This window comes from Rhineura floridana, chromosome 3, assembly GCF_030035675.1.
Source record: "Rhineura floridana isolate rRhiFlo1 chromosome 3, rRhiFlo1.hap2, whole genome shotgun sequence".
NCBI classification, from domain to species: domain Eukaryota; kingdom Metazoa; phylum Chordata; class Lepidosauria; order Squamata; family Rhineuridae; genus Rhineura; species Rhineura floridana.
Window position 1 is genome coordinate 206,967,649 of NC_084482.1, and position 52,049 is coordinate 207,019,697.

Here is a 52,049-nt window from a genome sequence, read left to right on the forward strand (position 1 = left end):
GCAGTGTTTTTACCTCGTAAATGTAACAGTTGAGAGTCCCCGACAGCCAATATAATTAACGACTTTGCTCTTTCATCCCAGCGAAGCCATTCCGCAGGTGGTGGAACGGAGGGGGGTTGCAGTTCAATTACTTTCCATAAATCTTCTCTATTTAGGTAGGCTTGCATCCGCAGCCTCCAGCTTGAATAGTTTTGTTCTGAGAGACGCTCAAGTGGTATGCCAGCCAAAGTTATTCCAGCCATTCTTGCAGACTTTCCTTATCACCTTGGTTTCCTGGCAACACTTTTTATCTGCTGCTGCTTTGCCGCTCGTACAGCTCACCGGCTATGCAGACCAATGCACCTCCTTTCCTGGATTCCTCCGGTCTCTGGTGTAGGACAAGCATGCGTTCTGGTTGCAACTGGTTATTACTGGTTATACTGGTTTGGATCTGGGCCCATAACCCTTTGTTGCGCCGCGCCAGCAGACCAGAGCAACCAATTGCCCAGTAGCTTGTTAACTTGTCATGTTTTTGCCAGCTGCTGAATGAAATAACAGACCGACAGCCGAGGCTTCTGGAAGATGAAACTTCACTGTTCCAATAAAGTAGTTTATTACACCGTGCTCCGTCTCTCTCCAACACCACATTCCAATTACCCCCCACACCATTGTGTGCTTACCCAAGCCTGTTATAGCTGAGCCTCTGATCTGCTGCAGCTGCACACTGACCTTGGGCGTTCCTTTCAATTAAACACTTTAAGTCTTGCACACTCAGTCCTTCTCAGAAATAATTCAAGATGTGAGGGTGGGAGGACAGGCTTTTCCACATCCTGTCACCAGCCCTGGTTTCATTTCATGCGCACATGCTTCTCTTTTGTCTCCTTTCAACACCTGTAGTCCTTTTTTTCCCCAACTGTAAACTTAATGAGTAGGGATCTGTTGCGCAAAATGGAATGCTTCCAATGTGAAGTTCCCCCAGGATTTGACCCCAAATTTGCTCATGCTAATGGTAACAAACCAGGGAGCTGAGAAGGCAGAGGAGGCAGCCTCTTGCTCTAAGCTCTCAGATGCTCCTGAGTTCTTGTGGGCTTCCCCCGCCAATGAAGTGGCAAAGCTACTGACAGCTGAGCCAATATATCTATGCTAGAAACACAACAGGCCCTTCTCTGAGGTATTTCAGTACCCCTTGCCCCAAGAGGCTGAGGAGGGCATTGCCCTTGTCACCACCTCCCTTTTGGAGCAAGAAGTACTTATGAAAAACCAGTCTGTTTGCAACACCCTAATTCTAACAGTCGAGGATGTAAGGAAATTTGGAACATCTCCTGTGTGAACTTGGAAAAGTTGAAATTTTGCAGGCTACTAAGAAGCACCCTGCAGGGAGCTGCAGGATCTCACATAGGGTTTTTTTCTGCTGTGGCCATGGTATGCTGCACCACTTTCAACCCTACTGTCTCTTCTTACAGATGGTGAACCACATATTTTAGATCTCTATGACTATGTTGCCCTGGGTTAAATGGCAGTTACGCCCAAGCCAGACCTTTCTGATTTTTTTCCCCTACCCTGGATTTGATTCTCTACACAATGGTTTTTGTAAATGTGATGAATTTGAGAATTTATTTATTTATTTTATTTATTTTTAAAACTTATATACCGCCCGACTAGCAATAGCTCTCTGGGCAGTGAACATCGATACAATAAAATACAATATAGTATAAAAACATCACAATCAAATTTCACAATCTAAAAACAGCAAAGGCTAAAATCAAATTACAAACATTACAATCATTAACAAAAAATTAAAATGCCTTGGAGTAGAGAAAGGTTTTAACCTGGTGCCGAAAGTATGATAGTGTCGGCGCCAGGCGAACCTCCTCGGGAAGACTATTCCATAGTTCGGGGGCCACCACTGAGAAGGCCCTTGATCTTGTCACCGCCCTCCGGGCCTCCCTATGAGTAGGGACCCGGAGGAAGGCCTTCGTAGCAGACCGTAGTGTACGAGCCGGTTCATAGCGGGAGAGGCGTTCCAACAGATATCGAGGTCCCGCGCCGTATAATTGTGACTATGCTGTGGTTTCTGCTCACATTATTCTTGAAGCTCATTGTCTTCTAGGTATCGAAAGTGCCTAAGCAATTTGAACTCACCCGTGCCTATATCCTACCCTCTGGTCAAACTGTATTCATTTATACCGATTCTAAATTTGTTTTGGTGTCTATCATTTTGTAGGACAAACTGGAAAACAGGGGATTCCTGGCTTCTTCTGAGTCTCCTGTGTCACATGGACATTTGATTGATTTGATTTGATTCTCCTTCCATCTGTCATTTCTGTTATTCACTGTAAGGCACATACTAATCTAACAGATTCTATTTCTCTAGGTAATCAGAAAGCTGACCAGCTGCCTGGCTCACGGATCACCGGCTTCTTTCTCATTTCTAAGTTGTGCCTCTATGCCTATAAACACCAAGATGTTAGTGGCAGATTTGCAAGGGGAACCCAGACTCCTGATTCGTCTTTTGCTTGGTGACCCATGAAATGGGTAATGAGCAAAGGGGGGATAGCTGTGCTTAGCAGAGCCAATAAGCTGAGGAAATCCTGAAACACTGGTACGTGCCAGGTATTCATGTGGAGGCAGCACGTTGCATCCTCCAGTGCTACTTGTCAACACAGAGAGACCGCCGTCTAGAGTGCTCACAAGCGATCTTATGGGCCTCTTCAAAAATTGCAATCTGCAAATTGATTTGGTTCGTTACTGGGTCATAGATTGGTATACCATGTAAGATAGACTCTGACAAAGGGGGGCACTTCACAGAAAATTAATGGAGAAATGATGCACAGCACTGCAACAAAACACAGTCTCAGATTGGTCTCAAATAACCTCAGGTTTTGCCTTCGGTGCTCATGCATATTAGCAACATGTCATATTAGAAAACATGGATTAACTCCTCATTAAACAGTGCCTGGTAGATCTTTGTTATTAGGAACTGAGTCACCTCAGAAAGTCAGACTTTGAACCTTCTGAACATTATGATGAGCTTACTAATTATGTTATACATCTGTCCAGAGTTGTTAAGTCTTTCTTCTAAGGTACAGGACGCCCTCTCAGTACTACAGATGTACCCTGCCATTCTATCCAGCCCAGGTGCCAAGGTCCTTTTCAAGTTCTGCTGACCACCAATATAGCTATACCGGTCAAGCAGAGAGCCACGCCCACAGAATAGTTGACCCAGGCAGCAGAGAGATACCACCACCAACCTCCGAACCAGAGGAGACAGATTTTTGCCCAGACGAAACAGATAAGGACATCCCAGAACAATTGAGGAAACCCTTGACTCAGGCTTGATTGCCCAGGTAAGGGTTACAGGAGAGATCCCTGATCTTTAAGAGGACGACTCCAGCCCTGACGAGCAAAGGGGGGTAGTGGATGAACTACCTAGCTGCTGGACTATTTGTAAAGCTGCAGAGACTGTGTTATTCCTATGACTTATTTTCTCTTTTCCAGTTCCTTTCTTCTCTTCCATAAAGACATTTAGAGTGCTCATTCAGTGGCTGCTGAGGATAAAGTGGGAGACGATTGGATGACGAATGCGAAGAGTGCCTTGGGGAGGCGAGCCAAATAGTACTCAAGACTAATAAAACTGAATGTATTAAATCCTCTGAATACAGGTTGACCACCTAAAGCAGAACTGTTTGGTCCTGCACGGTTCTCTGGGAGAGAACAAATTACCTCACATATCAGCCTTTCATTACATTTTGTCAAGACACAAGCCATCCATGCCCAGACACAAGCCACCCATACCAGAGGAGGAGGATGAGAACTGCCGTTCTTCCATTCTGTCTGGCAGTTGCGTAGCCTTCGCCTGAGGGGGGTTGTACAGCAGGCTACAGATACTTGTCTGCGAAGCGTCTTGAGCTAATTTTTAACTGCAATCTGGGAACAGCTGAAAGGCACCGTGTATCAAGTCCAAAAATCTGTGATAAGGAGATGTTTTCAACTCCACCCTCACCAAAGGAATCGGGCCAGATTGTGTGAAGCTAGTTTTCTAGCTGGCTTCCAAGGGGGGAGATGATGTGAAATTTTTATAAACTAATAAATATATATTCTTTAGGAATATTGAAGTTATAACTCAGTATGTGAATCAAAGCTGAAAATCTCTTCCTCCCTGCTGATTTTGTTTCTTTGAGGTCACTTGCAAGGTCTCTTCTTGGAATGTTCAGTATGCTAGGACAGGAAGACTCTGGAAATTACATAAAGGGGGGTAAGACCTTGCTAAAGCATTCTCAGTGTCTCCAAAGGGTCAGGAAGAGTCAGCTTTGGAATGTATTAGGTCAGATAAGCGATGGGCTGGTATTAGGAATTCTGATTATTATGTGGTTGGCTAGTTTAATGTAGGCAGCATCATAACTATGTATTGATGATGTATAACTTTTGGATTGGAAGATGCTAATTTCTTTGACTTGGAAGGTATAAAATTGTGACCATCAGTGCCATGTGCCAGAGCTCCAATGAACATCATGGGAAACTGACAACCTGTAAGTTTCCTTACTAAATAAAGGCCTACCTTTTTGCTACAAGCCTGTGTCCTCAATCTCTTCAGGACCTCCGGTCCAATGGACCCCTAAATTTCCCATCACAATCACCTTCCCTAAAAAGGGGGTATTTGCAACCAGGCAGTAGTTGTCACAAACTAGTGGGTCCAGGGTATGCTTTTTCAGGAGCGGTTGGATCACTACCTCTTTCAGGGTGGCTGGAACCACTCCTTCCCACAACGACGTGTTGACCACACCCTGCATCCACTTGGTCAAATCTCCTCGAGAAGCTTTAAAAAGCCAAGAACTGCAAGGGTCGAGAGGACACATTGCTGGCCGCATCATCGCAAGCACCTTGCCCGCGTCATCAGGCTGCATCAACTGAAACCAATCCCAAGAATTTGCAGAAGACATTGCACTGGATACCTTACTGGGGACTACAGTAGATGTAGACAGGGCATCATGATTGCTACAGAGGCGAGCAACTTTACCCTCAAAGTGCCTTCCACGCAATTCACAATGGCCCTTTGAAGGGTCCTCCAAAGGAAATAAGGGAGCTACTGTCACTATAGGTCTTTCCATACTCCAAGCATTTATCAGGTTTATCCCCTGTATGAGTTCTTTGATGTCTACTAAAGTGGCTATGGTCACTGTAGCTCTTTCCACACTCCAAGCATTTATAAGGTTTCTCCCCTGTATGAGTTCTGTGATGAGAAGTAAGGTGGTGGTGACGGTTGAAACTCTTTCCACACTCCAAGCATTTATAAGGTTTCTCCCCTGTATGAGTTCTGTGATGTCTTGTAAGGGACCTACTGTCAATGAAGCTCTTTCCACACTCCAGGCATTTATAAGGTTTGTCCCCTGTGTGAGTTCTGTGATGCGAAATAAGGGAGTAACTGTATCTGAAGCTCTTTCCACACTCCATGCATTTATAAGGTTTGACTCCTGTATGTGTTCTTTGATGTGTAGTAAGATTGCCACTTTCACTGAAGCTCTTTCCACATTCCAGGCATTGATAAGGTTTCTCCCCTGTATGAATTCTGTGATGTAATCTAAGGGAGCTACTGGTAATGAAGCTCTTTCCACACTCCATGCATTCATAAGGTTTGTCCCCTGTATGAGTTCTTTGGTGTAAAGTAAAGGCATGACTGTGAGGGAAGCTCTTACCACATTCCCTGCATTTATAAGGTCTGTCTCCCGTATGAATTCTTTGATGCAAAGTAAGGGAGTGCTTGAACCTGTACCTCTTTCCACACTCAGTGCATTCATAAGGTTTGTCTTCTGTATGAATTCTTTGATGCTGAGTAAGGGAGCTACTGTTAATGAACTTCTTTCCACACTCCCTGCATTCATAAGGCTTCTCTCCTGTATGACTCCTTTGATGTGAGATAAGGGAGGACTTTTGCTTGAAGCTCTTTCCACACTCCATGCATTCATAAGGTTTGTCATTGTTATGAGTCCTTTGATGTACAGCAAGGGTGGTACTCTGACTGAAGCCCTTTCCACACTCCAAGCATTTATGTGGTTTGTCCCCTGAATGAGTTATTTGATGTGCAGCAAGGGTGCATTTTTGAACGAGGCTCTTTCCACACTCCAAGCATGTATAAGGTTTCTCCCCTGTATGAGTTCTGTGATGCGAAGTATGGGAGTAATTGTGTTTGAAGCTTTTTCCACACTCCAAGCATTGATAAGGTTTGTCTCCTGTATGTGTTCTTTGATGAGAACTAAGGGACCTACTGTCAATGAAGCTCTTTCCACACTCCAAGCATTGATAAGGTTTGTCCCCTGTATGAGTTCTGTGATGTCTTGTAAGGGACCTACTGTCAATGAAGCTCTTTCCACACTTCAAGCATTGATAAGGTTTCTCCCCTGTATGAGTTCTGTGATGTCTTGTAAGGGACCTACTGTCAATGAAGCTCGTTCCACACTCCATGCATTTATAAGGTTTCTCCCCTGTATGAGTTCTGTGATGTCTTATAAGGGACCTACTGTCAATGAAGCTCTTTCCACACTCCAAGCATTGATAAGGTTTCTCCCCTGTATGAGTTCTGTGATGTCTTGTAAGGGACCTACTGTCAATGAAGCTCTTTCCACACTCCATGCATTGATAAGGTTTCTCCCCTGTATGAGTTCTGTGATGTCTTGTAAGGGACCTACTGTCAATGAAGCTCTTTCCACACTCCAAGCATTGATAAGTTTTCTCCCCTGTATGAGTTCTGTGATGTCTTCCAAGGGACCTACTGTCAATGAAGCTCTTTCCACACTCCAAGCATTGATAAGGTTTGTCCCCTGTATGAGTTCTTTGATGTTTAGTAAGATTGCTACGTGCACAGAAGTTCTTTCCACATTCTAGGCATTGATAAGGTTTGTCTCCTGTATGAATTTGTTGATGTGTAGCAAGGTGGTTATTCTGACTGAAGCTCTTTCCACACTCCATGCATTCATAAGGTTTGTCCCCTGTATGAGTTCTTTGATGTCTCTGAAGACTGTAATTCTGAGTAAAGCTCATTCCACACTCCAAGCATTTATAGGGTCTCTCTCTCATATACCTTGTCTGATGTGTAGTCAAGCCTTTTTGGCAACTTAAGAGTTTACTGTACTCAGGAGACATGCTCGTTATCTTTAGGTGAAAAGTGCTCCCCTGAATCTTATTTTCATCCCTGTGAGAAGCTCTGGATTCATCCCACAGGTTCTGTGTTTGTCTTCCCTCTTGTATCTCTGCTCCTTCCTCACTTCCCAAGTTTGGTTTCTCCTTCTGCTCCTTGCCTCTTTGTTGTGACACTTCTGATGGTTCTTCCTCAGCTGTGATCCTCCAGGTATCTCCTGGTGGAATAAAAAGGAAAGCTGGTAAAGTGCTATGGAGAAAGCCTGTGTATATAGCGGTCTGTTTACGGTTTGTACTTTATGGGACCTCTCTTTATCTCAGAGTATAACTGTCATAGTTCAAGGCATTGCACTGTGACTATGTTACAGAACTGTTTTAGCAGTAGCTGCTTGGTGTCAGGTTGTGAAGAAAGAGAGAGATCATAACTTTTAATACTTATAGATCAGGATCAGGTAAATTGATTTTGAGTGGTCTGGGACACAACAGGATCTGACTGGCTGGAGGTTCTAGACAGCAAAGGGTGGGCAGTTAGCTGTTTTTCCCCTACTATTTCTAGACCCTGCCTTCTGAAGCAGAGGTGGCCACTTGGTGCAGCTGCTTCAAAAGCCGTTTTCAGGGCTCCACTACTTTTCCTGCTTTCCCCTGGATCTTTAATAGCTGAAGCCTGCCATCTGCCTTTGTTGTGTTTTCCTGCCTGACCCAGGAGGTTCAACTTGCCCCAGTTCTCCTTCTTTAGGATTGGCCACCAGGGCTGGGAAAGGTATATTTGCTCTTTATCCTGACTTTCAGAGATCCTTTCCCTACAAAGTGGATCCTCCACATCTGCACTCTCTGCGTACCTTTGAGCGTGTGTGACTGTGTTTTTGGCCAAATGGTTAAAGAGAGAAAGAAAGCAAAAGCAAAAGGAGATAGAACCACAGTCAGAACCCTAAATGAAATAATACAGTGACTAGTACATAGGGACAAAGAGAACTATTACAATAGCTATTGCATAGAAATAGGACAATAAAAAGGGAAGAACAAGAGCCCTATTCCAAAAGATTAGAGAAATTAAAGGGAAAAACCAAGAGCTGGGATGCTGAATAATCAACAGGGAAACACACTGACTGATCGAGATGAAATAAAAGGAAGATGGAAGCAATACACTGAAGAACTCTAACAGATTCGTTCATGGAAGAACCATATGATGCAGAACCAGAAATGTGAGGTGAAAGCTGCTCTTAAAATACTTGGAAGACAGAAATCACCAGGAACAGATGGCATACCAATAGAGTTGCTACAACCTACTGAGACTGAATCTGTCCAAATTTTGACAAAAATCTGTCAAGAAATATGAAAACTAAACAGTGGCCCACAGACTGGAAGCGTTCAATATACATCCCAATTCCAAAGAAAGGGGATCCCAGGGAATGCAGTAATTATCGAACTATTGCCTTAATATCCCATGCAAGAAAAGTAATGCTCAAGATTCAACAACAATGGCTCTTACCATATATGGAGCAAGAAATGCCAGACGCCCAAGCTGGATTTAGAAAGGGAAGAGGCACCAGAGATCATATTGCAGAATACGTTGAATAATGGAATGGAGCAAGGAATTTCAGAAGGAGATCACCCTGTGTTTTATAGACTACAGCAAAGCCTTTGACTGTGTAGGTCATGAAAAACGATGGAATGCTTTAAAAGAAACAGGGATGCCACAGCATCTGATTGTCCTGAAGTGCAACCTATACTCTGGACAAGAGGCTACAATAAGAAAAACAGAATATGGAGAAACCGATTGGTTCCCCATCGGAAAGGGTGTGAGACAGGGGTGTATTTTATCACCCTATTTGTTTAATCTGTACGCAGAAGATACCATACAGAAAGCGGGATTGGACCAAGATGAAGGAAGTGTGAAAATTGAAGGGACAAATATCAATAATTTAAGATATGCAGACAATACCATACTACTAGCAGAAACCAGCAACATTTGAAACAAATGCTGATGAAAGTTAAAGAGGAAAGCACAAAAGCAGGACTACAGCTGAACGTCAAAAAGACTAAAGTAAAGACAACAGAAGATTTATGTAACTTTAAAGTTGACAATGAGGGCATTGAACTTGTGAAGGAATATCAATACCTTGGCACAGTCATTAACCAAACTGGAGACCATAGTCAAGAAATCAGAAGAAGGCTAGGACTGGGGAGGGCAGCTATGAGAGAACTAGAAAAGGTCCTCAAATGTAAAGATGTATCACTGAACACTAAAGTCAGGATCATTCAGACCATGGTATTCCCGATCTCTGTATATGGGTGTGAAAGTTGGACAGTAAAAAAAGCAGGTAAGAGAAAAATCACCTCCTTTGAAGTGTTGTTGGAGGACAGCTTTGCGCATACCATGGACTGTGAAAAAGACAAATAATTGGGTATAAGAACAAATTAAATCCGAACGGTCATAATCAACTTGAAGGCACATAACAATAAAACCTCTGTCTGTGCGTGTGGGTGGGTGGGAGGGTGGGGCCACCCTCTGGTCTCCCGTGCCCAGCTGCGTAAGACTGAGGCCTAGTCTGCAGAAATGAGCCCAGAGAAAGGGCATATTACTCTGCCTTCCTCACTTGTGCTGAACTCAACCACCATCTCCCCATATGCCTTGCGTACTTGCTCCTTCATGCGTGTGTGTGTTGAGTATGTTACTTTAGTTAAGATAATTTAGCTAATTCCCTCAAACCAAATAAATGCATATTATTACTGAGCTATCCTTATTGAGGTTAATAGATATGTATTGTTCCTGAAGTGTTAAAATGTGTATTTTGATTCTTTGTACGTGTGCTCAATAAATATCCCCCTTTTTAAGACCTGTGTAAGTTACAGAATAAATCTACCAAATGCGCTATTGCATCTTGTATGTATGTGAAACACATGTCTTCTAAGGTGGTTTGCCAACAGGAGGCCTGAATATTATGCTATTCATCCCCATTGTGTTAAACAATACTTGGCTCATAAAGACCAGAAAATGGGAAGCAGTGGCTGTGTTAGCCTGAGAGTCTGCCCAGAGGAAGGTTACACAATTGGGTTTTAAAATCAGCTAAATTGTCCAAACGGCCAAAAGTTCAACTAGAGGAGATTTGGGGTCGGAAGAAGATTGGCTTGAAGCCCCACCAAGAGTATCTGGATTAAAATAAATGGGACAAGGAACGAAAGGAACATGGTGGTTAGAGACTACTACCGACCACCCAATCAAGGAGAAGGCGAGGATGAAACTTCTGAAAAGCAAACTGCCAGTGTTTCAAGGAGGCATGATGGAGTAGTAATGGGGGACTTCCATTACCCCGACATCTGGTAGGACACAAATTCTGCCAAACACGGCCCCTCCAAGAAATACCTACCTTGTTTTGCTGATAACTTTCTGCCACAGAAAGTGAAGAAAGAAACTAGAGGATCAGCCATCCTTGACGTTTCTAACTAACAGAGCTGACTTAGTGGATGAAGTGGCACTTACAGGAACTTATATTTGAGTTCTTGATATTAAAGGAAGCAACAGCTGAGTGTAGCCATACATGTACCCGGAATTTAGGAAAGCATATTTTTAAACTTAAACTTTTATTTTAATTTTCAAACAATATAAGAATTCCGATTTTAATAAACTCAGAACAATGGTAAGTAAGGTCCCATGGCAAGGAACCCAAATGAGAGGAGGAGTCCAAGATGGGTGGGACTTTCTAAAAAAGGAAATTCTAAATGCACAATTTCAAACAATTCCAACACGGGAAAAAGCTGGAAGACAGCAGCAGAAGTCAATGTGGCTTCACAAAAAGGTTAGAGGTGACGTGAAAACAAAAAAGGACACATAGGAAGTGGAAAGGCGGCCAGGCCACAAAGGAAGAGTATAGACAGGTAGCACAGAATTTCAGGGACGGTGTCAGGAACACTAAAGCTGAGAACAAGCTGATGTTAGCGAGGGATGCTAAAAGCAACAAAAAAGCTTTTTTCAGGTACACTCATAGTAAAAGACAGAACGGAAATTGTGGTATAGCTATGGTATAGTATAGGATGGCAAAGTGATAACAGATGACAAAGAAAAGGCAGAAGTGCTCAAATGCTACTTTGGCTCAGTCTTCTCCCAAAAGAGGGTCTGTGATCCTTTGAATCTTATTACTGCTATTATTCTTACCTTTTTTAGAATGAAACTCAAAGCGACTTACAAAAACAAAAAATCTCAAAAACATATACAAAATAAAGATCACAATATTGAAATAGAAATCAAAACTATGTACCAAGCAAAACTCAAAAAACAATACAAGAAATAAATCACAAAACAATATACAATACAATTCAAATGCAGCACAACATACCATTAGGAGTTATCTTGCAAGCCTAAGTAGACAAAAATAACTAGATAAAGAGACATCCTAATGGATACTCTTATTCTTTTCAACTGAACTCCAAAACCTGTATCAATCTTCCTTTATAGGTTTCAAGAGACTTATTTGATTTCAAACTCTTATGAGGGTTTGCACTCCCCATTTGGTGAAGCTGCGGCACTTTACTTTTGAGATTCTTTGTCTCTGCAGGGGAGAAATAGGTCCTGTAATAGACATTATTATTATAATTATTTAAAATATTTCTATTCCACCTTTCTACCCTACAATAGGGCACTCAGGGCAGCTCACAATAAAACCATACACAATAAAATCACAAAAACATAAAAAAATATAAAATACAGTTAAGAAATTTAGGGGAGTGATATTAAAATGGACAACAGGTAAAAACTAAAAAGAGGGGAAATAAAATCAGTTACAGACTCTACCTTCAGTCCCTCCCGAAGGCTCTCTGGAACAAGATGGTTTTGAGAAATCTCCAGAAAACCATCAGGGAGGGAGCAGAGCGGGCTTCTTGGGGTTGGGTATTCCAAAGCTTGGGGGCCAAGGCTGAAAAGGCCGAGCACTCAGAGAAGAGCAGAGGCAGCCAATTTTAAATCACAGGCAGGTATATATGGGTATAAGCAGTCCCTCAGTTACATTGGTCCAAGGCAGTGTAGGGCTTTAAAGGTCAGAAGCAGCACTTTGAATAGGGCTTGGAAACAAAATGGGAGCCAGTGGAGTCGATAAAGCACAGGGGTGATATCCTCCCTGCGCCGTGCTCCAGTTAACATTCTGGCTGCCGCATTTTGAACCAACTGCAATTTCTGAATCTTTTACAGTGCGTTACAGTAATCAAGCCTCGATGTCACCAATTAATGTGCCACTGTGGCCAAGTCAACTGCTTCCAGGAACAGGCGCAGCTGGTAGACCAGTTTGAGCTGGCCAAAAGTACTCCTGGCTACCACAGCCACCTAATATTCAAGCCGCAAGGCAGGATCCAGGAGTACTCCCAAACTGCAAACCTGCTCCTTCAAGGGGAGCATCATCTCATCCAGAACAAGTTGCAGCCCTGTCCCTGGTGCACTTTTCCCCCTTGACCAGCAACACTTCTGTCTTGTCTGGATTACGTTTCAGTTTGTTAGCCCACATACAGCCCTTCACAGCCCCCCCAAGCACCGGTTTAGGATGAGCACTCCCTGCCTGCAATCAGATGGTACGGAGAGATAGAGCTGAGTGTCATCAGCATATGGATAAAATTTCTGAAAAGCGGTTTCCTATCATTGTTATAGAGCATGAGAGACAGAATGGAACCCAGTGGGACCCCGTAGGCCGATGCCCAGGGGGTTGAGCAGTAGTCTCCCAGCACCACTTTCTGGGACCTGTCCGTCAGGTAGGAACAGAGCCACTGTAAAACAGTGCCTCCCAATCCCATTCCAGCTAGACAGCTCAAATGGATACAATGGTCAATGGTATTGAAAGCCACTGAGAGGTCCAGCAGCACCAACAGGGATGCACTCCCCCTGATGCCAGGCGTAGGTCATCAAGCAGAGCAACCAAGACAGTCTCTGTCCCATGACCAGAAGTGAAGCCTGATTGGAAAGGATCTAAATAATCCAATTCATCCAGGAAAACTTGGAGCTGAGCCGGCACTACCTTCTCAATCACCTTACCCAAAAAGGGGAGATGAGAGACTGGGAGGAACTTGTTAAGATCTGCAAGGTCTAACAAAGGATTCTTTATGAAAGGTATTACCACAGCCTCCTTCAACAATGTTGGCATAGAACCTTCCCTTAGGTAGGCATTAATTAAATATGCCAACCAGCCAGCCACTCCCACTCTGGCAGATTTGATTAACCAGGATGGGCAAGGGTCAAGAGAGCAAGTAGTGGCCCTCATTTCTCCCAGAGTCCTGTTCACATTCTCAGTATTTACAAGCTGAAAAGTATCCATAGAAAAATGACCAGAGGAAGTCTCGGGGACATCTAGCATAACTGTAGTTAATGAGGAGTCCAAGAAAGTCTGAATGTGAGCGATTTTATCGGCAAAGTGTCTCGCAAACATGTCTCAGTGAGTGACTGGGGACTCAGGATCCAGTGTAGGTCCAGAGCCCAAAAGATACTGGACCACCCAGAAAAGCATCACCAGATGACACTGAGCGGATGCTGTTTCATCAGGCCCAAGGTTTGAGTAAACCAAGGTGTATTACTAGCCCTCCATGGTGGGAGAGGGCGCTTTGGAGCAATAGTGTTCACTGCCCGGGTCACCCCCATATTCCAGAGATTAACCAGGGCTTCAGCAGTATCGCCGGCCATGTTGGGAACATCCCCCAGATCATTCAGGAAGCCATCCAGATCCATAAGCCTCTCAGGGCGGACCATCTTAAACAGCCCCCCACCCTTGTAAAGGTTACCAGGGACACAAAGCTTAAACCTCGTCTGGTGGTGATCTGTCCGTGACAACAGTCACTCAAAACCCCTCCACCTTCAGATCACCCTCTTCCTGTCTCGAACACAACACCAGATCAAGTGTGTGTCCTGCCACATGCGTTGGTCCAGATAATATTAGAGACAGCCCCATGGTGGCCATGAAGTCCTGAGCAGGACCAGTGAGCCCAGCATCGGCATGTATGTCACCCAGGACAACCAGCCTGAGGAACTCAAACACCAACGCTGAGGCCAGCTCCACCACCTCAGGGAGGGAGACACTTGGGCAGCGAGGTGGACAGTACACCAAGAGATGCCCCACTCTGCCTCTCTGACCCAATGCCAGGTACACACACTCAAAACTGGAGGTATTAGGGACAGGTTACCTGACAGGGGAGATGGATTCCCTGTAGACAATTGTGACCCCACCTCCCTGTCCCATGGATCTAGGCCGCTGAAGTGCAACGAAACCTGGTGGACAGAGACGGGAAAGACCTACTCCACTTGGGTCCTTTAGCCAGGTTTTGGTGATACAGGCAAGGTTGGCACGTTCATTCAGGATTAAATCCTGAATGATAGGAGTTTTATTAGTCACTGACTTTGCATTCATCAGCAAAACAGTTAAGATCCAGGGGGTTCCCAGCATGGCTACCAGTGTCTCAGGGGTTGGAAAGCGGACAGGAAGAGATGTTGTTCCCGACTTATGGCGACCCTATGAATAGGGTTTTCATGGTAAGTGGTATTCAGAGGGGTTTTACCATTGCCTTTCTCTGAGGCTGAGAGGCAGTGACTGGCCCAAGGTCACTCAATGAGATTCATGACTATGTGGGGATTCGAACCCTGGTCTCCCAGGTCGTAGTCCAACGTCTTAACCCCGCCTTTCCCAACTAGTGGGCCACCAGATGTTGTTGGACCACAATTCCCATCTTCCTGACCATTGGCAACGCTGGCTGAGGCTGATGGGCGTTGTGGTCCAACAACACCTGGTGACCCACTAGTTGGGAAAGGCTGTCTTAACCACTACACAGCTTTGGTTTAAATTTGGGTGGGAGGCTACATGTGCCTGCTGTCGAATAAAAAGGTGGGAGAAATGCTGAAAAGCAACAATACTGTTCACAATTTTTTCCTTTTGGAAAGGAAAGAAGCTTCCCCTCTGCCCAGTGCCCGCCCATCCACCCAATCTCCTCCCCTCCCCCTCCCATTCCTGCCCCTCCCATGGTCAGTTTCATCTATCCTAAACATGACTGCACAGAAATAAATCCCATTGAACTCAAAAAGTATGCAAATGATCAAACCTGCCTTCCCTTCTCCTACCTCCTATCCCCTCCTTCTTGCCCATTCCCTCCCCCTTCCTTTGCCCCTCCCTCCCCATCCCCTTCCAATCCCCTCCTTCCTCCTTCCCCCCCCCGGTCAGTTTTACCTATCCTAAGCATGATTGCACAGGAGTAAATCCCATAAAACTCAATAAGCATGCAAATGATCAAACCTGCCCTCCCCTCCTCCTTCCTATCACCTCCCTTTTGCCCCTGCCCTCCCCCTTCCTTTGCCTCTCCCCTTCCAATCCCCTCCTTCCCCCTCCCCCTGCTTCCGCTCCCCTCTCCCCTCCCTTTCGACTTCCCTCTGCTTTCCCCTCCCCCATGGTCAGCTATCTTAACCATGATTACATGGGAGTAAATCCCATTGAACTCATTAAGCATGCAAACAATCAGACCTCCCTCTCCTCTCCCTCCTCCCCTCCCCTCTTCCTTCTTCCTCCTCCCCTGCCCACTCCAGCCCTCCCTCCCTCCCCCCCGGTCAGTTTTACTTATCCTAAGCATGATTGCACAGGAGTAAATCTCACTGAACTCAAAACATGGAAATGATCAAACCTGCCCTTCTCCCCCCCTCCCTCTCCTGCCTGCTCCTATCTCCCTCCTCCCCTCTGCCTTTCCTCTCCTCCCTCCTCCTCCCCATCCCCTATGGTCAGTTTCACCTATCCTAAGCATGATTGCAGGGGAGTAAATCCCACTGAACTCAATAAGCATGCAAATGATCAATCCATTCTTGCACAGGATCCCATTTCTTACCTCCTGGATTAAAAAGCAGAGAAACAACACCTGCCATCAGCCCAAATAACAGAAACAAGACATATGCTGAGCTGATCTTGTTTTAGCAGGGAGGAAGAAACAATATTAAGATACAGTTGATATAGTTCAGACAGTCACTTTAAATATGTTTGATTTACTTTGCAATTTTAGTGAAGTTTTCTATAGTAAATTATTTTCTTTTGCTTCTGTTTCTGTGAATATGTGAAGCACAGCAACACTTTACAAAATATACACTAAAAGCAACTCCAAAAACAACTGCGGAATAATAGCACTGACTATTCTGCAGAATAGTCTCCAGTGGACATCAGGAGTGTCTCAATTTGCACAAGATAAAACAGTGGGAGGTGAAATATATTCTAGCAAATTTCTAGGTGTGCTCTATGTTTTTAATTGACCATGCCCACCTTTCCTTAAATGAAGTGGTTTAAACATAGCAGGCTGAAAACATGCATCTTGGGCAGGCCAAGTTTGTTTTTTCCAACAGCTAGTCATTGCTTAAGTAGCAACATATTGTAATCAGTATGATTTTACATCAAACTGCAGTTTCAGATTGAACTGTTAATGCACCCAAAATAGAAATAGAACATAACCTCCCATTTGAAACAGAAAAGGTTGTCTTCACCATCATATGACACTGACCAATTAAAAAAAAATGGAAATGGACTGCCTTCAAGTCGATCCCAACTTATGGCTATCCTATGAATAGGGATTTCATGGTAAGCGGTATCCAGAGAGGGTTTCCCATTGCCTCCCTCTGAGGCTCGTCCTCCCCAGCTGGCTGGGCCTGCTCAGCTTGCCCCAGCTGCACAAGCCAGCCCCTTCCTTGTCCACCACTGTCAGCTGGGGGGCAACTGGGTTCCTTGGGACTCTGCAACTTGCCCACGGCTGCACAGGTGGCAGGGCAAGTAACCCCTGAGCCACTCCCTGTGGGGGTGATCTTTAGCTGGCCCTTGACATCCAGGAGACACGAGTGGGGATTTGAACTCACAGACTCTGGTCTCCCAGCCAGGCTCTCCTCCTCACTGTGCTATACCAGCGTGACCAATAAAAAGGCTTTGAAATTAATAAAAATAAATTTGATACAGGTTTCTAGGGTGAATAATGAGGGAAATAAAAATTTTCTAGTTTAGATTCTCTGTAGAAACAGTAATAACACAGGAAAGAAGTAAAGTAAGAAGAACACCAACAAATATACAAAAATGTAATTCTCCATCTTTGGAGATGGCAGGTGTTGCCACCACTCACCATATGCTCAGAGGCACATGTTACCAAATTCTTCCAAGCTACACAAGAAGTGGAATGGATTGCGAAAGACCAACCCAAATAGTGTTTGCATTTTGACAAATTTGTAGGGCAGTACAATATCTCAGAGAGGAGGTCAGGTCTCCTGCTCCCCTGGTGCATTCACTATAGCTGCCCAATTTCCCTGCTTTTTAAAGTTTGATAGAAATATCTGTGGGCTATAGGTACGTTCTTAAACTGCAAGGTTTTTTGCCTATTAGTGAATACCTTCCATAGATATTAACGGCAAAATATCCTTACCCAGATAGGTTGTCATCTCATGAATCTCCTGCATGACCTCCTTGTACAGAGCTCTCTGGCCTGGATCCAGCAGGACACTTTCCTCCTCAGTGAAATGCAAGGACACCTCCTGAAAGGTCACTGTTCCCTGGCACAAGAAAACAATTGCCTTCCTCGTAAATACTCCCAGGTAGGATGTGGACATCATCTACTTTCCACTCAGTTTGAAGACGATTCAGTCCCATAACCAGGCCTGAACCAAACTGGAATGGGTCAAGATAATCTGTTTCATCCAAGAGTACTTGCAATTGCTGTGCCACAACCCTCAATCACCTTCCCTAAAAAGGGGGTATTTGCGACTGGACGGTAGTCGTCACAAACCAATGGGTCCAGGGTGGGCTTTTTCAGGAATGGTTGGATCACCGTCTCTTTCTAGGCGGCTGGAACCACTCCCTCCCACAATGATGTGTTGACCACACCCTGGATCCACTCGGTCAGACCCCCTCGGCAAGCTTTAATAAGCCAAGAAGGGCAAGGGTCAAGAGGACACGTTGCTGGCCGCATTGTTGCAAGCACCTTGTCTACATCATCAGGCCTCATCAACTGAAACAGATCCCAAGAAGTTGCATCAGATGTTGCACTGGCCACCTCACTGGGGGCTACAGTAGATGTGGATGAGGCATCAAGATTGCTATGGAGGTGAGCAACTTTACCCTCCAAGTGCCTTGCACACAATTCACAGTGGGCCTCCAAAGGGTCTAAAACTCCATTTCCTGGAGTTGATGTCAACAGACCCCTGACAATACGGAAAAGCTCCACTGGACAGCTACTTGAGGATGCGATGGTGGCAGAGAAGTGGGCCTTCTTTGCCATCCTCACCACCGCACAGTAGGCAGAGTTATGATGTTTTACGTGTGCCTGATCAGCCTCACAGCACGTCTTTCACCAGTTGTGCTCTAGCCATCATCCAGCCTGTTTCATTGCCCTTAGCTCACTGGTGTACCAGGGTGCAAACTGGGCTCCAGAACACTGGAGAGGGCACTCGGGGGCAACTGTGTCAAGAGCCCTTGCTGTTCCATAGCGTGACAAGGGTTTCAACAGAGTCACCTGCACTATCTACTGGGAACTCCCCCAGGGCATTCAGGAATCCTGTTGATTCCATTAGTCTCTGTGGGCATACCATCTGTCCACTACCCTTCAGGGAAGGATTAGAGCCATAAGTTTAAACTTCACCCAGAAATGGTCTGACCATGACAATGGGGTGACATCCCCCTATCTCTAGACCACCCCTTCCTCCATCTGGAGCAAAAACCAAGTTGGGGTGTGCCTTGCCCTATGCGTCAGGCCAGTGACAACTTGAGATAGCCCCATGGTCATCATGGAGGCCATGAAATCCTGAGCTGGAACACTAGAGGCAGCCTCAGCATGGACATTGAAATCACCCAGGACTATCGTTCTGGGCTCCTCCAATACCACAGCTGAGACAGCCTCTGCCAGTTTGGTCAAAGAAGCTGCTGGGCAGCAGGGGGGACGGTACACCAGCAGCAACCCTAATTTACTGTCTCCTTAGCCCAACACCAGGTGCAGGCCCTCACAGCCAGTTCCAAAACAGAGTGGTTTCCTGGTGACAAAGATGGACGTTCTGTAGACCACAGCAACTCCTCCCCCCTGTCCCTGCAGCCTGTGCTGGTGTTGCACCGAGTATCCATGTGGGCAAAGCTGGGTCAGATCAACTCCTCCCAACTCACCCACCCAGGTCTCGGTAATGCACACCAAATCAGCACCTTCATCCATGATCAAATAATGGATGAGTGTGGTCTTATTTTGTACCGATCTGGCATTAAACAACAGCACACACAGGCCAGTGGGCACAGCAGATGAGCAACGAGGAACCCATCCATGAGAGGAGTGGGAGTGAGGAACAAGGCATAGATAGCCTTGCCCTTGTCGTCTATGGTAGTTCACCACCTCCCTGTACCAATGATCACTGAAACTGAGGTGGCATCACCCATGTTCCTCCTTACTAAGACTCTTCCTAAATACCTGATATGGGCCCAACAACAGCCCACCAATAAAACCTACTTGAACCAATTATCCCAGTAGGCCTTTGAGAGAATTGAAAACAGTCAGACCCACTCAATATTTATCACACAGGGCATATCTACTCCCCTGTCTCACACCCAGGGAGGACTAGCCTTCTTCCAGTTACAGACTCTCACTCTGAAGGCACCTGGCAACTTTCTCCCGTCGTTCAGTTCACTGCACAGGCTCTCACCCTGTGCAGGAACTACACATGTGCCATACACCCTCCCCGCTACCAATCTCCTCCAGGTTGGCTTAAAAAAAAATAGAAGGGGGTAGTGCCTCACCCTCAGGACTCCCCAAGGGCAGCGGGCTTTTATGCCCCCTGACCTAGCCAGGAGCTGATGCAAGAGGCTGCAAGATTGACTGCAGCCTCTCTCTGGAGCCAGAGTCAGGCAGGGGGTCCCAGCCCTTGCAGCACTTACCAGGGACTTCACCTGTCTCAAGACACAGCAACCCAGAGGAGCGAGGAAGCAAGCACCCAGATGCCCAGGTACTCACTCCCAGGGCAGGTCTTCTTCAGTCCCCCAGTGCTGCAGCTGTTTTAAAAGATGTTTTGTTTTTTAATATGTTTCCAAGTCTCTTTTTAAGATGTTTTAGGGTGTTTTCAGTATTTTTGTTTGCCGCCCTGGGCTCCTACTGGGAGGAAGGGCGGGATATAAATTTAATAAACAATAAACAAATTCCAAGCAAATGAAGAAAAACGCAGCGCTTTAAAATAACAAGGCTCAGTTGTTGTTTCTATATGTCATTTCATTCATCACCAAATATGCAAATGTTCCTGAGAAATGCTTAAATCTGGCCCGACAAACGCAGCAAGTGGGCAGGAGTCAGAAAGGGCCTAGGCTGCATCCTCAAACCCATGGAGTCACCTGGGGGGCTCCTAAAGGGGGGTCCCCATTTCTTTCACCATCCCCCTCCTCGCTACCCACTGACTCAAACTCTGCACTTTAATCTTGGGGATTCCTCCATGCGGCCCCCCCCAACATCTCTGCAAGCAACAAAGAGGCTCACCCGCTCGCTCACTACATATCTTTCATGTAGGTGGGACAGGAAAAGGAAGTCCCTCTTTCGCAATCTTCCCTTCTGCTCTAGCAAGGGCAGCTCTATTGTTGTTAACCATTAAAGAGCCCAGTGGCAGAAATGGTTTGCCTGCTTCACACAGAGGCGCGCGGCACTTTCCTGCGCTGTGTGCCACGCTTATACATAGGCGTTTCCTAAAAATAGCCTGTGCGTATTGTTGACCTGCTAGTATTCCAAAGAGATTTTTTTTAATGATATGCATGGAGGAATGACACTGAAGTTGGTTACTAGTTCCCAGTACCTTATTTGCTTGAAAGTTTAAAACATTAAAAAGAAAAGAACTGGGGTGCCCATCCTAAAAGATGGTTTGGGGCACCACAAATCGTACTTCCATGCATCTGGGCAAGTGTGTTCTATGAGATGCCATCTGTGCATACTTTAGAGTGTCATCTGTGAAATTACATCTTCTTCGAGGAATCATTGTTTGTTGACCCTGCCACATGTCCTTCTGCACCAACACCAATAGCTTTTTAAAATAATAACTGAGCTGAGGTAAGTAACAGGGAAGATCAATATTAAACATTAAAAAATTCCATCAGAGATCATGAGGACTGGCCATAAGTACTGGAGTATCATAGAAGACACCCTATCATTTTTGGGGTGTTTGATTTGTCTTGGCCCAGAGCAGATTTTGTGGTGGGCACCCCCAGATACTTATTTTTTCCTTCGCTTTTTGTCTCTTTTGGTTGTGCATAAATGCCCTTATATATGCCCTGCACCCAGCAGAAGCTCTGGGCCAAGTGGGAAGCATTGGCATCTTGTAGAAGACACCCTCCCCTTTCCTGGGGTGTATGATTTGTCCTGGCCCAGTGCAGATTTTTTTTGGGGGGGGGGCATCCTCAGTTACTGATTTTTCCTGCATATTTTTGCCTCTTTTGGTTGTGCCTGAATGCCCTTATTCCTGCCCTGTGCACAGCAGAAACTCTGGGCCAGGGGCAAAGCATTGGCATGTACTAGAGGACACCCTGTGCAGAGTTTTGGGGTGCATACCCTCAGTTATTGATTTTTCCTGCACATTTTTGTCTACTTTGGTCGTGCATAGATGCCCTTATCCATGCCCTGTGCCCAGCAGAAGCTCTGGGCCAGGTGGAAAGCACTAGCATCCTGTAGAGGACACCATCCCCTTTCCTGGGCTATATAATTTGTCCTAGCCCAGAGCAGATTTTGGGGTGGGCACTCTCAGTTACTTATTTTTTCCTGCACATATTTGTCTAATAATTGGGGTGGATAATTGGATAATTGGGGTGGGCCAGGCGGGAAGCACTGCCATCTCGTAGAGGGCACCCTCCCCTTTCCTGGGGTGTATGATTTGTCCTGGCCTAGAGCATATTTTGGAGTGGGCACTTTCAGTTACTTATTTTTTCCTGCACATATTTGTCTACTGTGGTCGTGCATAAATGCCCTTATCCATGCCCTGTGCCCAGCAGAAGCTCTGGGCCAGGTGGAAAGCACTAGCATCCTGTAGAGGACACCATCCCCTTTCCTGGGCTATATAATTTGTCCTAGCCCAGAGCAGATTTTGGGGTGGGCACCCCCAGTTATATTTTTCTATATATTGTTTCGGTTGTGCATTGATGCCCTGGTAGCTCTGTGAGAGGTAAACTAAAGTTCCCGTGATACTTGGGAGGGGAGCCATGTGATTTATGTGTGGTGTGGATGTGCCTTGTGTCACAATCCTCTTCCCCCCCCGCAGTCTGCAATGGTATGCACTCAACAAAGAGCTTTCTTTTGTCTATTCTTCCAACATTCAGCTTCATTTAATAACCCCACTGAGCTCTAGCGCTATGAAAGGTCTCCTTATGTACTTTCTCCTCACCATGCCTGATTTTATACTCTTCTATGTTCCTCCTACACAGCTGGTATAGCACAGTGGGGAGGACAACCCACTCATGTCTCCTGGGTGTCAAGGGCCAGCTAAAGATCATCCCCACAGTGAGTGGCTCAGAGCTTACATGTCCTGCCACCTGTGCAGCCATGGGCAAGCTGCCTAGTCCCAAGGAGCCCAGTTGCCCCCCAGCTGGCAGTGGTGGACAAGGAAGGGGCTGGCTCCTGGCCAGCTGGGGAGGACTAGCCTCAGAGGGAGGCAATGGGAAACCCCCTCTGAATACCGCTTACCATGAAATCCCTATTCATAGGGTTGCCATAAGTCGGGATCAACTTGGAGGCAGTCCATTTTCCATTTTATGTTCCTCCTTACTTGCCTTTTATCTAAACTAAAAAGCACCAAATGTTGAAAGCTCCCCTCCCAGGGGAGTTGCTCCAACCCTTTGACCAATTTTGGTTGCCCTTTACTGAACCTTTTCCAGCTTAGACAACAGTGTCGCAGAGTTGTGGGGTTGCAAGGCCTTCTGAAGACACTGAGAGCCAAAATGTTCATTTGAGGCCCCAGCCTGCCCCCCCTTCTCATAGCACCTTGTCTCAGCTGACAAAAACAAGTATGCATATAATCTTTACATGCAGTCACAAACCACATTCAGAATATTTTAAGAGCTGTCCCTCTTCTTTAAGCTATTCATCCCCATTCTGTTAACAATATTTGGCTGATGAAGATCAGAAGGGAGGCAGCGGCTGTGTTATGCTGTGAGTTTGCCCTGCATAAAAATCCTACCAGAAAAAAGTTACACAATTGAGTTTTAAGATCAGCTAAACTGTCCAAATGGCCAAAAGGAGGATGATTGTCTTGCAGCCCCACCAAGAGTATCTGGATTAAAATTAATGGGGTAAGGAATAAAAGGAACATGGTGGTTAGTCTACTACCAACCACCCAATCAAGGAGAAGGCGACAATGAAACTTCTGAAATGCAAATTGCCAATGTTTCAAGGAGGTATGATAAAACAGTCATGTAGAGCTCTGTAAAACAGTGCCTCCCAATCCCATCCCAGCTAGACAGCCCAGAGGGATACAATGGTCAATGGTATTGAAAGCCACCAAGAGGTCCAGCAGCACCAATAGGGATGCACTCCCCCTGTCTGATGCCCGGCAATCAATAGGAACATGGAATGTGAGAAGCATGAACCAGGGAAAGTTAGAAATTGTCAAGCAAGAAATGGAATGCATCAACATTACAATACTTGGCATGAGTGAATTAAAATGGACAGGAATGGGACATTTTCAATCACGCAACTACAAAATATTTTATGCAGGAAATGATAAATTAAGAACCAGGTTGCTTCAGTAGCGAGAAGTAATATAGCAAAAGCAGTAAGGAGCTATAACGCAAGGTCTGAGATAAAATGGGAAACATTAACAGAACCATCATCCAAGCAGAGCTTGGAAAAGTTACTTTTTTGAACTACAACTCCCATCAGCCCAATCCAGTGGCCATGCTGGCTGTTGTAGTTCAAAAAAGTAACTTTTCCAAGCTCTGCATCCAAGTCTATGCTCCCAGGACTGGCTCCAAAGGGCAGCCAGGTGGGGCCCTGGCCAAGGGCCCCTGGGGCTACAGTGACCCCTCCGCTCCCCTTCCGCAATTTTCTCTCTGTGCCATGCGCACTTGAAAAAGAAACCCATGGAGATACACTGTTAATGGGGGAAAGCAGCAGAAAGCCCAGAGACAACAATCACATTCTGTCAATTTATCTCTTCTAGGCACGCTGATATACAGTTATGTAGAAATAATGGGTTTGGTTTTGAGATTCAGGAGTGTTTCAGTCTTGTCTTTGCATCATTAGCCCTCTTTTTGTAAATCAGCTCTTCTCTGAAAGACACAGCTGAAACCACAGAATAACAGCCAAGGTACAAAATTTACTGTGACACCCAACTGTAGTGTGTTAAGAGTCCTCACCTGCTTTGCTTTATGTGCCTTAGAGGTAAAAATTGCATAGGAAAATAGATCTAGATCACAAGTACATTATCCAAGAGGGGGACAGGTGGAGGTGTTTCTTAGCAACCAGGCAACGTGGCACAATCTTCAGTGAGGTAGCACGTGCTCTGAATGGCTGTGTAGTTCTGAGGGAGTTTTCTTCTGTATGTTTGGTTGTATGTCTTCCTGCTATGTACAAGGCCTGAGCTGAAAGACAATTTCTCCTCAAATTATACACTTTTTTTGTTCAGTTTGCTCAGTAAAGCATTATCAGGACTTTTCTCTCTGGACTCCATCTACATTGTTAAAGTGACCTTGCTTGTAAGGAGAACCACATCTTTCACTCCCCACCCAACCCCCACATATAAAGATATGCACAGCAGGGAGGTGGACCAGACATAAAACCAGCATTCTTATTTTGTATTACTTTTATTTACGGATTTGTAAACTGTTTCAACAGCCAAACATTAACAAAGTGGTTGACAAGAAAAACAAAACAATTACAAACCTAGTAAACTAAAGGCAATAAAACCATTTCTAAAATTGTATACAATTGTTATTCCATCAAATGACTGGAACACACCAGGGAATGCCCTTTTAAACAAACATTTCTTGCAATAGCCGCCTAAATATCAAAACTCTGGCTAGGCGCTTGTCTGATTTTAGGGGGTGACCAATTCAAGAAGGCTGGAGCTGCAACACTAAAACACCAATTTTAAGGAAAAGAGTGAGAAGGGGGCCAAGAGCGCACTTACATAACACACCTGTTAATGTTATAGCAGTATACACAACTTTGTGTTTTGCTTTTTGCTTTCTTTTTTCATTTTTCAAAGTTGGTGTTTGCAGCCACATCATGCTGTTGGCTCATATTCACCTTGTGATCAACAAAAATCCCTTCTCCCATGTAGTATTGCTGAGCCAAGTATCCCCCATCTTATAACTGTGCATTGGGTTTCTTTTTCCTAGGTGCAGAACTTTGCACTTATCCCTGTTAAATTTTGTTCTGTTGTTATTTGCCCAGTGCTCCCAACCTATTAAGTTCCCTTTGAATTTTGTTTTTGTCTTGCAAGCTATTAGCTATCCCTCCCAATTGTGTATCATCTGCAAATTTGATAAGCATTCCCTGTACCTTCCAAGTCATTGATAAAAATGTTGAAGAGCGTTGGGCCCACGACCGAGCCCTGCAGTATCCCGCTCTTTACTTCTTCCCAGTTTGAGAACCATTGATAAGCATTCTTTGACTACAATTCTGTAGCCAACTGTGAATCCACCTGTTAGTTGTCCCATCCAGTCCACTTTTAGCTAGCTTGCTAAACAGAATACCATGGAGCACTTTGTCAAAAGCTTTGCTGAAGTCAAGATAGATTATGTCCACAGCATTCCCACAGTCTACAAGGGAGGTTACCCGATCAAAAAATGAGGTACAATTAGTTTGGCAGGATTTGTTCTTGATAAATCCATGTTGGCTTCTAGGAATCACTGTATTGTTTTAAGGTGCTTACAGATTGACCGCTTTGTAATCTGCTCCAGAATTTTCCCAGGAATCAGTATCAGGCTGACGGTCTGTAGTTCCAAAGTTCCTCCCTTTTTGAAGGCAGGGACAACATTAGCCCTTCTCTAGTCACCCGGCACTTCACCCATCCTCCACAATTTTGCAAAGATAGACAGCACTTCTGAGAGTTCTTCAGCCTGTTCCTTCAATACTCTAGGATGCAGTTCATCTGGCCCTGGAGATTTGAACTGGTTCAAAGTGATTAGGTATTCCTTGACCATCTGTCTATCAATCTCAAGCTGCAACCCTGCCCTTTCAACTTCATGTTTTCCTGAGGATCATAGATCCTCTTTTGGGAGAAGACTGAGCCAAAGTAGTGAGGAGGTTTCTGATTGATCCTGAACAATCCTGACTGCCATTCCCTGTAAGCAGGAGGGGGGGGGGTCACGTAGACAATAGTGAATAGCACTGATGTAATAGAGTATAGCACTGATGTAATAGAGTGAATATATGCCAAGGGTACTGATATTGCAGGAATGCATGGAGGACGATGGTTGGTACAGGGGGCAGGGCATCACTGTAGCAATTGGATGACACTGTTGCCATGGTCATGACGAATGTGGGGATAACAAATGTGTGGGTCTGTAACTGACCGCCATTTTAGTGGAGTTCTGTACTTTGCTCCAGCTAAGCGCTTGGCTGAATAAACAACCTTAAACCAGGATCCTCCAAAAAGAACCCAGCTGTCAATTCCACGACATTAGGAATTGAGCACTTCTGCCTTTTGTCATCTGTTATCATTTTGCCATCCCCATTGAGTAGCTGTACCACCGTTTCCTTTCTCTCCCTTTTGCTATGGATGTACCTGAAGAAAGAGTAGACATTGTGAACTTCCGGTAGCTGCTGGTTCCGATGAGAAGCTTTTCCTTTGTGCTCCAACTAAAAGCTTTAAAATCCTTTATCTTTCCCTGACTAACGGAGCCTAAAAAGACATAAGAGGGCCTTTGAAGATTGACCATCTGTGGGTGCTTAAGTCTATGTTTAAAATTCCTTCTCGGCTAAGATAAAGATAACAAACTGACTCTCACTGTAAGCCACCGAAAATCGAGAGGACAACCAGGGAGCCGGACAAAGTGCTTGTTAAAGCAAAATAATTGCTCTTTTCTGCTGATACAGCCCTGAAACTAAAGGCAATTTAATTCTAGGAAATTTTTATTCTAGCCTTGTGTCAACTGATGGTATAAGGGATTGTGTAAGGGTTTGTAAATCCTTTTTTTTCTCTCTCTCTCTCTAAACGTACAACTCGGCAATTTCCTGCTCCTGACCTAATTAGTGAGTGTTTGTATTAAATTTAAGTCCTCTACGATTGATCCTTGATGATTTTTACAAGGAAAAAATGTCAAGAACTAGGTATTTCCCTAGTAGAGAAACTTGTATCTCCGATTAGACAATCCAAGATAACTCACTTTTTCCAGGCTAAGATGGATGGTTCTTATCTGCATTCGGCGCCAGGATCTAAGACCGAATTTAAAGCTAACATCCAGTCTACAAGTCGACATGACTGGTCGTTAGATCGACAACTGCAAATTAATCCACCCAAAGAGGACCTGCAAGCTAGAACCTTAGCTGAGGAATTACAAGATGCGGGATTTAAAGGTCCCCTAAATTCTAGGGATGAGGACTTTCCTTCAGAAATAATAACCATAGATTCCATAGCTGAGTCCCAGGAGCCTAGGAATCCATCGACAGAAATTCAGATTACAAATGATGCCCAAAACCTGCAGATTGTGGACGGATCCACGTTAACAACATGGGGCTGGGAAATGGCAGTATCAACAGAACTGGGACAAATAAAGGCGTATATTAAGGAAACGAACAACTTATTAAATACGTTGATTGGCTCTATAGGGCCTTTTCTTATCGGAAAAACTACACCCCATGATATGTTGGAGAGTGATCATAACATTCAAAAACCCCCCTCCCAGGGGCTCAAATTGAATGACTAAGACTAAAAAGGTGGCTTCCCAGAGAGGAAAAAAACTGAAAAAATCAAAGAACATTAAAAATTTTAAATCAGCTCCAATAAAGAAAATGAATTTTAAGCCTTTATTTAAATTATTGGAGTCTACATCTAAAAGCCGCCACGCCTCTCGACTGGGTGGGAAAGAAGCATCATCGAAAAGTACAATTCCTTTGAGTCAGAGTAAACAAAGCCCCCCACCAGGGGCAGCTAAACCCGACATTGAGAGTGTGGTAGAGATAACAAATAGTGTCTGCTATAATCAAGCCAATGATAAATCACTTGATGCATCACTGACTCCAACTAGTCGCAGGGAGGATACAAATTGGAAGCTACAGCTAGTAAGAGATAAGCTAGCAATTTCATTTTTATCGAAGATAACGAAATTTACAGCAACTTCTTCGATAAGACAGTTTTTCATTACCTGCCTAGAGCGTTATCTGCCGCACATACAGTGCAGAAATTGTATTAAACATGTGACCTATTTGTTCTCTAATGACTTTGAAAGACGCACTATTTTTACAGTACAATCATCATACCTGGCGGACCGGATTTACAAAATCAAAGACACTCTGGTTTCGCAAGGCATCCTAGTGAATCGATATTTCATCAATAAGACCTCCCCTCAACCATTGTTTAACTTCCCTCCCCCACAGTTGGGGAAACCGGACCAGGGAAGGTTGGCTCCTGCTACTAACCAGAGATCTCAAGTACACCCATCTTCTTCCGCCTTGTCAAGCGGCCAGCAACGTTTAGTTATAAAAGTTTCTTCGGAGTGTAGGCCTTCAAGACAGGTGGACTTTGTCCCGGAGGAGCTCCTCCTTTTGGAATCATATGACTCCCTACCGAAACTCGAACAAGAGGAAATCATCAATAGATTAACTCATCTGCTGCAAAGATTAGCAAAAGGAACTCAAGATCCTAAGGGTGTGAAACAATTATTAGCCAGGGACAATAGTCTCGATTCTCAATTAACAAGTCCGGTTAATAACCTTCCCGGTCAAATGAAACAATCGAGCAAAAATAATAGCTTCTCATCATCTGACAATGATATGATACCTCCAAGTCTACTATATCGTGAATGGGTCCAGATCCCCAGGAAGATGGCGAACAATCCAACTTGGCTAGAGATGCGTGAGTTACAACCAGAGGAACAGGGTTCCTTGGATGAAACATCGAGTAAAGATGTTGCCCAAAAGATGACGATCCTACCCGCACAGATTATTTCGAATGTCAGCACACTCTATCCAGAAGTAAATATCATCACTCCATGCCCATGACAAGGGCCAATAACATCAGCTATCTCAATGGATACAATGACTACGCCCAGTCCCCAAAAAGGATTTTACATTTCTAGAGGCAGAGAAAGGGACTCTTCCTTTTCCATCTTATCGTGGAATATAGCTGGATGGAAGAGCAAGATGGCTGATCTGGCATTTATACAGTTCCTTCAACAATTTGACATTATTTTCCTTCAGGAAACGTGGTTAACTGAGGGAGAGTCCCTTGAGATTAGGGGCTATAAAACTTGGTTAAATCCAGCGATCAAATCCGCTTCTAGAGGTCGCGGACGAGGGGGATTGGCTATATTAGTTTCCACCCATCTAAATGGCCAAGTAATAGATCTGAACCCCCAGGCCTCGTCAGTCTCTCTAGCGCTGGGTATGAAGTTCCAGGGCCTACCGCCAGTCATAGGCGTAAATATCTACATCCCCCCGGCAAATTCTAGCTTGCCAGATTCTCCCTGGTTAGTGTTAGACTCTTTTCTAGAAAGTTTACAGGACAGGTTTCCATCCTATGAGCTCCTCCTAGGAGGTGACTTTAATGCCAGAATGGGCATTAATTATCCTATAGGGGATGATGGTTTGACAGGTCCCCTGGAGGGCCTTCCATTTTTAAACAGATCAGCGAAAGATCGAGTAATTAACAAGTACGGCTGTGCCCTGTTTCAATTAATTCAAAAATTCCAACTGGTATGTCTAAACGGCTCTCCATTAGATATTTCTAAAGGCTCTTTTACTTACCATGCAAGGTCCGGGGCCAGCGTAGTGGATTTCTTTCTAGGCTCCTTGCTTTTGGTAAACAACGTTAAAGAACTTAATGTCTTAACCAGGCCTGAAAGTGACCATCTCCCCCTAAGGCTAACCTTCAAGACTGCGGCAAATAATAGATCTGATATTGTAAAGGCCCCTTATTTAGACCCTGAATATGGACGCAAACGATTAAAATGGTCGCAGGAGATAGGGGAAAAAGCTAGCCTTGTTCTGTCAACAAACTCTATTATGCATTTACGCCAACTGGCCTTATCTGACCCACAATATAGCTTAAAACTATATGAGCTCATAATTGCAGAACTCAGTCCACGAATTGAAGATCTTACCATGGCATCAGTCTCCCCCTATCCCAAGACCTGGTATGATAAAGAGTGTAGGATGGCTAAGAAACAATTGACTAAGCAAATTAAATTATTTAGATCTAATAACCACCCGGTCATTTTTCATCAGCTAATAATGAAAAAAAGAGGTTATAAATCTCTTCTCAAGAATAAGAAACAATCTTTTTACCAGGAAAATTGGAGGGCGCTGGCAAAAGCTGCCCAGAAGAGGAATGAGATAGAATTCTGGAAAATGTTACAGGGGAACCCGAAACCAGCAAACTATATAGCCTTCCCCCCCCCATAATGAAGGAGGAGTGGGAAGCTTATTTTAGTTCGATTTTTGGATATCTCCTGTCAAATTCGGCCTGTTCTTCTGAGAAGCCGGTTGATCTTCCGTCTTGGCCTCCGGTTACTATCGAAGATATTGAGGGGTTAGTGTCCTCCCTGAGAGCAGGAAAAGCCCCCGGAGAGGATTTGCTCCCTCCTGACTTTTTTATTCAAAATACATCTTGGTGGGCGCCTCTTCTTGCCACTCTTTTTACTTACATAAACAATACTGGAGTGATTCCACAAGGCTGGTTAACCAGCATAGTGGTCCCGATATTTAAATCAGGAGACCCTACTAAGCCAGCAAACTATCGACCCATAAGCTTGTTAAACGTATCGTTGAAGCTGTATAGTCGTTTGTTGCTGAACAAATTAAAGGAGTGGGATGAGATAGAGTCAATAATACATGATGAACAAGCTGGGTTTAGACCCAAAAAATGCACAATCGACCAGGCATTTATACTCCATCATTTAATAAGGAAAACTAAATCCAAAGTCTTCTCATCCTTATATATGGCCTTTGTAGATTTTTCAGCGGCTTTTGATTCTGTTGACCGAGAGCTGCTGTGGCAAAAATTGGCTTTGACAAACATAGATCGAAGATTGCTCTGGTTGATTAGAGCTTTATATCAAACTAATGCCATCCAAGTCCGCCTAGGAAATAAAGGTACCCTGTCTGCTAAAATCCCAGTGTACAAAGGAGTCAAGCAAGGGTGCTTATTGGCTCCCTTTCTTTTTAATTTTTTTATAAATGATTTAGTCGATACATTATCATCTCCTTTTTTTCCTCCTTCTATTGGCGCAGTAAAAATTTCTATTCTGCTATATGCAGATGATGTAGTTCTATGCTAACGAAAATTGGACTCAAACGCATGCTCCACAAATTGGAGGAGTATTGTCAGTCGCAGAAACTTAAGATCAATCATACTAAAACCAAAATTATGGTATGTGGTAAAGCCAGGAAAGTAAAGAATAATTGGTCACTAAATGGGATCCCTATTGACCAGGTATCTTCTTTTAAATACCTGGGTATTTTTTTGTCTAACAACCTATCCTGGACCCCTCAGCTAAAAGCAGTGACCTTAGCCGGAACACGCGCCCTAGGCTTAGCAAAAAGGTTTTTCTTTACCAAAGGGGGTCAACTTGTTACGCCAATGATAAAAATTTTAACAACTAAATTTCTCCCCAAAATTTTATATGGTGCAGAATTATGGGGATTGGCAGCAGGAACTAAATTGGAGTCAATTCAGAACGCTTTTATGAGGTTGGTGCTAGGTCTTCCCCCGGGGACTCCGTCAGCACATCTTAGAGCTCAGCTGGGATTACCCTCAGTCACGGCACGAATTGATCTTACTTACGATATTGGATTCGAATCTTGAACAGCGAAGATTCAACCTTGGTTAAGAAATGTTGGTATGATCAAATGCTGCGGGAAGGGTGAGCCATGGAATGCCAGTCACTATTCTCCAAATATGATCTTTCCCCAGCTAAATTATTGGAACTAAGCAAAGCAGCACTTACCAACTGGGTTTATGATTATGATGCTGCTCAGGACCGTGCGTCCATAGTGTTGGCCCCGTTCTCAACCTGGTTCTCATATATTAAACTGAATCATATGGCAGCAAAGTACCTAGAAGTACTTGATAGAGCACCAATCAGAAAAGCTTTTACTGCATTACGGTACCAAGTAATGCCCACAGCCTATCTTGATGGCCGTTATCGTGGCATACCAGTGACTCAGTGTCTCTGTATCTACGGCTGTGATGCAATTGAGGAGATCGTGCACTACTTACTCCATTGTCCACTCTACGACGATCCCAGGAGGAAATTTTTATCTCCGTTTTTAGATATTTTAGTACATAGTTCAGATAGTGAGAAGGTAATCTACCTTTTAATGGATAATTTCAATTCAGTGACCCGCGCAGTCGCCAATTTTGCATTGGCTGCACAAAAACTGAGAGATGCCTTTGTGAAACAAATCATATCTTGAAAAGACCTTCCTTATTTTTACATTTGTTTAGCTGTCTAAACCAACTAGAGGTTTTGTGTATATACGTATGTATATGTATGTTTGGTTGCACATGGCCTATGGCTAAGCTTGCAATAAAGTATTCTATTCTACCTGAAGAAAGCTTTTTTGTTGCTTTTGGCATCTCTCACTAACATCAGCTCATTCTCAGCTTTGGCCATCCTGATGCCATTCCTGTTGGAAGTGGGGCAAGAGCAACTCCTGTTTGGGTTCTTTTGTTTGCATTCCAGAAGGGAGACAGAGTGAGGGTCCTCCAGCTGGCTAGGCTTGCCTACCTTTCCCTGTGCTCTTCTCTACCTAACTTCCTGTTGTTGTATACTGATAAGCTCAAGAAAGCTGATCTGCCCCTCCATCCTTTGTCTTATTCGTTGACTGTTCGCAGAGAGAGGAGACATCTTTGTCTTTGCTCTCTCTCCTGAGCCAGGAGGGCAATACCCAAGCCTGGGCACTGCACCTCCAGCTTGGTTAATACTAGGTGTGCCTTTCCTATCTACTATGTATTTCTATAAATAAAGTAGTTTTTCTTATTTTACTAAGTCTTAAGTCTAAGTGATCTAAATGCTGAGTAAAAGCCTGCTTCTTAGGTAAATACACAGACTGGCACACAAGCAGCCCAGACTGCTGATGATCTTTGCATATACAAATTTACATAACAATTCCTGCAATACCGTGCTACCTGTCTCCACTCTTCCTTTGTGGCCTGGCCTTCCTTCCACTTTCTGTATGTGTCATTTTCTTTTCAGGGTATCTCTAAGTTAAGTGGTAACTGGCTGAAATTTGGGGTGCCGGTTTATGACAATAACCTAGAAAGACTACCCTGTAAGTTTACTCATGTGTAATGAACACAATAAAAGGCAGAATTCTGCCCCCAGGGCTTCTTAGGGTATTTTTGGCCCTGAGTGGTTTTTGGTTTCCAGAAAGAAAACAGTAACTGGTAACGGATTGAAATTTGGGACATTGTATAGGTGACATTTTATGTTGTTATGTGCCTTCAAGTCGATTACAACTTATGGCGACCGTATGAATAAGTGACCTCCAACAGAATCTTTCACAAACCACCCTGTTCAGATCTTGTAAGTTCAGGTCTGTGGCTTCCTTGATGGAATCAATCCATCTTTTGTTTGGCCTTCCTCTTTTTCTACTCCCTTCTGTTTTTCCCAGCATCATTATCTTTTCTCATGAATCAGGTCTTCTCATTATGTGTCCAAAGTATGATAACTTCAGTTTCATCATTTGAGCTTCTAGTGATAGCTCTGGTTTAATTTGTTCTAACACCCAATTATTTGTCTTTTTTGCAGTCCATGGTATCCGCAAAGCTCTTCTCCAACACCACATTTCAAATGAGCTGATTTTTCTCTTATCCACTTTTCTGACAGTCTGTGACAGTGTCCTACTTATGTGAAAATTACACAATGAAAAGTGCACTTGCGACCAAGAAATACCCCATGATCTGCATGAAATTAAACAATGACATTGCTCTATATACCAAGGACTGAACAACAAAATACAACAAAAAAGATGGAGACCCAGACATCTTAGGCAGGCTCTCTCCCACAGAATTCTCCCTTCCAGACTGGTACTTGGATATATTCAAAATCAAAAAGTAATTAAAAAACAAACCTCACTAATTACAAAATTGTCTCCACTGTATGGATCCTTTGATTGGAACTCTGCCTACAAGCCTTTTCCACATTCAAAGCATTTATATGGCTTTTCCCCCTTATGAATCGTTTGATGTGCCTGTCAATTGCTGTTTTGACTAAAGCTCTTTCCACACTCCATGCATTTATCAGGTTTATCCCCTGCATGAGTTCTTTGATGTCTACTAAGGTGGCTATGGTCACTGTAGCTCTTTCCACACTCCATGCATTTGTAAGGTTTCTCCCCTGTATGAGTTCCATGATGTCTAGTAAGGGAATTACTGTAACTGAACCCCTTTCCACCATCCAAGCATTTATAAGGTGTGTCTCCTGTATGAATTCTGTGACGTGAACTAAGGGACCTACTGTCACTGAAGCTCTTTCCACACTCCAAGCATTTATAAGGTGTGCCCCCCATATGAGTTCTTTGATGTCTAGTAAGGGGGCTATGGTTACTGTAACTCTTTCCACACTCCAAGCATTTATAAGGTTTCTCCTTTGCATGAGTTCTGTGATGTCCTGTAAGGGACCCACTGTCAGTGAAGCTCTTTCCACACTCCAGGCATTTATAAGGTTTCTTCCCTGTGAGTTCTGTGATGCGAACTAAGGGAGTAACTGTATCTGAAGCTCTTTCCACACTCCATGCATTTATAAGGTTTGTCCCCTGTATGAATTCTTTGATGTGTAGTAAGATTACCACTTTCACTGAAGCTCTTTCCACATTCCAGGCATTTATAAGGTTTCTCCCCTGTATGAATTCGTTGATGTGATGTAAGGGAGCTACTGACAACGAAGTTCTTTCCACACTCCATGCATTCATAAGGTTTGTCCCCTGTATGAGTTCTTTGATGCAAAGTAAGGGAGTATCTGTATCTGAAGCTCTTTCCACACTGGAAGCATTTATAAGGCGTGTCCCCTCTATGAGTTCTTTGATGTCTACTAAGGTGGCTATGGTTACTGTAGCTCTTTCCACACTCCGTGCATTCATGATGTTTATCTCCTGTATGATTGCTTTGATGTAAAGTAAGGGAGAAACTGTGCCTGAAGCTCTTTCCACACTCCTTGCATTTATGAGGTTTCTCCTCTGTATGAGTTCTTTGATGTGAAGTAAGGGAGTAACTGTGACTGAAGCTCTTTCCACACTCCGAACATTTATGTGGATCGTCCCATGAATGAGTTATTTGATGTCTCATAAGGCTGCTTTTCCGAACGAAGCTCTTTCCACACTCCAAGCATTTATGGGGTTTGTCCCCTGAATGAATTATTTGATGTGTAACAAGGTTGCTTTTCTGAACGAAGCTCTTTCCACACTCCAAGCATTTATAAGGTTTCTCCCCTGTATGAGTTCTTTGATGTGAAATAAGGTAGTAACTGTGTCTGAAGCTCTTTCCACACTCCAAACATTTATGTGGTTTGTCCCATGAATGAGTTATTTGATGTCTAACAAGATTGCTTTTCTGATTGAAGCTCTTTCCACACTCCAAGCATTTATGTGGTTTGTCCCCTGAATGAGTTACTTGATGTATAACAAGGTTGCTTTTCTGAACGAAGCTCTTTCCACACTCCAAGCATTTATGTGGTTTGTCTCCTGAATGAGTTATCTGATGTGTAACAAGGCTGCTTTTCTGAATGAACCCCTTTCCACACTCCAAGCATTTATAAGGTTCCTCCCCTGTATGAATTCTTTGATGTAATCTAAGGGAGCTGTTGTTAATGAAGCTCTTTCCGCACTCAAGGCATTTGTAAGGTTTGTCCCCTGTATGAGTTCTGCGATGCAACGTAAGAGAGTAGCTCTGGCTGAAGCTCTTTCCACACTCCATGCATTGATAAGGTTTGTCTCCTGTATGAGTTCTGTGATGTCTAGTAAGATAGCGATTTGCACTGAAGCTTTTTCCACATTCAAGACATTGATACCCTGTATGAGTTTTTTGATGTCTCTGAAGACTGTAACTCTGATTAAAACTCTTTCCACACTCCAAGCATTTATAGGGTCTCTCTCTCATATACCTTGTCTGATGTGTACTCAAGCCTTTTTGGCAACTTAAGATTTTACTGTACTCAGGAGACATGCTCGTTATCTTTAGGTGAAAAGTGCTCTCCTGAATCTTATTTTCATCCCTGTGAGAAGCTCTGGATTCATCCCACAGGTTCTGTGTTTGTCTTCCCTCTTGTATCTCTGCTCCTTCCTCACTTCCCAAGTTTGGTTTCTCCTTCGGCTCCTTGGCTCTTTGTTGTGACACTTCTGATGGTTCTTCCTCAGCTGTGATCCTCCAGGTATCTCCTGGTGGAATAAAAAGGAAAGCTGGTAAAGTGCTATGGAGAAAGCCTGTGTATATAGCGGTCTGTTTACGGTTTGTACTTTATGGGACCTCTCTTTATCTCAGAGTATAACTGTCATAGTTCAAGGCATTGCACTGTGACTATGTTACAGAACTGTTTTAGCAGTAGCTGCTTGGTGTCAGGCTGTGAAGAAAGAGAGAGATCATAACTTTTAATACTTATAGATCAGGATCAGGTAAATTGATTTTGAGTGGTATGGGAAACCACAGGATCTCACTGGCTGGAGGTTCTAGAGATCAAAGTGTGGGCAGTTAGCTGTTTTTCCTCTGCTATTTCTAGACCCTGCCTTCTGAAGCAGAGGTGGCCACTTGGTGCAGCTGCTTCAAAAGCCCTTTTCAGGGCTCCACTACTTTTCCTGCTTTCCCCTGGATCTTTAATAGCTGAAGCCTGCCAGCTGCGTTTGTTGTGTTTTCCTGCCTGACCCAGGAGGTTCAACTTGCCCCAGTTCTCCTTCTTTAGGATTGGCCACCAGGGCTGGGAAAGGTATATTTGCTGAATGACAACAGAAGATTTATGTAACTTTAAAGTTGACAATGAGGACATGGAACTTGTCAAGGATTGTCAATACCTCGGCACAGTCATTAACCAAAATGGAGACAATAGTCAAGAAATCAGAAGAAGGCTAGGACTGGGGAGGGCAGCCGTGAGAGAACTAGAAAAGGTCCTCAAATGCAAAGATGTATCACTGAACACTAAAGTCAAGATCATTCAGTCCATGGTATTTCTGATCTCTATGTATGGATGTGAAAGTTGGACAGTGAAAAAAGCAGATAAGAGAAAAATCAACTCATTTGAAATGTGTTGGAGGAGAGCTTTGTGCGTACCACGGACTGCGAAAAAGACCAATGATTGGGTGTTAGAACAAATTAAACCAGAACTATCACTAGAAGCTAAAATGATGAAACTGAGGTTATCATACTTCGGACACACAATGAGAAGACGTGATTCACTAGAAAAGACAATAATGCTGGGAAAAACAGAAGGACGTAGAAAAAGAGGAAGACCAAACAAGAGATGGATTGATTCCATAAAGGAAGCCACAGACCTGAACTTACAAGATCTGAACAGGGTGGTTCATGACAGATGCTTTCGGAGGTCGCTGATTCATAGGGTCGCCATAAGTCGTAATCGACTTGGAGGCACATAACAACAAACAAATCCTGACTTCTGGAGATCCCTTCCCTGCAAGATCGATCTTTCACATCTGTACCCTGTGCCTACCCTTGAGTGTGTGTGGCTGTGTTTTTTGCCTACTGCCATATACCTTGCGTACTTGCTCCTTCGTGCCTGTGTACGTTGAGTATGTGTTAGCTTAGGTATGGTTAAGATTATTCAGCTAATTCCCTCAACCCAAAGAAATGCATATTATTACTAAGCTATCCCTATTGAAGTTAATAATGTATTCTTCCTGAAGTGTTAAAACGTGTATTTTGATTCTGTGTGTGTATGCTCAATAAATATCCCCATTTAAGGCCTGTGTGTGTGTGTAAGTTACAGAATAAATCTGCCAAGATGCGCTATTGCATCTTGTACGTATGTATGTGAAACACATTGTCTTCTCAGGCAGTTTGCTAACAGAAGGCCTGAATTAATATTCTGTTAATAATACTTGGCTGATGAAGATCAGAAGGGAGGCAGCGGCTGTGAGTCTGCCCTGTGTAAAGACAGAGGAAGGTTACACAATTGGATCAGCTAAACTGTCCGAACGGCCAAAAGTCCAGCTACAGGAGATGTGGGGTCAGAGGAAGATTGTCTTGAAGCCCAACCAAGAGTATCTGAATTAAAATAAATGGGCAAGGAACGAAAGGAACATGGTGGTTAGAGTCTACTACCGACCACCCAATCAAGAAGAAGACGAAGATGAAACTTTTGCAAAGCAAATTGCCAATGTTTTGAGGAGGCATGATATAGTACTAATGGGGGACTTCTGTTATTCCAATATCTGTTGGGAGACAAATTCTGCCAAATACGGCCCCTCCAAGAAATTCCTGACTTGTGTTGCTCATAACTTTCTGCCACAGAAAGTGGAGGATCAACCATCCTTGACTTGATTCTAACCAATAGAGATGACTTAGTGGATGAAGTGGCAGTTATAGGAACTTAGATTTGAGCAACAGCTGAGTGTAGCCATATGCATCCCCTGGACTTTAGCAAAGCCAATTTTAATAAACTCAGAACAATGGTAAGTAAGGTCCCATGGCAAGGAACCCAAATGAGAGGAGGAGTCCAAGATGGGTGGGACTTTCTAAAAAAGGAAATTCGAAATGCACAATTACAAACAATTCCAACACGGGAAAAAGCTGGAAGACAGCAGCAGAAGTCAATGTGGCTTCACAAAAAGGTTAGAGGTGACGTGAAAACAAAAAAGGACACATAGGAAGTGGAAAGGCGGCCAGGCCACAAAGGAAGAGTATAGACAGGTAGCACAGAATTTCAGGGACGGTGTCAGGAACACTAAAGCTGAGAACAAGCTGATGTTAGCGAGGGATGCTAAAAGCAACAAAAAAGCTTTTTTCAGGTACACTCATAGTAAAAGACAGAACGGAAATTGTGGTATAGCTATGGTATAGTATAGGATGGCAAAGTGATAACAGATGACAAAGAAAAGGCAGAAGTGCTCAAATGCTACTTTGGCTCAGTCTTCTCCCAAAAGAGGGTCTGTGATCCTTTGATTCTTATTACTGCTATTATTCTTACCTTTTTTAGAATGAAACTCAAAGCGACTTACAAAAACAAAAAATCTCAAAAACATATACAAAATAAAGATCACAATATTGAAATAGAAATCAAAACTATGTACCAAGCAAAACTCAAAAAACAAGAAATAAATAAATCACAAAACAATATACAATACAATTCAAATGCAGCACAACATACCATTAGGAGTTATCTTGCAAGCCTAAGTAGACAAAAATAACTAGATAAAGAGATATCCTAATGGATACTCTTATTCTTTTCAACTGAACTCCAAAACCTGTATCAATCTTCCTTTATAGGTTTCAAGAGACTTATTTGATTTCAAACTCTTATGAGGGTTTGCACTCCCCATTTGGTGAAGCTGCGGCAGTTTACTTTTGAGATTCTTTGTCTCTGCAGGGGAGAAATAGGTCCTGTAATAGCCATTATTTATTATTATAATTATTAAAAATATTTCTATCCCACCTTTCTACCCTACAATAGGGCACTCAAGGCAGCTCACAATAAAACCATACACAATAAAATCACAAAAACATAAACATAGATTAAAAATACAGTTACAAAATTTAGAGGAATGATATTAAAAGGGACTAAAGAGGTAAAAACTGCAAAGGGTGAAAATAAAATCAGTCACAGGCTCTACTTTCAGTCCCTCCCGAAGGCTCTCTGGAACAAGATGGTTTTCAGAAATCTCCGGAAAACCATCAGGGAGGAAGCAAGCAGGCTTCTTGGGGTTGGGTATTCCAGAGCTTGGGGGCCAAAGCTGAAAAGGCAAGTCTGGCATCTTTCATTCCGAGCACACACAGAAGACCAAAGGCAACCATTCTTAAATCACAGGCAGGTATATATGGGCTTAAGCAGTCCCTCAGTTACATTGGTCCAAGGCAGTTTAGGGCTTTAAAGGTCAGAACCAGCACTTTGAATTGGGCATGGAAACAAACTGGGAGCCAGTGAAGTCGATAAAACACAGGGGTGATATGCTCCCTGTGCCATCATCCAGTTAACATTTTGGCTGCCGCATTTTGAACCAACTATAATTTCTGAACCGTTTTCGAAGGCAGCCCCACGTACAGTGTGTTACAGTAATCAAGCCTCGATGTCACCGATGCCTGTGGCCAAGTCAACTGCTTCCAGGAACGGGCACAGCTGGTAGACCAGTTTGAGGTGGCCAAAAGCCACAGCCACCTAATATTCAAGTAGCAGGGCAGGATCCAGGAGGACTCCCAAACTGCAAACCTGCTCCTTCAAGGGGAGCACCACCCCATCCAGAACAAGTTGCAGCCCTGTCCCTGGTGCACTTTCCCCCCTTGACCAGTCTTGTCTGGATTAAGTTTCAGTTTGTCAGCCCACATCCAGCCCTTCAGTCTCTAGGCACTTGTTTAGGAGGAGCACTCCCTCCCTGCAGTCAGATGGTAGGGAGAGATAGAGATGTGGGTCATCAGCATATTGATGATACTGAACTCCAGCTCTCTGGATGATCTCTCCCAGTGGTTTAATATAGATTTTAAAGAGCATGGGAGACAGAATGGAGCCCTGTGGGGCCACATAGGCCAATGCCCAGGGGGTAGAGCAGTAGTCTCCCAGCACCACTTTCTGGGACCTGTCCGTCAAGTAGGATTGGAACTGTTGTAAAACAGTGTCTCCCAATCCCATCCCAGCTAGACAGCCCAAATGGATACAATGGTCATTGGTACTGAAAGCCACTGAGAGGTCCAGCAGCACCAACAGGGATGCACTCGCACTGTCTGATGCCTGGTCATCAAGCAGAGCAACCAAGTTAAGAGTTAAGCAGCACAGCGAAAAGAGGGTAAGTAGCTCCCATTTATTCCATTATTGAATTGAAGTAAAACAGCTCAGAGCAATAAGTAATAAGGGCAGCCCAAGCTCACCCTGAGCTAGGAGCCAAATCCTGAAAGAACCTATATCTTAGGAGACAGATCCTAGGAGAAGAAAGCCCATAGAAAGCTAGTTTTCAACACCACCCTAGCAGGAAAGCTTCAGGGGACACTGTAAACAAGGCTAAATTCCAGTCGGAGAGAAGGGGGAAAAGGAAACTCCACCGACACATACAGGGAGAGAGTCAGCTCAGTCCTTGCTAAAAAGGGCAGCTTCAGCCTTCCTGAAACACAACCACAAGCTCTGTTTCCCTAGGTTAAAGAAAGGTCAGGCTGTTCTAGGTGGGAAAACAACAAACACAAAAGACTTGCCTGGAAGGCGCAGCCCCTTGCTTACATTAAAAGCAGCCAAAAACTTAAACAGCCCCGCCCCTCGCTCAAGAAGGAAGGAAGCCTGAGAGAATACTAAAGTGTTAAGCCCCAGCTGATAGCCATCAGCCTCAAGTAACACATCATTGGCTGGCAGCAGTAGCTGGGAGGAACCAGCCACACATATAAAGTCAGAGCACCCTAGCGAGGGAGCCTCCTCCATGAGCTAGAGGGAGCCCCAGCTGACGAAGCGTCAAGGCGAGTTAAGCAGCACAGCGAGTTCGGCAGCAGGGCGAGGAGGCCAGGGCCCCCCACTCTGCCCGTCTGTTCCCTGACCTCAACTAAACCGCAGTCTCCAACCCATTGACGTAATAAACCTTAAACAAAACTATGCAGGTAAGAAGCCAGCAGGGGTGTGGGGGCTTTCCAGTGTTTTGCACTGCCTGCAGCATGTACGACTATCTGCCTGTTGGACAGAAGTCGTGGGTGTGCTCTCGGTGCAATGAGCTCCTGGCTCTCCGGGAACGACTTCATTTCCTTGAGGCCAAGGTGGCGGACCTGGAAAAGCTGAGAGAGGCAGAGAGGTGTGTGGAGGAGGCCTTCAGGGACGTTATAGCTGTGTCCCACTCCAACGATGATAACTCTCCTGCTATCATGGAGAACGATGGTCTCGGGGAAGGAGAGCATCCAGCTGAGGAAGAGGGAAACGATCCCTTAGAAGGGACCCATTCCTTGGGGGATGAGCAGCTATCCTCCCGTGCCGAGGATATATCTCCAGGGGGTGGAGGGATCCTTGTAGTGGGTGATTCGATCATTAGGAACATAGACAGTGGGGTGTGTGATGGGCGTGTAGACCGCAAGGTGTTTTGCCTGCCTGGTGCGAAGGTTGCGGATATCGCCCGTCCTTTAGATAGTTTGGTAGACAGTGCTGGGAAGGAGTCAGTGGTCGTGGTGCACGTTGGCACCAACGACATGGGGAAATGCAGCCGTGAGGTCCTGGAAGCAAAATTTAGGTTGCTAGGTAGGATGCTGAAAGCCAGGACCTCCAAGGTGGCTTTCTCCGAAATGCTACCGGTTCCACATGCAGGACCAGCCAGACAGGCCCAGCTTCGCAGTCTCAATGCGTGGATGAGACGATGGTGTCGGGTGGAAGGGTTCGGATTTGTTAGGCACTGGGGAACATTTTGGGACAAGCCGGGCCTGTACAAAAGGGACGGGCTCCACTTGAACCAGAATGGAACCAGACTGCTGGCACTTAAAATTAAAAAGGTAGCAGAGCAGCTTTTAAACTGACTGAGGGGGGAAACCCAACAGGAGCTGAGAAAGGTCCGGTTCGGAATAAACCTCCCCCCTGGGATAAAAACCAAAGAAATGATGAAATTTTAAAAGGGGTAGGCCTAGAAGTAGGCATTGTGAGAGCAGGGGCACAGGATATAAATTCAGAAGAGCAAAATTACCACAGGCCTAACCACAAGTGCCAAAGACACTTGAAGAGAGACACTGCTTACAAGTGCCTGTACGCTAATGCTAGGAGCCTCCGAACCAAGATGGGAGAACTGGAGTGCTTGGTCTTAGAGAAGAGCATTGATATAGTGAGCATAACCGAGACCTGGTGGAATGGAGAAAACCAGTGGGATACGGTTATCCCTGGATATAAACTATATCGGAAGGACAGGGAAGGACGTATTGGTGGCGGAGTCGCTCTATACGTGAAAGAAGGCATTGAATCCAGCAAGCTCGAAAAACCAAAAGAGGCAGACTCCTCCACAGAATCGTTGTGGGTGGTGATACCATGCCCCAGGAGGGACTTAATACTGGGAACGATCTATCGTCCCCCTGATCAAAATGCTCAGGGAGACCTTGAGATGAGATATGAAATTGAGGAAGCATCCAAACTAGGAAATGTGGTAGTAATGGGTGACTTCAACTACCCGGACATAGACTGGCTGCATATGTGTTCCAGTCATGACAAAGAAGCAAAGTTTCTAGATATTCTAAATGACTATTCCCTAGATCAGTTGGTCATGGAACCGACCAGAGGGACGGCAACCCTGGACTTAATCCTCAGTGGGGACCGGGACCTGGTGCGAGATGTAAGTGTTGTTGAACCGATTGGCAGCAGTGACCACAGTGCTATTAAATTAAACATACATGTAACTGGCCAATTGCCAAGAAAATCCAACACGGTCACATTTGACTTCAAAAGAGGAAACTTCACAAAAATGAGGGGATTGGTAAAAAGAAAGCTGAAAAACAAAGTCCAGAGGGTCACATCACTCAAAAATGCTTGGAAGTTGTTTAAAAACACTATATTAGAAGCTCAACTGGAGTGCATACCGCAGATCAGAAAAGGTACCGCCAGGGCCAAGAAGATGCCAGCATGGTTAACAAGCAAAGTCAAGGAAGCTCTTAGAGGCAAAAAGTCTTCCTTCAGAAAATGGAAGTCTTGTCCGAATGAAGAAAATAAAAAAGAACACAAACTCTGGCAAAAGAAATGCAAGAAGACAATAAGGGATGCTAAAAAAGAATTTGAGGACCACATTGCTAAGAACATAAAAACCAACAACAAAAAATTCTATAAATACATTCAAAGCAGGAGACCATCTAGGGAGACAATTGGACCCTTGGATGATAAGGGAGTCAAAGGTGTACTAAAGAACGATAAGGAGATTGCAGAGAAGCTAAATGAATTCTTTGCATCTGTCTTCACAGTGGAAGATATAGGGCAGATCCCTGAACCTGAACTAACATTTGCAGGAAGGGATTCTGAGGAACTAAGACAAATAGTGGTAACGAGAGAGGAAGTTCTAAGCTTAATGGACAATATAAAAACTGACAAATCACCGGGCCCGGATGGCATCCACCCAAGAGTTCTCAAATAACTCAAAGGTGAAATTGCTGATCTGCTAACTAAAATATGTAACTTGTCCCTCGGGTCCTCCTCCATGCCTGAGGACTGGAAAGTGGCAAATGTAACACCAATCTTCAAAAAGGGATCCAGAGGGGATCCCAGAAATTACAGGCCAGTTAGCTTAACTTCTGTCCCTGGAAAACTGGTAGAAAGTATTATTAAAGCTAGATTAACCAAGCACATAGAAGAACAAGCCTTGCTGAAGCAGAGCCAGCATGGCTTCTGCAAGGGAAAGTCCTGTCTCAGTAACGTATTAGAATTCTTTGAGAGTGTCAACAAGCATATAGATAGAGGTGATCCAGTGGACATAGTGTACTTAGACTTTCAAAAAGCGTTTGACAAGGTACTTCACCAAAGGCTTCTGAGGAAGCTTAGCAGTCATGGAATGAGAGGTCCTCTTGTGGATAAGGAATTGGTTAAGAAGCAGAAAGCAGAGAGTAGGAATAAACGGACAGTTCTCCCAATGGAGGGCTGTAGAAAGTGGAGTCCCTCAAGGGTCGGTATTGGGACCTGTACTTTTCAACTTGTTCATTAATGACCTAGAATTAGGAGTGAGCAGTGAAGTGGCCAAGTTTGCTGACGACACTAAATTGTTCAGGGTTGTTAAAACAAAAAGGGATTGCGAAGAGCTCCAAAAAGACCTCTCCAAACTGAGTGAATGGGCAGAAAAATGGCAAATGCAATTCAATATAAACAAGTGTAAAATTATGCATATTGGAGCAAAAAATCTGAATTTCACATATACGCTCATGGGGTCTGAACTGGCGGTGACCGACCAGGAGAGAGACCTCGGGGTTGTAGTGGACAGCACGATGAAAATGTCGACCCAGTGTGCGGCAGCTGTGAAAAAGGCAAATTCCATGCTAGCGATAATTAGAAAAGGTATTGAAAATAAAACAGCCGATATCATAATGCCGTTGTATAAATCTATGGTGCGGCCGCATTTGGAATACTGTGTACAGTTCTGGTCGCCTCATCTCAAAAAGGGTATTATAGAGTTGGAAAAGGTTCAGAAGAGGGCAACCAGAATGATCAAGGGGATGGAGCGACTCCCTTATGAGGAAAGGTTGCAGCATTTGGGGCTTTTTAGTTTAGAGAAAAGGCGGGTCAGAGGAGACATGATAGAAGTGTATAAAATTATGCATGGCATTGAGAAAGTGGATAGAGAAAAGTTCTTCTCCCTCTCTCATAATACTAGAACTCGTGGACATTCAAAGAAGCTGAATGTTGGAAGATTCAGGACAGACAAAAGGAAGTACTTCTTTACTCAGCGTATAATTAAACTATGGAATTTGCTCCCACAAGACACAGTAATGGCCACCAGCTTGGATGGCTTTAAAAGAAGATTAGACAAATTCATGGAGGACAGGGCTATCAATGGCTACTAGCCGTGATGGCTGTGCTCTGCCACCCTAGTCAGAGGCAGCATGCTTCTGAAAACCAGTTGCCGGAAGCCTCAGGAGGGGAGAGTGTTCTTGCACTCGGGTCCTGCTTGCGGGCTTCCCCCAGGCACCTGGTTGGCCACTGTGAGAACAGGATGCTGGACTAGATGGGCCACTGGCCTGATCCAGCAGGCTCTTCTTATGTTCTTATGTTCAAGGCGGTCTCTGTCCCATGACCAGACGTGAAGCCTGATTGGAAAGGATCTAGATAATCCAATTCATCCAGGAAAACTTGGAGCTGAGCAGCCACTACCTTCTCAATCACCTTGCCGAAAAAGGGGAGATGAGAGACTGGGAGGAACTTGTTAAGGTCTGCTCTGTTCATTAGGAAAGGTAAAAAGAAAAAAAGAGAATCAAGGCAAATAATTCATAGCAGATTATTCCCTTTGCTATGATGGCTGTATTAGCATCACCATCAGGGGCATTATGGGGATAATGAATCATGTTCTGCTTGTGATCTTACCATGCGTGTCTGGCTGGCCACTGTGAAAAAATAATCCTGGACTACACAGACCTTTGGTTTAACCCAGCAGAACTCTTTATGTTATTATGCCCCAGTTAAGTCAATCAGCACCCTTGTAACGATCTAACTGGTAACACCACCAACAGGAATTCATACCTTCCATAGATATTAAGGGGAACAATATCCTTACCCAGAGAGGTCATCGTCTCATGAATCTCCCGCATGACCTGCTTGTACAGAGGTCTCTGGCCTGGATCTAGGAGGACACTTTCCTCCTCAGTGAAATGCAAGGACACCTCCTCGAAGGTCACAACTCCCTGGAACAAAAGAACAATTGCCTTCCTCATAAATACTCTCAGGCAAGGTGTAGACATCATCTCCCTTCCTCACAGTTTGAAGAGAGATGTGGCAAGGGCAAGTGGGGATTTTTCCTTCAGTATTCATAAATTATCTCAAGTCCAGACGGCATTTACCTGAGAGGTCTTAAAGAACTCGAATGTGACATTGCTGATCTTCTAACAAAAACACATTCTCCCAAAGACTGACATTCTTATCTGAGGACCAGCCAATGTATTACATTTAAAAAAGGGGGAGAGGGATAATAATAATTAAATAATAATTTAATTTTTGTGTCGCCTATCTGGCCAAGGCCACTCTAGGCGACGTACACAATTAAATTCCAGTAAAATACAATTTAAAATACGATTTAAAATACATAGCAATACAATACAGTCGACAGTAAAGGATTAAGTTACAGCATAAAACAGTATGTAAACAACGGGCATTCAGTAATAGTGATAAAAGCTTAGCCCACCCCGGAGGTCCCGAAGGCCTGTCCAAAGAGCCAGGTTTTTAATGCTCGGCGAAATGCATCCAAGGAAGGGGCATGTCGAAGATCGAACGGGAGGGAGTTCCAGAGAGTGGGGGCCGCCACTGAAAATGCCCTCTCCCTAGTTCCCACCAACCTAGCTGTTTTCGTTGGTGGTACTGAGAGAAGGCCCTGCGTGGCTGATCTAGTCAGGCGGCTAAGTTGGTGGTACTGGAGGTGCTCCTTCAGGTAAACTGGGCCGAGACCGTATAGGGCTTTAAAGGTTAATACCAACACCTTGAATTGGGCCCGGAAAGCAACTGGAAGCCAGTGTAGATGAACTAACACCGGCGTAATGTGATCACGGTGGCGGCTATTTGTAAGTAAATGGGCCGCCGCATTTTGTACCAGCTGTAGTTTCCGGGTCGTTTTCAAGGGTAGCCCCACGTAGAGCGCACTGCAGTAGTCCAGTCGAGAGGTGACCAGTGCATGCACTACCAGTGGGAGGTGATGAGCAGGGAGGTAGGGTTGCAGCCTCCGTATCAGGTGTAACTGATACCAAGCTGCCCGGCTCACTGCCGAAATCTGAGCCTCCATGGACAGCTTGGAGTCAAGAATAACCCCGAGGCTGCGGACCTGATACTTCAGGGGCAATCTTACCCCATTGAGTTCCAGGTCAACAATACCCAACTTTCCCCTGTCACCCACAAGCAGTACCTCGGTTTTATCAGGATTGAGCTTCAGCCTGTTTCTTCCCATCCATCCACTCACGGATTCCAGGCACTTGGATAAGGTCTCTACAGCCAACTCCAGTGAAGATTTAAACGAGAGATAGAGCTGCGTGTCATCAGCATATTGGTGACACTGCAGCCCAAATCTCCTGATGATACCACCCAGCGGTTTTAAATAGATGTTAAATAGCATGGGAGAGAGAATAGAACCCTGTGGCACTCCACAAGTGAGAGGCCAAGGGTCTGAAATCTCATCCCCCAATGCTACCTGTTGATGCCTGTCAGAGAGAAAGGAACGGAACCACTGTAAAACAGTGCCTCCTATTCCCAACCCTCCCAGGCGATCTAACAGGATACCGTGGTCAACGGTATCAAAAGCCGCTGAGAGATCCAGGAGGACAAGGAAGGTGAATTCTCCCCTATCCATAGCCCTCCTCATATCATCAACCAAAGCGACCAAGGCTGTTTCAGTACCATGTCCAGTCCTGAAACCCGATTGGTATGGATCCAAATAATCCGTTTCCTCCAAGTGTGCTGACAGCTGATTTGCCACCACTCGCTCAATGATCTTGCCCAAGAATGGTAAATTCGAAATAGGGCGAAAGTTGTTCAAAACTTGGGGATCCAAGGAGGACTTTTTCAAGATAGGTCTTACAATTGCCTCCTTGAGGGCCGGTGGCATTACACCCTCCTTCAAGGATGCATTTACCACCGCCCTAATCCCTTCGCCCAATCCAGGAGGTATCCTGGAAATCAGATTAGCTTAGTATCTGTTTAGCAGAAAACATAATTAAAGATAGAATTACCAAACCTAGAGTAATTACAGCACTCATAGGATAAGAGGAAAGATGCTCTCATGGTTCAGTAACTGTTTAATGATTGGGAAAAGTGAGAGTAGGAATTGTAAATAACTCCCAGGTCAACCCCCTTGCTCCAGGGCAATTGATCTTGGCCAGCACAACCTGTGCCACTTTTACCAGGGTTGAGTTAAACCAAATATCAACCCTGTAAGGTAGGGAGACTGCCACCACCCCTTAACCTGGTCTCCCATTCTGGGCCAAGGGGAAACCCAAAATGCCAGAACAATAGACCTGCCACGTATTCCAAAGGACAAGAGCCAAACTATAGTCCTTGTCCTGGGGCTTAAGACAATAAGACCCAATTACATGGTAGCTTGTGTCTAAATAGCCAAGGTGCTCCATTGTGTTCCTCCATGATGATGGCAGGAAAGAACTTATGCCAATGTATTGCTCCAAATTTCATCACTTTACTCCCACAATCTTCTGGGTTAAGCCGGCTGCAAACAGATTTTTTTTTCTGGAAACAACACAGAAATGAGCACTAAATTTCCACTAGATTCCCAAAGGTGGCTTTTGTGAAAAATCAAATAAAATGCAGAAATGATCAGGTAAGGAACTGTTGGGAAAATGGAATAAACTGCTGTCTGAATGCAGCCCTAGTCTGCATCTGTGCTGAAATTGTTTTTTCATTTGTTCTTATTGTTTCATCATGTATTGTTTGCCGCCTTGGGCTCCTTTGGGAGGAAGGGCAGGATAAAAATGTGACAAGAACATCATCCAAGTTACTGTACTGTCACTAAATCTTGGGAGACCAAATTCCATCATTAATTATGCTTAATGTGAAGAAGTACTTTCTTTTGTCTGCCCTGAATCTTCCAACCTTCAGATTCGTTCAGTGGCTCCGAGTTCTAGTATTATGAGAGAGGGAGAAAAATATCTCTCTATCCACTTTCTTCACATCATGATTAATTTTATACACCTCTATTATGTCCCTAAGTTGGTATAGCACAGTGGGGAGGAGAGCCTGGCTGGGAGTCCAGAGTCTGTGAGTTCAAATCCCCACTTGTGTCTCCTGGGTTAGGGTTAGGCCAGCTAAAGATCACCCCCACAGGGAGTGGCTCAGGGGTTACTTGCCCTGCCACCTGTGCAGCCGTGGGCAAGTTGCAGAGTCCCAAGGAGCCCAGTTGCCCCCCAGCTGGCAGTTGCAGACAAGGAAGGGGCTGGCTTGTGCAGTTGTGGCAAGCTGAACAGGCCCTAGCCAGCTGGGGAGAACTAGCCTCAGAGGGAGGCAATGGTAACGCCCTTCTGAATATTGCTTACCATGAAATCCCTATTCATAGGGTCGCCATAAGTCGGGATCGACTTGAAGGCAGTCCATTTCCATTTTTCATTATGTCCCTCCTTACTTGCGTTTTTTCTGAATGATGGTTGCTTGTAAGCAACCTATTTATTGAGCATTCAACCTGATTTTTTTGTAGGAAGAGAGTGGGATGTTGTTCTCAGCAATCTGCATCAGTTCCAGGAAAAGCTTCACTGGCTCAACGTTTTGTCTGCCAGACTATGTTCAAAAGGATGAGGGCCACCTGATTGCTTGGTTAAATTCAGTGGCAATATTAATTCTGGGGGAGAAGGAAACTGCGGAGGGCTGGCAGGTGGGTATTTTAATAATAACCCCATTATTAATATATCAAGGCTTAACCAATGAGCAAACAAAGTAACATAAAGAAGCTGCTATAATAATAGTAATAATGATAATAATAATTCCAAGCAAAAGAAGAAAATGCAGTGCTTTAAAATAACAGGGCTCAGTTGCTGTTAACATATCTCATTTCATCCGTCACCAAATATGCAAGCATTCCTGAGAAATGCTTAAAACAGTGATTCTCAAACGGTGCACCCAGGCACACTGGTGCACCCTAAGAGGTGGCTAGGTGTGCCTCAAATATTATGAAAGTATATTTTAAAAATGAGAAGAAACCCATTTATATAGGGTAAGTAATAGTTTTCTATAGTTTAAGATATTTTTATTCATAGTTTAAAATATATTATTTTTAATTTTGTACACTAAATGCACCAGAAAATTTTTATATGTTTTACAGTGTGCCGCAAACCAGAAACGTTTGAGAACCCCTGCCTTAAAACATAGCCCCCCACACACAGCAATCCAGACCGGGGGGGGGGGGTAGGAGTCAGAAGGCGCCCAGACTGCATCCTCAAACCCATGGAGTCAGCTGGGTGGCCCTTAAAGGTGGCCCCTTCGTTTTTTTCACTGTCTCCCTCCTAGCTACCCACTGACCCAAGGTGTTCAGCACAGCAAGTTGGGGGGGGGGGCGAGAGAAGTCAAAAGGAGCCCAGCCTGCATCTTCAAACCCACGGAGGCAGCAAAAGGTGGACTCCCCTGGTTTTTTCACTATCCCCCTCCTCGCTACCCACTGACCCAAACTGTGCACTTTAATCTTGGGGTAGGACCCTCGCCCCCGCCCTTCCCAGCAAAGAAACTCACCTGCTCGCTCACTGCATAGTTCTCGATTAGGCGGGACAGGAAAGGGAAGCCCATCTTTTGCACTCTTCCCTTCTGCTCTAGGAACAGCTGCTCTATAGTTGTTGTTAAGCATTAAAGAGCCCAGGGGAAGAAATTGCTTGCCTGCTTGCGCACAGAGACGTTCAGCACTTTTCTGAACTGTGTGTCACTCTTATAGGAGTTTCCTAAAAATAGCCTACGCGTATTGTTGACCTGCTAGAATTCTGTGTGAAGAGGGTTTTTTTTTAATGATATGTGTGGAGCAACATTCAGCTATGGCCACATCTACCCCATGCATTTGAAGCACTCGTTTATTGATTTAACACATATACCACTTCATTGTGTAAACACTCTAAGCGGTTTACAAAAAAAATTAAAATTATCAATACAACAGTAAAAAGCAAGTAATCCAAAACATTTATAAAACAATTAAAACAGCAAAAAGATTAAAACACAACACATCAACATCTATGTTTCTGGATATTTATTTTATTGACGACGCTGAAGTTGGTTCCTAGTTCCCAGTTCCTTATCTGTGTGAAATTTCAGTCACTAACAAAGAAGAAAAGTTGACAGCTACAGCAACGTCAAGCCAAATTTAAAATGCCCCTGAAGCCCAAAATAAATAATGGGGTACCCTGTATGATATATCGCTGTAATCAGAAGACTCTCCCCGTCAAGACCGACAATAAATTTATACAATCAAAATTATCAGGATTCCGATATTATCATAAATACATAATGATGTCATAAAATCATAAATAATAAGTAACTGGGGGTACGCACCCCAAAATC

General features: G+C 44.3%; 2 protein-coding genes across 3 annotated transcripts; both read right to left on the bottom strand.

Annotated features, from left to right (window-relative positions):
- Positions 1–1,456: 1,456 nt before the first annotated feature.
- LOC133378897 (zinc finger protein 420-like) lies at positions 1,457–34,755 on the bottom strand. Its single transcript, XM_061613512.1, has 5 exons — positions 34,620–34,755; positions 26,810–26,926; positions 20,581–20,672; positions 17,506–17,632; positions 1,457–7,328 (listed from the first exon to the last, which is right to left on the bottom strand). Exons 1-5 carry the CDS (start codon positions 34,753–34,755, stop codon positions 5,020–5,022), a joined length of 2,781 nt encoding a protein of 926 aa, XP_061469496.1. The 3' UTR covers positions 1,457–5,019.
- A 61-nt stretch (positions 34,756–34,816) lies between these two features.
- On the bottom strand, positions 34,817–51,293 carry LOC133381305 (zinc finger protein 883-like). 2 transcript variants are annotated; one of them, XM_061620266.1, is made up of 3 exons: positions 51,237–51,293; positions 46,585–46,711; positions 34,817–36,618 (listed from the first exon to the last, which is right to left on the bottom strand). In XM_061620266.1, exons 1-3 carry the CDS (start codon positions 51,288–51,290, stop codon positions 34,904–34,906), a joined length of 1,896 nt encoding a protein of 631 aa, XP_061476250.1. In that variant the 5' UTR covers positions 51,291–51,293; the 3' UTR covers positions 34,817–34,903. The 2 variants fall into 2 exon arrangements, with proteins under 2 accessions (XP_061476250.1, XP_061476251.1); XM_061620267.1 differs by lacking the exon at positions 51,237–51,293 and adding an exon at positions 49,100–49,247.
- Positions 51,294–52,049: the final 756 nt, after the last annotated feature.

What these genes read in the sequence shown, in the direction of transcription:
- LOC133381305 (XM_061620266.1), bottom strand. Translation starts at nt 51,290, where the DNA reads ATGGGCTTCCCTTTCCTGTCCCGCCTAATCGAGAACTATGCAGTGAGC. An exon ending in ACTATGCAGTGAGCGAGCAG is followed by an intron (nt 46,712 to 51,236) that starts GTGAGTTTCTTT and finishes CTTTTGTTCCAG; the next exon opens with GGAGTTGTGACCTTCGAGGA. An exon ending in TGAGACGATGACCTCTCTGG is followed by an intron (nt 36,619 to 46,584) that starts GTAAGGATATTG and finishes TTATTCCACCAG; the next exon opens with GAGATACCTGGAGGATCACA.
- LOC133378897 (XM_061613512.1), bottom strand. Translation starts at nt 34,755, where the DNA reads ATGGGGGGCACACCTTATAAATGCTTGGAGTGTGGAAAGAGCTTCAGT. An exon ending in TGGAAAGGGGTTCAGTTACA is followed by an intron (nt 26,927 to 34,619) that starts GTAATTCCCTTA and finishes ATGTCTTTTTAG; the next exon opens with GCTCCGTTAGTCAGGGAAAG. An exon ending in TGAGATGACAACCTATCTGG is followed by an intron (nt 7,329 to 17,505) that starts GTAAGGATATTT and finishes TTATTCCACCAG; the next exon opens with GAGATACCTGGAGGATCACA.